Here is a 72,089-nt window from a genome sequence, read left to right on the forward strand (position 1 = left end):
CTCCGGTAATGATAACGCATGTCAATTTTATTACTTTTTCTTTACATGTGTAATTTAGATGTACTTGTATTCAAAGGCTTCAATTTATTTATATACATTAGTTAGAGAATTTAGTTAGAGAAGGAAATGGAGAGAATTTAGTTAGAGAGAATGTAGTCATTATTTTTTTTGCCATTATTTGATATTAACTAGAATTTAGTTATTTCGTATATAGAAGGAAATGAAGAGAATTTAGAGAGAGAATTGTGTCATTCAAAGATTTTATTTAATCATGTATTTAATGGTTAAACGACGACGACATGTATTTCACTGTATAATGTAATGACGACGACGAGTAATGACGAGTAACGACGATGAGTAATAATTTTATGTACAATTCTTGATTACATGTATTGCATTTGTAATTTAGATTGATTTAAATTAATTCTCGAGCTCGAATCCATTCGTATTCGCTCTCTAACTCACTCACGCATTCGCCGTCCCTCAACCCTCGACCCCGACTCTCAACTCCGTCCCTCGACTCTCGACCTCGACCCTCAACCCTAGATCTCGACCCTCAACCCTCAACCCCGGTTCCTCGACCCCGTTCCACGACACACACACACATTCCCACTAACACACACAGACACACACACACACATACACACACGGTTTAATACACTCTAACACACACACACACTCTCTCTCTCACTAACACACACAGAGACACACACACACTCTCTAACACACACACTCTCACTAACACACACACACTCTCTCTCTATAACACACACAAACACACCCTAACACACACTCTCACTAACACACACACAGACACACACACACTCACTAACTCTCTCTCTTTCTCTGTCCCTCTAACATACACACACACTCTCTCTCAAACGCGCATATTCGTTCAAAGAATTGAATTCTCCTGCTTCATTTAAGGATGGACACATACTCTAACACATTTTTACGGTTTCAGTTAAGGATGGACCCCTTCGGTGATGACGAGGTCGCCAAGCAATACATGTTGGACGCAATAAACGAAGATACGAGGGCCAACACCACCCAACCAATCGCTGAAGAAGATGCTCGGACAGCTGATTCGTTCCTGAATATTTCTAGAGATGCCGATGAAGAAGAAGATGATGACTTTGCGCAGCCGCCCAATCAACAGCAGCATGTTCCAGTACGAATCTTAAAACTATATGCATGGTGACTTCGTTAGATTAGTTTTGCGATTAACATATCTTTTCTATAATTTAGTCGACCTCCGCATCGACTTCGTTGAGCCAGTCAAAAGGGAGACGCCGGCCAACCAAGAAAATGGAGGGAAGACAGGTCATCACAGAAGTGGACGCAGAGGGTTGTCCAAGTGCTCCAGAGGCTGCTAGCACAAAATTTGTCAACCAATGTGGGTTATTGTTCGGGCAAGAATTCCGATCACCACAAGACTATGGAAAACGAGCAAACCTGAAGAACAGCAACACGCCGTGCCTGCACATCAGAAGGAAATTCTATTGGCAGAACTCAAGGATATGTTCACTTTTCCCGAAGGAGTTGACCAAGAACTTGTGAAGAAATGTGCCTTGAAAAAGATGGCCCTTGCCTTTGCAACTTTCAAGAAGAAGTTGTACATCAATTACATCAAGAAGGATAAGAAGCCGAACTGGGATGATCTTCCTCAAGTTAAACCATACTGGGAGGAGTTCAAACAATACAAACTATCAGAGGAAGCCCAAGAAAAATCCGAACAGGCCAAGGTGAATGCAGCAAATAAGAAGTACAGCCACCACCTTGGGGCTGCCGGGTACAAGAAGTCAATAAAAAAATGGCAAAAGATGGAGCAGGACCTTATGGATAGAGGCATCAGGCCGACGACTTGGGATTGGTCGGATAGATCCAAGTGGTGGTTATTTGCTAATGGCGTGACACTAAACCAGTTGGATGGAAATTTGGTCGTGCCCGAGCATATGCAAGAAGTGTCCCATGATCTAGTCGCTGCAATAGATGAGACCCAACAAGGAATATTCCATCCTCAAAGGGAGAATGATAAGCTGACGAGGGTATTAAAGAATCTGGAACACCCTGGATGAGCCCGCGGCATCGGCATGGTCCCATGGAAAGTTGCTTGGCTGGAGATTCCTCTTACAAGACTCACCGAAAGAGCAAAGCCGAACAGGAAGAGAAACTTCGTGCCATGCAAGAAGAGATGATAAGGAAGGTTGCGTCCTTGGAATCTCAGATGGACGCCAGGGTCAATAAGGCAGCGCAGCTAGCTCTGAGCCAAAGGGGCACTGCTGGGTCGCACCCGGATGTTGTGATAAGCCCGGTCTCTCAGCGACGCAGCAGCTGTGCATCCACAGCGGCGCCCGACATACAAGCAGAACAACAACCCCAGATTGATCCAATGGCGGTAGATGACCAGAGGTATCCAGTGGACGATGTCACCATGCCGACACCGTGCGAGCTTCATGTGCGAGCAAGAAATATATCCATTCATGTCGCATACGGGTCAGCCCTGCCCCTGAATCCTTCTACTACAATTCATGGAAGGCCGATACCCCCTGGCTATACCTCCGTCACAGTCGAGCAGATAGTTGGAAACAATGAGGATCTTGAGCTCGACTTCGTTGGAGGGGATGGAGAGAAGACATTGGGAGACGCATTGCACGGGGTCGTTCTATGGCGCAAGGCCGACATCAAACTTACTGCAAGCACAACAGCTCCCATGCAGATCGATCGCCTGTCTCCGCGGTCTCCCTCACCGCCGTCCCCACAACCACCTCCTTCACCACCGTCTCCGCCGGCGCAAAGGGCCACGAGTACTCCGACTCCTCCTGACCCAGAAAAAGGAAAGAAAAAGACAGCATCCGGCCTCCCAGCGGATGGACCCTCAAAGAAGAAGCAGAAAACGGTCGAAAGAAAATTAACCAACAAGAAAACTGCTGAGGAGTTGGAAGAGGAGACTGCTCAATATATAAAAGAACAATTGAAGCCTAAAGTCCCCCGCCGAGGGAAAAGGTACCTCTAGAACTAGGGAAAAAGCTTCTCGCAAACCTAGACAACCCACCAAAACCGAAAAGCTTACCCTCGGACTATGATCTTACTCTAACAAAAGCACATAAGGTGAGAAATCTGAAGAAAAAATGTGGCAAGTCCATTCCTCAGCTTGGCACACAACAAAAAGGACTCGAGCCCCTCCGGGTGCCAGGGTTGCCACTCCTACACCCGACGGACGTACAACTCCAGGCGGACCTACAGGCCGCGATATTTCTTTCTGAAACTGGATTAACGCTAGAGGAGGCAACGGGGCAAGTGGAGGCAGAAATCCCTGTCGCTCCCGTTCTTACTCCATTCCAGCATAGAAAACCTTTTGTCACTGAGGAAGAGGAGAAAAGTCTAGGCACGCAGATGTTCAATTTGCATAGATGGTACCTGCGAATGTCGAAGGACCATGGGAAAATGTTTGGAGTCAAGTATCGTGACCATGATTTCTTCCGCGGGGAGGACTTCTGGGTGTACTTCGAAAATTTATATCACATTTACCATCGACAAGCCCTCGACACCGCTATCATCACCATTTGGGTTTTGTAAGTATCACTTACCTCTACATTAATACTTTTTGTTATAAGAACATAATTATATGTGTGCATTATAAAATTTATATTGTATCGTTTAGACAGGAGACCCAAAGAAGCCGAAAACATGGATGGCACCATCAGATCGGCTTCATGTCTCCTTTGCTAGTCAACCAGAAAGTGCTCAACAAAAATTATAAGGAAACGTGCGAAAACATGTACGATTCATTGACTAGGCAAAATTACAAATCCTATATATTCATACCATACAACTTTGGGTAAGCCTTGGTTGACTCAATCCTCTGTTATATTACTAAATAAATACTAAGTCGTCTAATGCATGTATGTATATATCCTATCTATATCCGCAATTATCATTGGATTTTACTCATACTTTCCGTAGAGACCGGCAATCTTATAGTCTTTGGCTCAATGAGAAATCCAAAGTCCGCAATCCAACATATCATAGACCCCTTGAACAGGTAAGTTCAGTTTGCACAATCAAATCTTTTTTCTGTTAATAACAATTTCTGAATATCAAACTTAACTTTGAGCGTAGGGTTTGGAAAAATTTATGAGAAATAACAAAGAACGTGGTCAATGGAGGCCCGAACTGAACGTTAACATGGATTATCCGGTATGTTGATTCATAAAGATTTGTCTAGTTAAGTATATAATCCCAAATTGTTCTAAATTGAGTAATTTATTTGTTTCTCCTTAAGTGTGCAAGACAACAATAAGGAACTGATTGGTGCGGGTACTACGTATGCGACTACTTGCACATCATGACTCCATGCGGGAAGGTTACTGATGAAGACACGAGAGTACGTCCAAACCGTTCACTAGTATATTTTCATAATTGTACTAACGCACATGATGTTAATCTTTTTTTCTAAATGATAGATGTCTCAAATGGGGGATGAATGTTACTCTACTGATCGGATCAACGCCGTTTGCGAGCAGCTCGCCGGATTCATTTTGAATGAGATCTTGGATCCTAGAGGCGAGTTCTACCACGACGGTCACATTCTTAGAGGACTTCCATCTACCTCCTGAGGGGACCAGTAGTTGGACTACAAACATGACTTGTACATTTGTAAATATTTTTAAACATTATATCTTGATGTTTGTAAATTTATAAATATATTAGTTCATCTAATTAGCTTAATTATATGCTTGCATTTCACTTTTAGTTAGTTTCAAATATTCTCTGAAAACGAACACGAACGACCAATGAACGTATAGTACTGTAGAGCTTGAGTGCGTTTAGCAATTATAAAAGAATAAACAATAATAAATATAACAAATAAAACTGGATTTGAGAAAAAAGAGAAAATGTCATTGGTACTGGTTGGAAAGACCAACCGGTACCAAAGGGGCTGCCACCTTGCGTCAGCGTGGCAGCCTCTTTGTTACCGGTTGGACTTTCCAACCGGTACCAATGGGGGCACCGGGTTAAATACCCGGTGTCCTGAGGCGAAGCCATTGGTCTCGGTTGGCGGGAACTGGTTGGAAAACCGGTGCCTAAGGCCATTTCCAACCGGTTCCCATGACCCGTTTTCTAGTAGTGTAGGACCACTGTTTTAAGGAACAACTATCTGACTATAGTAAACGCTCATATTGGAATTTTTGTAACAGTGGACTTGAAGTTTTGGTCACTGCATTGTAATAAGAAATCAAGTAAATTCTTTAACTAGAATCACCATAGTACCTGGAATCATTCTAAAAGCAATCTTTGAACACTGAACTGATCACGAACGTGTCATGTGTGGAACTCATGGGGGATATGCCCATGTATTCCTTGGCATACCCAAGTTTTGGAAGGAAATACTAGTAAATATACATAGATCTAAACTGTTAAATATGACTCGTAGGCCCAAAACAACAAAATCTATGAACGACGCCTAGAAATGCAAAAACTTTCATCTGTCCCGTGATCCCGTCGCTATTGAGTACCATTCAAGTCCTACTATGCGAGTCACATCCGCCCCCGATGGCCTGAGCTCTCGGCGCTTTGCGCTCGGCACAACCATGGTCCCCCCTGCTCGGACGCTCCGCCACTCCGGCAACCGCCAGGCCGCTCCAACACCTTGCAACCTCGCGTCCTTGCCCCCATCGGCCATCGCTCCCGTCCTCTCCTCCTAGCGTGAGTTTCAAAGGACGGAAGGTGCCGGCCACCAGCCCACCAGGGCACCGGGCACAGGCTGCCAGGCGATGTCGACCAAGACGCCAAGCAGCACACTTTCTGTGACCCTCTTCGACTAGTGCCCTCGTCGGAGCACTGTTTTGTAATATTATTTAAGTATTCATATTTAGAAATTATAGATTGATTACTATAATGAATTTATTATTACCATTATAACTTATTATCCATTTACATTACATATTTGCTTTGAATTTTTTTATATACGATATACCCAGTCGCAAATTTTTGGCTGTGCCACGGGTGGAACTCTGCATGGTGATCGTTCCACAACATTCGTGGTAGCTAGGCTCATTCGTTCGGGTATCTCACGCAATTCTAGAACAAAATCATGACAAGATACCTTTTTCTCTCCGTGGAGCTCTCTCTCCGATTGTCAGAGATAATCGTTGTGAAATCAATAGAACCGTGAAAAATAAATTATTTTTATAAACCTCAGGGTATCGATAGTCACAGAAGGCCTTGGACTGCAGCTGCAATATCCTATTAAAAAACTTAACATTTCAAATTCCCATGAATTTTTTAATCAAGTTACATTCATGTTTAAAGTGCTAAATTACCGTGTATATTACATATCCGACCGTCTTTCTTTCAAAAACAAAATCTCATCTGACTGTCCTTCTTTCAAAAAAAAAGAAAAAACTTATCCTACTGTCTCAAGATATATGGTAGAAATTCTTAACATGGTGTTTCTATTCTTCGCTATATATAATTTTGCAGGCTATACAGTAAAAGGGATATTTTTGAGAGGATAGCTTTGTTTCTTTTATCCGTGGGACGGGTGATCAGAGGGGGGATGAACGAGGGTCATTGAAAATTCTTCAAGAGAACAAAGCCTATGTACCGAAATCAATCTGGCACGTCTCTCTTCTAACCGCTAAGGTGACACAGGCCAACTTGTGACGAGCTCGCCCTATGAATGGTTAGGAAAACTCGATGCAAAAGGAACCGAAGATTAACCAGAATGCCAAAAGCACGACACAAAAGGGGAAGCCAATGTAAAGAAGTTTACTAAAGCAAGCTACCAACAATTCCACTTAACAAAGTATGCGATTATTTAAAAAAATCAAGCGGAATCAAACTTGACAAAAAGGCCGATCAAGAGACTTATAAAAAGATTAGAACTAATCACTATACAAGAGTCCTCTAAGCTAAGCATGTAAAGACCAACCATTAATGCTAATTACCACAAGTCAATTAAGAATGCAAAAGCTAACAAGAATTAGAAAGAATAAGCACTAATTAAAACTAGCTAATTAAGCAAGAAAATTAAAGTCAAAGTGCTTACCCCGCCGGCCTGCTATGCTCCCACGCCGTGGGCTGCTTGCGAGCTGCCGGCTCCTGCTTGAAAAGCTGCAACGTGGGCTGGTCCGCACGCCCAGCACTTGGGCCACGTGGCCTGCATGGCCTGTCAAGCCACTGACTTTGCGCCTGGACCCTGAGCAGCTACGGGCCGCCTGCCTGCGGTGAGCGGAGAGGCCTGCTAGCCGAGCTCCCTCCTGGCAGCTGCTGCACCAGCTTGGGCCGGCCGCCGCGCTGGCCTGCGAACGCCTCAGAGCTCGCGTGACTGAGCGCCTAGTGCCCGCCGCCGCGGTTTTTTTATTTTTTATTTTCGTTTTTTACAAAAATATATTTTCGTTTTCGAAATTTACAGGAATATACCCCGGCCGCCCCGCTGCCGGGCGGCTGGGATCTGGTCGCCCCGCTGCGGGGCGGCAGGGGTTTTTTCTGCAAAAATTTCGCGAAATTTTTTACAGAAAAGCCCTTGGAGGACCGGTCGCCCGGCAGCGGGGCGGCCGGCCCCCCAGGCCGTCCAGCAGCGGGGCGGCGGGCCCCGGCCACCCGACAGCAGGGCGACCGGCTCCCCCACCCTTATATAAGGGTTGGCTGGTCCCTCCACCCCTCATTTGCATCACTAAAATTTCAGAAACCAAGAAAAGAGAGAGAGGGAGGGAGAGAGGCGAAGCTCTGCCGGAATTTCGAACCGGCGACTGCAGGTAACCAAAATTCTTCTACGCTTTACAAATAGATTGTGTTGTAATTATTTTTGTTGACATAGTAGATTAACAATCAGTTTGTGATACAGTACATTATCAATCTGATTGCGCACTTGTGATTGCCAGAGCTCAACACCATAGCTTCCTTAGGATCCACCAACATTCCACGAAGTAAGGTGAGGGAAACAGTTCCCCAAGGAGTCCAGGTGCCTATGTGCTTTTGCGGATCCTTGTGCATGAGGTTTTGGGGGACAATTCTGGCATGAGGTTCTTCATGTGCGAGAACTAAGAGTATGATCCGCCCAAGTATTACGGCAAGGATCGAGCAAAGGTACTACAAAACACTATCAGAGTTTGCCACTTTCGGATCTGGTAATGACTTCTAACATGATTTGGGGAAAGACTCCACCGCCTCTATGTGATTTCGTGCAGTGGTTATACACCGAGCAATCTCAGCAGGATAAGTACCATGTTGAGCGTCAAACAAGGTGGGCTGCACAAAGGTGGCAACGAATGCTGCATGAAGAACAGATGGAGGAGAAGCGCAAGAAAAATTAGGAAGAGATTCAGAAGAAGATTGCAGAAGTGGAACGTCAGAAGGCAGAGGAATGTGAAGCTGACAGGGAGAGGAAGTGAGAGAGGGCCCGTCGTGCTAAGAAAGCAGGGCCTGAAGCTATTAGGAAGGGAAAATATTCCCGGTGCACTCAGTAAAGCACCATCATGTAATCCCGGCATTTTACATTTCCTAAGGCATGTCAGGTTTAGTCACAACACGAGGTTACCGTGTTGCATATGCCACTGTTTTTCATTGTTAAAGTACCTAGTTTACAGCAAAGGTCTCAGCGTTATTTACCATAGTAGTACGAACGCCTTAAGCCTCTGCTTTGTAATCGTAGCATTGTTTACAAAATTATATTGCAAGCCGGGAATTTATGGTTCGTAACCTATCTTATCCTTCTATTTTCAGTACACTACATTCAGTTAGCAATCTAATTCAAGCAACCTACACATTTAGAATTGCAACCAAAAAACCTTACTACACAAATACCTTCGTATTGTTAAATGCTACCATCTGGTTCAAATACATATCCATACATAACGAAATGTAATTGTCACATACAGGTGGGAATACATATCCATACATCTGGTTCAAATACATATCCATACATAACAAAATCTAAACGCGACGGGCTCCAAAATCCGGAGGCAATCCATCGGTGGGATTCCCAGAAGGTCCAACCTCGGCACCAACATTATCTTCATGCATTTTAGGGCACTTCTTGTAAGTGTGATCGTCTGCTCCACACAGGTTGCATCATTTTTTCTTCTTTCCTGCCTCAGACTCATCCATTCCGTTACAGATACGAAGTGTCTGCCGTCAACCTACCCCTCTCCTAGCATATGGATTGGAAATATACATTGGAGGGATATTTTGTGTAGTGAATGATCCCAGACTGCCTATACCATATATCTCATGGCCCCAAGTGTGCACAACGGATTTTTCCTGTAATATTCAGAAACAAAAACCCCAGCTTCCAATCCAGATTCTGAACATGCCGCAATGACATACGAACATGACGTAATGACATACGAACATGACGCAATACCATGTTGTAACACTCTACGTGGTTGGTTGTCTCGATCCCATATCGACGCCCACCAGTGTCGTATAGAATTGACTACTTCTCCTTAGGTGCATTTTTGATCCACTGTGTGAAAGGTCTGCCACCTGAACGTCTACGGCTGGAGGTTGATGCATGTTCCTTTAGCAGCTCGGCGCACATGTTATCTAGCACCTGCCACAAAGCATCGAACTTCCGCTGCTGATTCTGAGTGCACAACCTCTTGAACAAATTCATAAGTTCCTTATTCTTGAAGCGCTCATAAAAGTTTGCACTCATATGCCTTATGCACCACCTACTCACAACATCTGGCCATATAGGAGGTTGTCCTCGACTTCCTTCATGTAGTTGCCTTATTGCTGCTAGAAGACCTGCATGTCTGTCACTGATGAGGCAAACATCAGGCCTTGCAGCAACAACGTGAATCTTCACACATTCAAGGAACTAGTACTAGCTCTCTGTGTTCTCATTCTCAATAAAAGCAAAGGCGATGGGAACCACCTGCTTGTTGCAATCAACTCCAATCGCTGTCAGTATTGTCCCCTTATATCTCCCTGTCAAGAATGTGCCGTCGATACACAGAACAGGAAGACAATACATAAATGCCCTCACACATGCACCAAGGCAGAAGAAAGCACGGAGCATAAATCCAGTCCCCCATACAAACTCGGTACAATGTAGGTATCAGCCGCGCTTCCAGGATTTCTCTGCACAATTGCTGACAGCATGTGAGGCAGGTTATCATATGATGCCTCATATGTGCCGAACCTCATCTCAAACATTTTTTGTTTTGCCCGCCAAGCCTTTGCATAGCTGATTTTGTATTGAAAACGGTCGTCTATGTCCCTAATTATCAATTTTGGCTCATAATCAATTTTGTCGAGAATCACCCCATACATCTTCTTAGCCACGAAAGTGGATGTGATGTTACGGTGATTTTGCGCAACAGCAGTTAATCTACATATATATGGTGTAACAATTGAACACTCCTAGTATGTCTTTTACTTGCCCTTGTAGGCATGTACTCGCCATGTACAATCGCCATTGACACACTTCACCTCATATTCTTTGCTGCTAGACTTCACAACTCTGAATTTCTTTCTCAACGATATAGCCCAAAGCTTCACAGCATCCTTCACAGTTTCAATGCTAGGATACTTTGCCCCCTGCACAACCTCATTCTCTCTGTATTCGTACTCATTACTCCTAATATCCTGTATCACTGGATTTTCAAAACTCTTGTCTCGCCATTCACCTAGCAACGGGTAGTCTTCATCGTCTGATGAGTCCCCACATTCTTCCATCATTCGAGCTTCCTGGTCTTCATTCTCTACAGCTTCCACTATTCCAGGTATCCACTCCCCCTCATCAGCTAAACCTTGCGGCTCAGGTTGAATGACATGCACGTTCTGATCTTTTTTTTCTCCTATCTGATCAGCTATACCTTGCGGCTCAGGTTCTATGACATGCATGTTCTGATCTTCATTTTCTTGTTCCACTGCTTGGTTCATATGAGATGATGTACTTGTTGACCCTTCATGAAAATGAGCTGCCTTTTGGTGAATCTGAATTAGCATTACAAGAGGCCACCCGCGGTCAAGAGCTGCTTGCATGTAAGTCCGACATTCTTCGGTATTTGTTATAAGCATCAACTCCCAGAAATCTTCTTCAGTTGCCCAATTCGTCATAGTCTGAACGGTTAGGAAATGGGTCTTTGGATTCACATTGAATATCTCGTGAAGGCATTTGCGTATGGAACCAAAACTCCTCTCTAAGAGTTTATCTATTCCGCACTCTATGCGTTCAAAAGCTGATAGATTTACTCCATACGCATCATGAGAAATATAGTAGTCACCATAATGAACTTGAAAACGAAGCTTGCTCGACATATCTGGCCACACATTAATGATATTAAACTGATTGCTAATCTACTATATCAAAAAAAATAATTACAACATAATTTATTTATAAAGCGTAGAAGAATTTTGGTTACCTGCAGTCGCCGGCTCGAAAATCCGGCAGGGCTTCGCCTCTCTCCCTCCCTCTCTCTCTTTTCTTCGTTTCTGGAATTTTAGTGATACAAATAAGGGGTGAGGGGACCAGCCAACCCTTATATAAGGATGGGGGAGCCGGTCGCCCTGTTGCCGGGCGACCGGTCCTCCAGGGGCTTTTCTGTAAAAATTTTCACGATTTTTTTGCAGAAAAGCCCCTGCCGCCCTGCAGCGGGGCGACCAGGTCCCGGCCGCCCGGCAGCGGGATTGCCAGAGTATATTCCTGTAAATTTCGAAAACGAAAATATATTTTTGTAAAAAACAAAAACAAAAAAAAAAAAACCGCGCCCGCCGCCGCGCGACGCCGGAAGCCCGTGGCACGCCGGCTGTGCGTCGCCGTAGCGCGCGCGTAGTCGGCGCCGTCGCTAGCGCAGCGCTGCGTGTGCTGCTGTTGAGTTCTTTCCCTCGCGCAAGGCGCTCCTCCTGCGGCTAAAAAAATAGAAGAAAAGAAAATGGAAAAAACAAAAGAACTCCGGATCTTTGGACCCAAAATACTCACTCAAATCATTACGAGTCGAAGCAAAACTCGAGCTATAGATTCACGATCGTAAAGATTAGCAGATCCAAAAATAAGTTTGCAAAAAAATAGAGTATAACCTGCGGATCGAAAATCGCATGAAACATATCTAAAAATAGCGAAAAAAGAAAAACGCTCAAGATGAAATAAAACTGCAATGATTATGTGTCAGAGTCGACCGTTACAGTTCTCACAGACCGTTCGCGCCCTAGGGATGGACCATCCGCAGTACAAAAACTTCAAGTACCAGTGTTGAAAATGATGCTGGACAAAACTTCAAAGTGACTGGCGGACTGTCCGCCGTTCAACCTCGCATTTCAAAGTTAGGGGGTGGACCATCCGCGCTACCTTGGCAGACAGTCCAATTGTGAAGATGTTCGGACATTCTAACCTCCTGGAGTGGACTTTTGGGGTGGACTTTTGGCGGGTTTTCTACTGGTGAGCAAACCTAATCTGGGCAGCCGGCTCCGGCCTCTCTTTTGACGCTGACGCTGTTATCATGGCCGCTGCCATGCATTCCTCTCGCTCAAAGCACTGATGGTGCCGTGCCGGCTTGTACATGTCCCGAATCTGACATTTAGACCGTTCAGCGGGATCAACATATACAGTATAAATTTATGCTAATAATATATTGTATGATATGGTGTGCATCAATTTAATTTCAGGAAAAAAAAAACTACCTCCCGGATTTCACTATCTTAGACCGTGTTAAATTCCATGCCTCTTGTTATCATTTGACAAACACGAGCAAAGTTATGACCCTCTATTTCATTTTGTTGAATTATTTCGTGACACTCTATATCCTGTTTGTTTGTCCTCTAAATTATATTCCCCGTCCAAAATCATAATGTACGTATAGTTTTTATTTTTATTATGCATAGATATATATTATATTTATATGCACATCAAAATTCATATATCTAGAAAACTCAAAATGACTAATAATTTGAAATGGAGGGAGTATAATCTAACTTACTATCTAGGAACAACATGATAAAATGTAATATGACACTCAATAATCAAATATGAAATAAGAAAACAAGACCATAAGCTAGATTGTATAATCTGAGAGAAAACAAACGGGACCGTTAAAAATAACTAAAGTCCTTATCTAAATACTGAGTCATACTTCAACTACCCCAGCGTAAACACAAAGACTTTGGTGTTTATTAACTAGTAGGTCAAACAAGTGGCAAGTATACAATTTCCTCATCATAAGAAGAAAATGCCAATGGCCCTTAGACCAAGTGGTCAAGGCGAACCGGCGGCACCCCCACGGGCGGAGTTCGATTCCCCACGGGGACGAATTTCCGGGGCCGTGGGGTAAAAAAACCCCCTCGCTGGGCATGAGTAGGGGCTTGGGCCCAGTGGGCATAGGCCAGGATTCAGGAGGTTTCTCGGCCGGGGAGAAAGCCGTTGTCGCTTCCTCCTAAGGAAGAACGGATGGGGGCCGTCATACCCCACCCGGCTGAGTTTTTTAGTAGTGAAGAAAAGATTAAAAAACATTTTTTGCGTAGAAAAAGATTAAAAAACTAGTATACAGATAAGCTTGGCACCGTGGAGAGAGAGAGAGAGGTGACTATGGGCACGGCGAGACCGTGCTCGTGTCGACCCTTCTTTCGTCGACTGGAGTGACCGATCGAGTTGCAGTTTCCAAATTCCAAATCCCCGATCGAGCAGCGAGCGCGAGCGGGCGCCGATGACGATGGGGGCGGCGGCGCGCGCGGCGGCCGCGGACGCCGTGGTGACCTTCCTGTGGGTGCTGTGCGCCTCAGCGCTTGGCGCCGCCACGGCGGCCGTCACGTCGTTCCTCGGGGTGCAGGAGGGCGCCGGCGCCGGCCACTGCGCGCTCCTCGTCACGGCATGCCTCCTCGCGGCGCTCCTCTTCGCCTTCGACCGCCTCTGCGGCGCGCTCGGCGGCGCCAGCTTCAACCCCACCGACTTCGCTGCCTCCTACGCCGCCGGCCTCGACAGCCCCTCCCTCTTCTCCGTCGCGCTCCGCTTCCCGGCGCAGGTTGCGAGATCGATCGACTCCTTTTCCTTTCTCCCCTCATCACGTGCCCACCCACCCCCTCCATGAATCGAGTTGTCTTGTCAGGCCGCCGGCGCCGTGGGCGGCGCCCTGGCGATCTCGGAGCTGATGCCGGCGCAGTACAAGCACACGCTCGCGGCCGCGTGGCCCGCGCTCAAGGTGGATCCCCACACCGGCGCCCTCGCCGAAGGGGTGCTCACCTTCTTCGTCACCCTGGCCGTGCTCTGGGTCATCGTCAAGGGGCCCCGCTACACCGTCCTCAGGATCTTGATGCTCTCCGTCTCCATTGTCAGCCTCATCCTCGCCGGCGCAGAGTACACGGGGCCGTCCATGAACCCAGCCAACGTCAGTATCTTACCTTTCCTATTCAATCTCCATTCGATTTGCTTGTGCTTCGTTATTAATTTCCAATGTCAGTCCCCATCATTATCTTCAGGGAAAATTGCAACACCCTATATTATATCTTTCTTGCTGTCAATTTTGTTAACAAGCAAAAAAATTCTTTCAAAAAATAAAATTCTTTGTTCCACCAAAGTGAAGAACATGATTACATACTATGGCATATATAGATGCAGGGCATGAGACAAACCAAAGCAAATGCTTTCTTTCTGTATGCTCCTCCCTCTTTGGCTTGTGCACTTTTCAAAGTACCATTAACAAACCTAAGTACAAACAACCGGAGTGGGTATATAGAAATGAAATGCTAGCAATTATATGTTCTTGGGGATTGTCAGAGACTCAGGGCCAAAACTCATACCTTAGGACCACAAAGCTTTCTATTTTAGCTACTTAGGAAACCTTTTTTGTTAAAACATAAAAGATAACATGCTGTCAGAAGTATAGTTTACACATTTGGTACAAAATCACTCTTTTAATAATTATAGTTTGACATCATGATACTATTTAGAGAAAAAATATCTGGACAAATTGCAACGCCAAGTCTCCAAAGCATTTGTGCAGCAATTTCTGGTTATTAATTTTTCCTTTTGAATTGCCATCTGCGCCTGTGCAGTCCAGGTCTCCAAGATGCTTAAAGAGCAATCTTGGTCCCATCGACTCATTCATTCTTTCCTTTTTCTTTTTGCCAAAGTGAACACAGCACCATATTATCTTTATGAAAGACTCCCTCTATTTTCAAATACATGACATTTAGAATAAGCTAATTAGTGTCGTAAACTTCCTATACTAGCATAGATGCACGTGCGACATGCACGTGATTTAAAATCTAATTAGCTTTTAACATGTCCGCATTTGTACTATTAAGACTAATGAGAATGAAAATGAATCACAATCAATTCAATTATAGTCTAACATGGGTCGATTCAAGAAACCAGCTGCTTAATTTCATGGATGGACCAAATCTCACAATAATCATCTGCTAATTATTTATTATCACTAATTAATTAGGCTTATTAGATTTGTATCGCGATTTACAACCCATTTGTGCAAAAGGTTGTGTAAATAGATTTTATTCAATAATCCATGTATGTATCCAAATATTCGATGTGACGTTTTTTGGGTGTAAAATTTTAGGATCTAAACACATAGCAGAAGTCTCATGGTTATTCTTGCAAGAACTCTGAAGCACAAAAAAGGACTTTTTTTCCCTCAAAGGACACAAATAAGATCTATCGGTCTAAGCACAACTAATTAGATTACAACTATCACACAACTACCGGAGAAATCTATATTCATTCATGGTTACACGGACGGTGGACCCGTCGCTGCCACATTGTTTGGCATTGAAAGTCAGTAAACGGTGGGCTAATCAAATACGTGTCCGATCCTTAGGCTTGGTCAGAGCTCATCCTCAAGTCGATCGAAGCATCTATCATGTCTCCCTGGATCAAATACGTGTCCGATTCTTAATCTCGGTCAGAGCTCGTCCTTAAGTCCAAGCACCTATCGTGTCCCCCTGGATCTCCCGTAGCATCTGATCTAACACAGCACAGGCACGGGCGGGCGGGTATGAACGTATTAGGTGAGAAAAAATATTGTTTTTGGGCAGAAATATCCTCTAATATATGATTTCTATGGGTCTCCACCTCCTCCTACCTCCCTCAACTCCAACATGTGGGTCCAATGTGAGGGGTACGGCGGAGCCGATTTGAGTAACAAATATTTTCAATTATTTTCGATCTTTATAGTATAGACTTGAAAACCGTAGGAGTAACCAAATTAAATGTTTGTTAATATATAACTTTTTATTAAAAAATTGGAGACAGCCTTTTTGTTTAAAGTTAGGTATTTAGGGTGCATAAACATTATACTATAGTTTGTTCACTGAAATAATTTTATGATATTGTAATTTTGCTATTAGATTGAAGTAAAGTTATAAAAAGTAATAGTCAACGTTGTATCATTGAGACCATGACAAGTTAAATGTTGCAAATAAAACGAGGGGGGGAGCAATGTCACTGGGTTGCTTGCCATAGTAAGGTGTGATATTCAAAAGCCACTCAAATAGCTGGTTGTTACAGACCAATGCACCACCAGAAGTTCTGAACTTCTGTGTGTATCTATGCGCCATTTCAAAGTGATGGTCCTACCTGTAGCATCTCCAATATTAGTTACCTATTATCAATAATTGCTTATCCGTAGCACTACAAATAACCCATCTGCAGCCCCCAGTGGCAGCCATTGCCTTACTTTGGTTGTTCGGTGAACTGGTAAGAGTAAAGCTCGACTACTCAAGCCTTCTTGCTGTGAACTGAAATGACCCAAACCACAAGCACTTACTCAGCAAACAGCTACAGCAGTATCATATTGAAGCTTTTGGCTCTAGGTATACTTGAAGCACTCATGAAAGGGCAGCTAAACGACAATTTGTTGAAGTGAAGCCTAGGATAGATCTTAGTCCAAAGGAAATCACCACAAATGTAGATAGGTTCTTTTATCGATGACATTATGAAAGCATATTTCATACTTGTGTTGATTTTAAACGACATTAGATTTTTATAAGTATGATTCACACAGTATTGCTTCTGAATATATACTGTATGTTTACTGATCTGATAAGAACATATTTTAAGTTACTTTTCCTTTTAAGAAGCATCAAGATATATCTTTTGTTTGTCTCTATTTTCATAAAGTTTCCAAAACAAGCATTTGGTTTCCTAATTTCTTCATAATTTGTGTTTTGGTCAATTATCATGAACAGGCATTTGGCTGGGCATATGTTAACAATTGGCACAACACATGGGAGCAGCTATATGTGTACTGGATATGCCCCTTTATTGGGGCCATGCTTGCTGGGTGGGTCTTCAGAGCAGCGTTCCTACCATCGCCACCTAAGCCCAAGACCAAGAAAGCGTGATCAAGTTCAATCCTGGATTCAGATATAGTCATCATTTTGTTGTGGATGCTAGTTTTGAAGAAATCGGCAAACAGAGGAATATCAAATAAGCTTATGATGTATTTGATTTCCTCAACTTACCACAAACCTGGTGTTGTGCACTGTTGCATATTTGTCATCAATAATTTATTTGTATAATATGAATTTAGGTTAATCAATATGTCTTACTTGTCCTTTCTTTCTTTATGAGTATGACAAATTATCAACCTCAACTGAAAGTTATAAAAAAATTGCCCTTGGACATCTCATATATGTGGAGTTTGATGTATATCCAACATTGTTCAATGTTAGTTTTGCTACTGAATACTTAGTTACAAAATACCGCAAGTATAGAAATTTCATGTCTTGGTTTGTGGAAGAGAGAAACTCATTGAATATGAACAGAACAAATACCCTTGTATCCAACTCCAACCTAGTCCTACTAATGTGGCAGTTGGTTGAATCCCACATGTCAGCACCCCTATGTTGATTTTGATTAATTAAAGCCCATTCAAAAATGAATAGTTTATTGCCGCTAGCATGCTACAACCAATCAGCATGTATCCATAAAAAAACAGTATTAAGTAGCGCATGTCAACAAATTTAATGTGACTCATGATAGGGATGTCCAGGAGCAAAATTTCCTTAATTGAAACTTTCTCTACACTATAGAAAGATAAAAAACAATGGTACTTGGTATACTTCAATATGAGCTCAAATTATTGTAAGATCCTTCTAGGTCTTCTAATAGAGAAAGTTTCCTTATCTATCCCAAGGGCAAACTTTCCCCATTTCACACGTTGGGCCCTATACCAACTAGTGCATATCAGCGTATGTCATATAACAGCAACAAAAAAAAAATACTCTTTTGCTAGACTAGTAGAGATGCACATGCCACAAACATGTGTTGAGAAAAGATTATTTGAAAAAAAATTGATTACATCAATAACTACTAAAAAGTTAATTTAATTATATATTTTTCATATTGAAAGAAAATTCAATTACAGAAGATATCTATATCTATACTATAAAAGTTGAAACATTCTAAACCATTTTCCACCAACAATTAGTTTACCCACCATCTCACAAAATACCTCTTAATGGCCCATATGTAAGGACTAAATAGTTGACAGGAAGAGTTGGACCGACAAAATGCTGGTTTCCAGAGCGATTCCGCTCCGATCCCTTTTCTTTTGGCACTGAGCCGCTTTATACCCGCCGTTCCTTTTTTTGGCACCCAATCAACGGAAGCAACGCAGGAAATCAACGGGTCAACGGAGGAATCAACGGTGGAAACCAGAAACAATCAGAAGCCGCCGCGGCATCCGTCGCCGCCTCCCCGGACGAGCGGCACGCGGCCGCCGCCTCGCGCTCACCTGGGACACCTACTCCTGCGGCTTCCCCGCCATCGACGGCTGGCTCCGGTCGCCACCCTCGACGGCCTCCGGGAGCTCGAGCTCCACTGCCGCGCCCGCGACGCCAGGTTCGGCCGCGCCGGCTACGACGACACCCCCAGCCCGCTGCCGCTGCCCGAGCTCCTCCGCTTCTCGCCGACGCTACGACTGCTCTGCGTATCCTGCGACTGGTGTAGGCTCGACATCCCCTCCGCGCCGCCGCCACCGACGACGCACGCCCTCGGCCCGCGCGTGCCGCGCCGACGCAGCTGCCGAGCTGCGTGCGTCCCCCACCGGCGCGCGGCCTGCACGGACAACGCCGGACGCCGCCGGAACCCCAACAGTCGCGGAGATACGGTACAGTGCCGCAGGAGGTGGCCGTAACTCTGGCCAGAGAAACGTACCGGCACTGACGTTGGCGACGAAGCTCGGCCAAAACCCTGCATGACGACGCTCAGCCACAATTGAGGCAATCACGGTACGTGCCGACCACGATATTCAGTGAGCATCACTAGCAGTGTTTCCCTGAAATTTGAAGGAAATGCAATATTTGTTTTTGTATAGGATGTACCACTAACAACTAGATTCAAGCTACTGTAATAAATAGATGAGAGAACTCAAATTGTCACTAATTTTTTATTGCATTGAGCTAGATTAGGTTTCTGTGCATTGCAGTTTGAGTGAAGCACTTATCATGCAGGCCTATTGATGTGCATACTACAGAGGTAAATAATGTTAACAGTTCTATTTCTTTTTGTCACTCATGCTTTGAAGCTGTGAGTTCTGCTTGGGCAGGCTGTCTTTGTAGATGTCGGCTTTGATTGCCCCTTTCGCTAAATCTTTTCTTTAGTGGTAGGTCTTTGACTATTTGCTCCTTCAAAGCAGTGATTGGCTTCTGCTAAGCATAGGCCTTGTTCGTGTTGAGGGTGAGGTGAGATCTGAATTTCACGAAGCTCCATAGATTTATCATATTCTTATTCCATTTCTCCCATGGATAAAAATATAAAATATTGTCAGAGTAGTTACTTTAGTAGATAACGTGACCAATAATTGTAATGGATAAGCTTATAGATAATATCTCCACCTATATTCTCAGATTGAATGAAATGATGCTATGTCCTTGAAGCAAATGCAATATTTGCTTTTGTATAGAAGACTAGCAGGTTGCCGTGTACTCTGGAGCAATTATCCGAAGAGAAAATTTACTAGCTACTCTACAATGGATCAACGTCCACCGCTTGGAGATATAACGAACGCACCCAAACAGGTTTTGCGTTCTAATATTAATAAAAGAGCAAGAATTCATGAAGACGGTGAGTTCCACAATATCCTCTGATGATGCATTCTGTTTTCAAATAAAATTTACGCGTGAATTGCTGTGCAGATGATGAACTGAGAAACATAAGGCATCAAAAAGCTAGAGATTGCTATGCAAATATGCCATTTGATAAGAAGGCACTTAATGCAAGGAAAAGGGAAAACTATGATCGAAGTAAGGCGGAGAAGCAATCAGGAGGTTCGTTATCATGTTTTGTTTGTTCCAATGACATGTTTGTTCAAGAAGAAAGAATAGAGATAACAATAATTTATTTGCTGGTCCATACTGCATGTGGGACTAGAATTATATTTCAAATTATTTACTTATGTGACAGATGTCCTTTTATGAGATTATTCTTATATATATTCTTGTTAGAATTTTATTGAGTGTGAATAAGATTATATATATATATATATATATATTGTGAAGTATGTTTAAGTTTTATTATTCTAAAATAATATTTGTGTCTCAGTTTACAATTACTCTGTATTAGTATTACTCCTTATTATTTTGTACTCTATACTATAATAGCTACTGCATAATAATATTTTTAAATATAATTATTCTTTAAACACGTGCCTGTGGCACGTGCACATCCACTAGTATATATAACGAACATGACTCCATTTAGGCCATTTCGATTGATTTTGGTGATCGAGTGATAACGCAATCAATGAGACTAACAAATTTGCAAAATCATATTTGTAGGAATTTTTAGGTCCCATGGATGATGTTCAAACCATATCTGAGACGTCCAAATGACCGCTACGACGAGTTGGACAAGTAGGAGGAAACTGGATTTTCTGTACCACCAGAAGTTCCGGTGGGCCATCGGATCATCCGATGGCCCCCTGACCGGAAGGTCCGACGCCTTAGGATGGTGCTAATATTCACTGGTGTTTGAATTCAGTTGGAAGTCTCTTTATGATCGGAAGTTCTGATGCCCCCCAATATTAGGCATCAGACTAAGCACCAGACTTTCACACAGAGAGCATGTCAAGGATGCAGCAGCAGAGCCTTCATCACCAGAAAGTCCGATGCCCATCGGAGGAAGGCGTTGAAGCAATGACGTCAGCATCTCAGGGAAGCTGATCAGGAATCTCTTCGGCACCGGAAAGTCCGATGCCCCGTCGGAGCAATGCATCAAATCTTCCGATGGCTACCACGTCAGCTCTCAGACCGCCAACGACTACTATTCAGGCGCAGTGTGACTGGAAGGTCGGACGACCCCCCCCCCCCATCGGAAGTTCCGATGCGTACGCAAAAAAAGGGGACAACGGCTACAAACGGCTACTTCGAGTTGGTGGCCTATATAAGTGCCTCACTCCGGCCATTTTCAAGTTGCTGGAGTTCAGAGAACCTACACTCACACTAGAGAAGTTCTCCAAGCCAACCAAAGAGCTACTTGATCAAATCCTTAGGTTTAGCACAAGCTTTGAGAGTGTTAGTGCTAGATTAGCTCTTGAGTGAGTGAGTGAGCAAGGTGTTGTGCCTTGTGCTATGGTTCTAGAGTGAACCAACACTTGTACTCGGTGTGCCGGTCATCCTTGGAGTCTTGGTGGCTCTTTGGCAACATCAACGAGCCTCCATCTTGGTGTGCAACGACATCGACATCTTTGTGCGGGGGACGTGGAGACCCTCATCCTTCGTGGAGAAGCTCCTTAGTGGAACCCGGGACCAAGGTGACTGTGGTGACTTGCAAGCCTTGGTGACAACGCAAGAAGAGTCCCGGAAGAGACTTGGTGGCCGAGAAGTGATACTCTTGATAGAGTGCTTCAACAACCTGGAGTAGGAGCGGCTTTGTGCCTAACCGAACCACAGGATAAATCTCACATCAAGAGTTTGCTTTCTCTCATCCCTATTTAAGCTTCTGCATTTCTTATTGTAACTTGTGTGACTTTAATTTCATAGAGTAGCATCAAGCTATGATTGGCTATAGGTTGCAAAACTTGTATTGGGATGAGAGTTTCACACTAGTTGAACCATAGTTGCACACCTAGATAGGATGATTTAGTTTATATTTTGTGCAAATTAGTTGGAGCCATATGTTAAGATTTTCATTTGCCTAATTCACCCCTCCTCCTCTTAGGCTATGAGCACCCGATTCCTTTCAATATATCTACACAGTGATCCCTATGCATTTATTGGCCTTTGTATGAAAGTTTATTGGTCGGTCAATATATTTCCTAATTGGATGGACCAAGATTATAAAAGTTAATCCCCGAACATAGCCTATCTGTTTTCAAATGGAGTTGAATCAATTAGCTTGATAGGCAAGTCTCTCACCTCTTTGAATTTATTTCCAAAATAATAGGCAAGTCTCTCGCCTCCTCTAATTTTTTTTTCCAAAATGATAGGGAATCTTCTTATCTTATTTTTCCAAAATGATAAGAAATTAGCATTAGTTAGCCCTATGATTAAGGGGGTGGAGAGGGAAGGCATGGGGCAGGTGGAGGGGTTGCGGTTGGATCGACGGGTGAGCTTATAGGTGAAAAAAATTTGACTTTTGAGTATATTTATTTTGTAAAGTGTGGTTTCGAGGCTTTCTCCTAACTTTGGTACTCTCTTAGCCCTGACAAGTGGTCCTCTACGAGGAATACGGTGGGCCTAATTTTGATAAGAAAGGGTTTCAATTATTCTTTCATCCTTTACAGTATAGATTGCATCCACCGACAAAATGACTAGCGCAACTTAATTTGTACCTCTAGGGCCGGCTTCTAGATAGATAGGGGTGTTGTTGACCTCTAGGGACAATGAGGGTCGGTGAGCTCTAGGACAACAGGCACTGGTGCTAACGACCACGCAATGTGCAACGTTAGAAGGGAAGGGAGAACAAGGGAATGCGGGCAGTGATGACCAGGGAAACACAGATGATGTGGGACGCCGGTGACCTAAGACGTGATTTCAACATTCTGATGAACAACACATTCTGCCTAACCAACAACATAAAACTGCTATTAGAACAAACATTGCAACATGGGTAGGAGGCCGACCTTGACGATGAATGCGACGTCCTGTTGCTCTTGTGGCAGTAAATGCTTGGCATAGCTTTAGCCCCCTTCTGATCGGCTGAGAGGTTCTATCTTGAAAGAAAAAATCAGATGGTAGCAGCTTCTTGGCGCGGTAGTGGCAACAATAGGGTGAACGATTAACCCTAGAGGTGTATGGTTTTATGGGTGCGGTGACGGAAGGCAGGGAGACATCATGCTTTTGGAAAGGCTTTCTGCACAATCAGGGAACCTACAATTAGCCCTTTGATTGATTGATTGATAGGGATATCTTGATTTAGTGTGGTAAGAATTTATACCCCTTCATTTATACTACTCTATTTTCTATTTATCCGTATAAGTGATTCATATGTAAGGAAAGAAATATCCATAAGTCTAGTTTGTGCATAAGGAAAGAAATATGCAAGGATAAATTTTCTCCCTTAACAGCGTGCGTCTTGATGTTGCAATCATCCCCTTGATTGATTGATAAGGATATCTTAATATATTTAGTATGGAAAGAATCTATTCTACTTAATTTATGCACCTCCATTTATGCTACTCTATTTCCTATTGTGCATAAGGAAAGAAATATGTGGGGATCAATTTTCTCTCTTAATTATGCGTGTGAGGGTGCTCCATGCCCTGGGTACATTGGATGGGTATGTACAAGGCTTTGGTGAAAAAAAATTGTTTTTGCTTTTGGGTGGAAATATTTCCTTCTATCAATTTCATGGTTCTCCATCCCCTTTCTCAAACTTTTGGGCTGTCAAAAGGGGATCTCTGTGAGGAGTAAGTTGGGTCTAATTTTGATGAAAAAAGATTTCAATTCTTTCAACTTTTATGGTATAGAGATACATGAGATATTCTAATTGATGTTTGGTGGCATATTACGTTAGAGCATGATTATTATTCACTCGTTACAAAGGAGGAAGTCGAGCTAAACATCCATTGATGTGTCGCCCATATTTAAATTTTTACTAGCTCATGTACCATCATCTTTCCATTTTAATCTTTTTGATTCATTAACTCTCCACCATCAATCTCAATGAACATCAATTCCTTTCCTATTTAATCTCTTAGATTCATTAACTCTTTAACTTTGATATCAATGCACATCAAATCCTTCCCTATTTTAATCTCTTTGATTCACATTAACACTATAACTTCAATCTCAATGCACTAGATGACTCTGTATATAGCCAAGGAGATATTGAAACTTCAAATAATTCTAGTACAACATATACAAGTTCAAGTACTATAACTCAAATAAATATCAAGACTGAAATTTCGCAATATTATATAGGGAAAAATTCATTTAACCTCCTTGAATAATCCAATTTGTTCATTTGATCCTTGAAATTTTCACTCAATTTAATTCCTCAACTAGTGGAGATGTACGTGCCACATGCACATATTTAATTTTCCTTCCATCAAGCAACGATGTCATTTATTTTTCTTCTAAAAATAATACACGTCTTTCTTTTCCATCCACAAAACAATGATGTCAATTATTATCTTTCTGAAACAAATAGTGACGCAAATTATGGATGAACAATGATGTCAATTATTATCTTTTTGAAATAAATAATTACGCAAATTATGGATAATTGCATGTGCAAAACGAAAGTAAAGGGTGTGCCAAAGAAAACTAATATGCGGGTACAAGAGGTGGGTATAGGAAATTAATTTGCAAAAAGTATTAGCATTTCGGTGGAATCATTTTTCTTGTATTAAAAAAATGGGTCACCATCCCTTTTCGTCAAACATCTGGATCTGACAAGTGGAACCTCCATGAGGGGTACGGTGGGTCTAATCTTGGTAGAAAGAGTTTCAGTTATATAGAAAAGTATTTCAATCAGTCTATCAAATGGGATACATATTTTTTCTTACCATATAACTTAATTATTAGTTTAAAAAATTCTTGGGATGGTAAGGGACATGAGTTGTAAATATTTTAGTTATTTATGGGGTGATAGAGGAAATTCAATACAATTTGAAACACTTATGGAAGTAATTTAGGGGAGCAAATTGAGCTAATTTTTTTTTTGAAGGGTCAATTAGGAAAAAAGATTATCCTAGACACTAAAATATGTTCCTTCGATTATTTATAAATAATATTTTTGTGCTAGAAAATGAGATTTTATTTTCTTTTAATAACTTTATTTTTTCTTCATATATATATATAGGACACCGCTATTCAATACCCAGGGTATGGAATACTTATTCCGTACCCGAGCCAAACCTCTGGCGTCCACCCGAGCGCGCGGCTCGCGGCCGCCTGGCTCACGTACGTTTTCCTCCGCGCCAGCGGCTAGTGCGGTTCCTTGGTGCCGCGTGACCGAGCGTCCCGCTCTGGTTTTTTTTTCTGCTGCGGTTTTTTGGGCGCTGCTGCGTCCACACGTTCTGCTGCAGTTTTTTGGGCGCGTCATTGTATCAGTTTTACACGATTTTTTCACTATTAAAAAACGTAGGTCAGGGCTCTGATGGCCTAGGCCCCAAGGTACGGTGCGTTGCACAGTGGTAGAAAGAGACGGTAAACATGCATAATTATTCTTTCCCTTATAAGTGCTATTTATCGCTTGAGGGCGTCAAGTTTTTACGAGAAAGACTAACAAAATTACGCACTAATCAACTAACTAAATGAGCTAAATATATGAATAAAATAAAATAAGGATTAGCAGCTAGAAATTTTGAACAAAGTATACATGAAAGAATTTATATATCATATGCACCGGGATGCCTTGGAAATCATATTACAGGCACACAAATGTATGTCTCGGAAAGATATAAACGATGACGCTAGCAAGATTTTTCTACATTTCCCTCAGAGATGTTTCAGCTTTCACCAGCATCTGACATAACAGCGAGTTTGGATGTCTTCCATAATGCAAACAAATGTCAAACTTGCTTGTTATGACCAATCTGCTCTAATGTGATCCTGGTGCAGAGATTACTCGATGCTCTCACACCTGCAATGTGTCCTAAGCAAAGTAAAAGTCAAGAACCTTAAATCTGTAAGAATACCGTGAATAAGATCCATGAACAATAGTGTTCACCAGCTGAACTGAAGATGTAAATTGTTTAAGTCAAACTACACAAATCCAAATGTACTTCCACGAACCAGAGATTGCTTAATTTAATGGTGAAAGTAAAATGGTTGGCAAATATGCCAACTTGAATACCCAATCTAGCTCAACATGATTAAATTGCCGTTGTGAGTTCTCATAGTCATCTAATATTTTCTTAACCGTGGAATATACTGTTCTAAAAAAACTGTGGAATGTACTAGCATAATACATATACATAGCATTAAAACAAACAAAAGCACAACAGGCTCATAATCTATTCTGCCTAAAATAAATAGACATGGGTAGATGCAAATGTAATTGTGCTTAGTATATTGCAAATTGATCAAATTTTCAAAAAAAACAATCAGATGCATGTACATGCCTAGTTTTTCAGCCAGCATTCACTTCCACAGAATCGTCAGCTCACAGAAATTGATCAGCAAAGAATAATTGATCTATAAAAGAAGCCGACTAAAAGAATTGGCATTTAATCAGTTTGAGAAATCACATTTTCTATAACGAAGCATTCGTGGTACTGTATAAGTAGATTAATTTGGAACATTATTGGGTATTGGGTAGTAAACCAGAGATACATCAATGATAGAGGCATTGAACTGCTAAAATTTTCCTTATTTATGTGCTAGTTAATTACAGGGATGATAGGATGGAAGCATAGTAGATGGCATAATGAATCTTAACCTGACAAAAATAAAGATTCTTTTTGCATCAATGGTACTGTTGGGGAAAAAGCATAGCTAAAACAGGAGATCCAGATTAAACTAGGAGGGGCCAACAGATCTGCTTATAAGAGGATAAAATCCAGTGCATGCAAGATTAAACACACAATCTTTTAAATGGGGACCTCAAAAACACAACATCGGCAGAACCACCTCTTCATCGATGAATGATCGAAATGAACAGCTAGAAAATCTATAAGTAAAAAAGTTTAGTTTCAAAGGTAATCCATTAGAAACAAAAAGTCTAAATCTAATTGCAGAAACTATTATTGGATAGCATAGTCGATGTATTTAGCTAATTCAAAATTCAAAACACTGTCAATATTATCTTGGGTTGAATGGATGGTCCTGGCACTCAGCAGCTCAAAAGAGGATGTTCTACAACTGTATTCAGATCAGAGCCTGCAGAGGTTGGGGGTGCTAGTTGCGTCTAGCTCCTAGGGTAGGGACGTGCGCCGGCAGCTGGACCTATTCCAAAAGAGCAAATTCCTAACACTACACTAGTAGTCAAGTAGCCATGAGAAATCGAGCAACATGGAATAGGATAGTGGAGGGGATGGAAGGGCTTCGAGCAGCAGGGAGGAAACCTTAGAAGAAATCGACAGCTTCAGGTGATGATGATGGAGCCAGGCGCCGCAACCCCGCAAGTTGACCTTGTCGTTTCAGACACTCGACGCTGAACCTGGCCGAGTGGGCCGTCGCCGGTGCCGGTGGGAGCGATGGACTGACGCTGATGATACACTGCCAAGAAAAGCGCATCAGACTAAGCTAATGCTCGATGCTTGCATGAATCGTCCAGATCCACCACGGGAATTGAGAAAAACAATTAATTTCAACTGAACGAATGGGAGACGAAAAATCATACACTCCCTACCTCATTGATTTGCATAATAAGCAGAAGCGGCAGGCGCTCGTCCTCCTCCCTGCCGCCACTTCCGCCTGTGTCTTCTTGCAGGCGCAGTCGCCGCGTGAGCTGCTTGGCGCCCGAGGCCCCACGCTAGGAGGTGGATCTGCTCGAGGAAGGCATGGCGGAGGCCAGTTTGACGACCCGCATGGGCGCGCGCACTGACCCCGTGGCCTGCCAGCCGGAGATCCTCTGCCCTGCTGGCGAGGGAGATGGAGCAAGCGCAGCGAGCGGCGCCGGTGCCGCGTCTTTGGCCGCGGCAGCCGCCTTGTTCTCCGGCAATCGGGCGGCACCGAGGGCGAGGTGGACGCAGCCGCCTTGTTCTCCGGCGATCGGGCGGCCCTGAGGTGGACGGCTCCGGCGGATCTTGGGGGCCGTCACCGCCGATCCAGAAAAGTGGAGAGAACCTGAATCAACGCACATGAGGAATCGAGTAAAGCGGTGAATAGGAGACAAATTGACGCACCAGAAGACAAACCGACGGGAGGCTGAGACGCGCCAGGATGGGGGTGGTACGGCGCCGGAGTTGGGGACGCGTCTCGTGGGTGAAGGAGCGCCGACGACAGGTTGATGCGGCGCCGCCAGGATCCGAACTGGGCGCCTGTATTGGGGTCGCGTCTGAAGGTGGGAGCGGCGAATTGGTGCTAGGATTGGGGGCGCGAATCGGAGCTGGACGCCGGGATCGGGGGCGAGTCTGGGGAAGAAGGAATGGCAACAGCAGGGATCCGAGCTGGGCGGTTTTGGTGGTGCGGCGTCGGGGTCTGGGCGGGGGGGGGGGGGGGGGGGGGGGGGGGGCTTATCTGAGTGAAGAAGACCGAGCAGCCCTCTATCCAGTTTTACCTTTTCTCTTTCTTTTTCTTCTATAGTTTTTTAAGATAACAATTGTTTTCCTCTAATTTTTTGAGAACAATTGTTTTCCTCAAAAAGATGCCAACTACGGAGAACAATTGTTTTCCTCAAAAAAGATGCTAAGCCCCAAAATTATACGGGCCAGCACACTCCATTAAAATGAAAAAAAATATTTGAACAAATCAATCAAGCCCAAACTTAGCGGCCCGGCCCACTAGGGTTTCTCGCCTGTTCGATAAATATCCTCCGTTTCCGCCTCCTCGCCCCTGTCGGCCGCCATCTCCCCTCTCTTAGGTTTTAGGTCCCCTCGCCGCCGCCGCCGCCGGCCTCGCGAGCTTGCCGAAATGGTCGCCCACAGGGTAAGCCTCTCTTCCGCTCCGCCGCCTTCTCCGCCTCCTCTCGATCCGCCTCGCGTGTTTTCTCCTCCCGGCGTGGCTGCTGACCTCGTCCGCTTTTCTGTGATTTGATTCGAGCGCGCAGTTCCATCAGTACCAGGTGGTGGGCCGCGCGCTGCCGACCCCCGGCGATGAGCACCCCAAGATCTACCGAATGAAGCTCTGGACCACCAACGAGGTCCGCGCCAAGTCCAAGTTCTGGTCAGTGCCTTGCATCCACTGATTGCTGCTTTGGTGTGCTGTTCTTGAACGACGGCTTGTGGGCTTGGGCGCGCGCAGGTACTTCCTGAGGAAGCTCAAGAAGGTGAAGAAGAGCAACGGCCAGGTTCTCGCCATCAACGAGGTACGACTCCTTCACCTCTTACCGGCAATGCTGCTATGCTTTCTGAATTCATGTGGATCGAACGGTTTTGACGTTGCAAATATGCAGTAGATAAGTGTGCTACGATTGTTAATCCAATGTCTTGAGATTGATGCCTGCTCTAGCCTCTGGCTGCATAAGTAATGATGTGCCTCTCTACCGATGGGTTAAATGCATATGGAATGGTGTATTCTTGCGCTACTTACTGCTAGTGAGTAGTGATTTGTATAATGTAGGCGTGCCCACTTGTGTATAAGATCTGAGATGGTAAACTTGTAATGATGAATCCGTCTCAGGTTGATTGTGCAGAATGGCTTTGCCCTTGGATTACCAGAGTAATGAGTTTGTGCTGTTCCTCGCTATGTTGCTTTTGGATCCATTTCTGCAGAAGTTGCGATAGATAATACTAATTTTCAGCAATAGAGTGTTTCAAACTTGTAGGCTTCCAACTTGCTAATGCATGCCAATGTAAATGTAGCTGTAATAGAGCTAGGTGAGGATGGGCGCTATCTTAGTTAATCAGCTGCTGAAAAGTTGTAGAAAATTTGAACATGTTAGATGTTGCATCCTTCTAGCATTGGTTCTCCCTTAATTGTTGATTTGTTGTACTATTTGTTTTCTTTGTCATGTATGCTTCTAAACAGGTTCGGTTTTTTTCAGATCTTTGAGCGCAACCCTACCACAATCAAGAACTACAGCATCTGGCTGCGTTACCAGAGCAGGACAGGTTACCACAACATGTACAAGGAATACCGTGACACCACCTTGAATGGTGCTGTGGAGCAGATGTACAACGAGATGGCCTCCCGTCACCGTGTGAGGTCCCCCTGCATTCAAATCATTAAGACAGCAACAGTCCACTTCAAGCTCTGCAAGAGGGACAACACCAAGCAGTTCAACAATGCCAAGATTAAGTTCCCTCTTGTGTCCCGCGTGATCAGACCACCAACCAGGAAACTGAAAACGACCTTCAAGGCTTCAAGGCCCAACTTGTTCATGTGATCCATCTCATCATGACTCCCTTCCTAATCTGTAATTGCAGACAGTTTGGAGGGTTGCTAGTTGAGGTTAATCATATCTACTGCAACTTAATGTTTCTATATTTTAGTTTTAGGTCCTTGTGGACTTAATTAGCTTGATGAATATCCTCTTTTCCTTTTCCCCTCTTATCATAGCTGCCTTCTGCTTTGGTGTTCATCATAAATTGTATTGTTTGCTTATGGTCTTGTGGCTGTAGTCTGCACAGTTGTCAAGTCAGTAGCAACATGATGTGGCTGAAGTAGTTTTTCCAATGTATCCAACATTGTTATTTGTTAATCTGATAGTTTTTGTTTTATTGAGTGTTTTGTATGCATGTTAGTGGTAGTATTTTGGTGTTTTAAGTAGTGATGCTTTGTTGTTCGTAAATATGCCTATTACTTTTGAGGGCAACTTTGCCGAGGTTACCAATAATAAATTTGGTTTCCTTTTTTTCCCTGTTGCCTAAATTACTGTTGCTGTTGGATGCTTGAACTATTCTATCCATTAACTGATCGGTTACATGGATGAGCATCCTTGCCAACATTGTCTAGTAAAACAACATTTTACTTCCAGTTATTGAAACTTGTGGCTGTAGTCAGCCCAGTTGTCAAGTCAGTAGCAACATGGTTGAAGTAGTTTTTCCAATGTATCTGTCATAGTTATTTGTTAATCTGATTGTTTCTTGTTTTATTGAGTGTATTTCCTATGCCTGTTATTAGTGTTAGTATTTCGGTGTTTTAAGTAGTGATGCTTTGGGGTTCAGTTGTTCACAAAATGCTGTTACTTGGGAGGGCAACTTTGCCGAGGTTTCCAACAATAAATTTGGTTTCCTTTTTTTCCCTGTTGCCAAAATTACTGTTGCTCCAGGATGTTTCAACTATTCTATCCATTAACTGAAATGTTACTTGGATGGGGCATCCTTGCTGACATTAGTAAAAGAGCATTTTACTTCCAGTTATTGAAACTTGTAGTGCTGCCTTTGTTTACATTTTGAATTCCCAAATGTTCTTTTGTACCCTGACATAATCTGTTCCTTTTTTCTTTGACTTGTTGCAATCAATGCGCTTTTCTGGTATGACTTAATGTAAGATCCTACTTTGCATTTTTTTGAGCCAATTGTGTTGATGCTTAGATGTTTCATGCATTGAAACTGAATTAGTTTCTTAATAATGATGACATTTCTCATTAACATTGTTATAACTGGGGCAACTTTGCCGAGGTCACCAAGATTTAGTTTGGTTTCCTTTTTTTCCGTGTTGCCTATATCGTCCATTGCCTGATTGCTCACGCTCACTGACCTTGGTTCTGTGGTAGGCATCCTGGCAAACATCAATTTATCAATTCTATTTACTGTTTTTGTTTTTCGACTTGTACCATTGTTGAGATTGAGATCCTCCTTAGTGGTGTTTATTGGTGTGATATAGCTCCTTTTCTTGAAAATTCTGAATTGATGCAAGCTGTTTTTTTAACAGAGGACGTGTCTTTTAATCAACAATGCTGTTTTCCCTCTGCATCGATAGGTCCATTACATGCTGACTGGCATTGTAGTCTGGTACACGGGAAAATCTTGCAAGAATGTAATGTATTAAGTCTATCATATAATTATTGAATTTCATTCACTTTTGAGAAGCCAATTTCTGTATATTTGGTTTATGCTGGTGACTGAGTGCTGATTCTATTGTTTTTTGGGTTAACGCTATCTGTTTTTCTGTCATGATTGCTTGCAGTGGTGCTGTTCGTGGTCGATCACGGTTAGGGTGGTGAGTTTTGGTCGAGAATGGTTAGTGGAAGTTGAGCATCGGACGCAAGTTCGTGTATTAGCCTATGGGGCACGTCAGCACAATCATGATCCATTATTGAATGAATATAAGTGATATGGGATCATATAAGTTCATGTATTAAGCTTATTATGTGGCACGACAACGTTACCATGTTCCATACATTGGATGAATATAAATGTATACTACTAAGTAACCACATTAACACTCTTCACACCTCATGTTTGTCACAACAATTAAACAATGTGAGCCAAGTCATTGTTTCAATTTGTTTTTCTTCTCTTGTCCTTGGGTTACACAGGACCATTCATCAAATGCTCATGATTTCTCGCTGTCACCTGGTGACATAAGTTGCATTGACTAGCAAAAGAGTATTTACATTAAAATCATACAGCTCTAAAATTCCTTTTGTTAAAAAAACATACAACTCTAAGAATTTTGTTACTTAGAAGCTTTTGGATACAATATGATTACAAAACATAGATAATACATTCTCCTTTAGTGTCCTTTAGTTTTACATGATAATTCACTAAATACGGTGATGTTCACAAGGCTTCTTCTAATGACAATAAGTGAATATCCATGTGCTACTCTATATTTTAGGTGTAACTATGTCTAACTACTTACTACCGTTACAGGCACCTATTTTTTGAGTGATTTATTAATACCGCAATTTAGTTTAGTAATTTTTTATTAGTTTGTTTAGTAATTTTATTGTTGGGTGTAGAATAGCATTATCATGAATAGATTAAGCATAAGCTAGAGGATATATCTAGGAACCTAACATGGACACAAAATCACATGCTTTTCTATGGTGCCCCCCCCCCTTTTTTTTTTGATAATACCATGGTGCCCTTTATAGCTTCAAATGACCATTACATACTCGTGATGTCCACAAGGTTCTCATTTGGTGAAAAGCTTGTTACCAACAATGATGGGATAAGCATGAGCTGGAGGATAAATCTAACAACCTTCATAGTTTTAGGGTTTTATTATTTTGCCTTACCAAAAGGGTTTGGTTTAGGATATGAAATTATCACCAGCATAGATAATAGCATATGGTTTCCTCTATTGTCCTTCAATTTCACATAAGCAGTCATTACATACTCATGTAATCTACAAGGGACTCAATCCAATTAAAGTTTGTTAGTGATAATGATCGGATAAGCATGATGTGAAGTTATATTTTAAAAGTTTTGGAACCTTTTAGGTTTAATTTTCTTTTGTCTAAATGAAAAGCTCGAGAATACGACATGGTCACCCAACGCCTAATGTAAAGCTTGAGGATACGACATGATCATAGAAAATGGACAACACTATATGCTTTGCTATGACGCCCTTATGTTTTAAATGACCATTCATTACACACTCGTGACGTCCATAAGTCTATCATCTCGTGAAAAGCTTGTAAGCAATAATGATCAGTTAATCATAAGTGGAGGCTATATCTAATCTAACAACCTATATAAGTTTTTGAGCTTCATGGGTTTCATTTATATGCCTTACTAAAAGCTCTAGGATATGAAATTGTAAAAATAACAAAGACAACAATACGTTTTCCTCAGTGTCTATTCAATTTCACTGTGGTTTAATATGTGCACAAGGTTCTCAATGCAATTTAAAGCTTGTTTGTGATAATGAAAAGCTTGACAATACGACATAATCACTAGATGCCTAATGGAAAAGCTTGAGGATACGACATTATCACCGAACACAAATAATTGTACATGCTTTCCTCTGGCGCCGTTCAGTTTCACTGGGCTAGGTACCCATGAGCTGGAGGATATATCTAAAAACCTAGAGCGTTTTAAAGCTTATGGATTTTGTTGCTTTAATTGAAAGCTTGAGGATACGATATGACCACCGAATGTGGACAATACAACAGGATCACCAGATGCCTAATGGAAAGCTTGAGGATATGACATTATCACCGAGCACAAGCAATAGTACATGCTTTTCTCTTGCGCCGTTCAATTTCACTAGGCCAGGTACGCATGAGCTGGAGAATATATCTAAAAAGCTAGAGCGTTTTAAAGCTCAAGGGCTTCGTTGCTTTAATGAAAAGCTCAAGAATACGACATGACCACCGAATGCGGACAATAGTCCATGCTTTCCTCTGGTGAGACGCGATGTACAGTTAGTCGTTTTCTAAAAAGGTACCTTGCAATCCTATATAAGCCACCCAGGCCATTGTGGTTCTCCTATTATTTACTTCTATTTGATCAACAATTCCAAACGGAAGTTGGTTGAAGCTTTAGTAAGGTAATAGATTTACCTTGCTGATTTTGTAAGTGAATTCACTTTTGTATGGGTGAGGTTATAGTTAGTCTGAGTGTTATCGTTCTATATTTAGAAAGTAATTCCTCGATTGTGGCAACTTTATGTATTTTTTGGTGATACCACTCATCATTAACAATCACAAACTAAATACTACCTAATTGAGTATATGTGCATCAAATAGCTCTATTTATACAGGTGCTAGCTATGTCAAGTGGATCAAAAGGAGGAGCTGGACGTCCACAAGAGTTGCATGGATCTGCACCAACACCATTGCCATCACTGCAACCACAAGAACTTGATGAGTTCTGGAGGAAGATCATTGTGGAAATTGAGAACATGGTGAACTTGAACAATCACACTATACCAATGAGCTCTGTTGTAGAAATCATTAGAGAGCACCAAGGTGGCTTAATGATGTCATCTGAGGCACCACCAGTCGTCACAAAGGTCCTGGAGATATTCATCCAAGAACTTACGGTTCGTGCCTCGATGTGTGCCAAATCCCATGGCCGCTCCAGCATACTTGAATCAGATATCTATGAGGCCATTAATTCTGGTGAGTCCTATGTCTGCCTGAATAATGTTCTGCGAAGGGCTGTGACAAATCATGATCAGGCATCCATGTCCAGCAACGCGCCCCAGCTACAACAGGTTCATATGATAACTTGCAAAACTCAATTACTTACCATTAAAGTTGACTAATTTAGTACATGATGTTCAATTTCCATTTTCTTTTTTTATCAGGAACCTCATCTTGTTGCAGCAACTTCCAGACTGATAGATAATGGTCCAACCGATCATCCGTACAAATCAGGGGAAGAAGCTACCCAAATCAGCGCTGAAGAACCTGATGAAGATCTCAACCTGCCGACTACCTCAAGTGGGGATACTGAAGAAACTAAATAAACAGCACAAAAATGGTGGTAGCTTCAATGCCCCTCCATTGTCTCATCATGTTCTCTAATAAATGATGTGGTGGCTGCTCAACCATGTATGCATGTCCTACATCTAGAAATAAATGATGGGAAACTTTGTATGGAGTTTTGTGTGTGTGCCGCTATCAAGTAATTTGCTTTGTATTTCCATTTGTGTATCCAATTTATTTTAATAAGTAAAGGTTGCATCCATTTTGCTGCCCAAGTTAGGTTCCATTCAGAATACATATTTTTCACAAGATTTCCAAAGGAAAGCCAATTCCTCTTTTTTGCTGAGGTCATGTACTAGATGGAACGGAGGAAAGTAGCTCCCAGTTCTGGAGGCAAGGATCAGTCTCCCCCACAAAAAAACAAGGAATAATTTGTGCCGATGTTTCTTTGAAATTTCGTTTTGTGTGATTAGTCCTGTAGTTAAGCATGTGCTCGTGCACATCAAGCCATTTTTGATTTTTTTGATTTTTTTTGCACACGTAAATAAGGCGCACGGTTTGGGCTTTAGACGCGTTCACTTTCACAAACACAACCTCCTGATGCTTCAGAACATATGCGCATGCTCAGATCAGCATGAATCATGGCGTGGATAGAAACAGCAAAAATAAACCCAAATCATTGCAAACAAACATTATCACCACCATATCAGGAATAATACTCTTATAACTGACACACTCAACAGCTTACACTAAGCCCCATGATGCTTTACCTTTCGTTCCAATGCAATCTTGACCTTGGTGATCTCAATGCACCTTTGCAACTTCTTCGTCTAATTTGTCCACACACTTACAACAAAAATTAGCAATTGTGCTGCTAAAGTGCAACACAACATATATATTATCAGCGCACAATAGCTCAAATGAAATTAAACACACACAATTTCTAACAAAAAAAGAAAAAGAAGAGAGCTTTATACACTAAAATAAACTGAGCAATCAATACCTGAAACACCAAGCTAAACATATCTAACAGTACAACATATGTCTCCTCAAACGGCAAGATGCATAATATAGTAATAGATTAAAGCATTCATTTACTGATCATTGGTAATATTTTATTTATTTCATTTTAAAGTGAATACTTAGTGTGGTCTCCAAAACCGAACTTTAACCACTAATTTATATATATGGCATAACATTTCTAACAACAAAACCATGGTCACAGAAAACACTTCCGAAATATTAATTCAGTGGTATCAGTTTTGTACCAAAAACCGCTACATGTAGTTGGGTTATAGTTGTTTTCCTTTTTTTTAATAAACTAGGTAGAAGAGCTGCCAGACAGAACAACAATTCCTGCCAGTTGAATCGGAACATCAACGTGCGCCGCAAAACACCATCAGAGATCATGAAACTCGAATCTTGAATGTGTGCACTGCTAACAAAAAGAAATAGAGAGTGTATAACCTGAGCTTCGCACACTTGGAGCTTCAGAAACATTGGTGAGCACATCTTCTGCTATAACATTCAGATGCTGACACTCATGCTCAATGGCTTCAATGTCATATTTAAAGATCGACTTTTCTATCGAAAGAGCATTCACTTCGCCTACTAACCTTTCCATCCCCAGCTTCACCCAACCATACTCGCAAATAAGGGAGCCGACAAGTGTAGTGTAGCCACACCAGCTCTATCTTTAGCGAGTGTAATGTTCGTCTAAAAAAACACAAATGGGAGCAAAATATTTTATCAGCAATCATGTAAACCTTTATAGGTCTCAACAATACAGTAGTTTAGGATATGAATCAAGGTAATGGCACATGTGGAGTCGGGCCATATTGAGTCGTGCAATGGGATATTGTGAAAACCATAGCCACCAAGTTTCCAGAACAACAGGATTGAGGAACGAGGTGCGGAAACGTGGTATGACACTTGAGATGGATTTTTATATGGCGGGGATGAAATTGTTCCTACGTTCCCATCCCTGGAACGGTGTTCCTGGAACGAGGAACAGATGGGTGTTCTGTGTTCCGATGACTATGGTGAAAACTGCACAAAAGTTTGAACAAGTTAGGACTGTACCATAGAGATTCATTGCTGTGGGTACCAAGATCCTAACATACGCATAAGAAAAATATCAAACAAGGTAACCAAAAGAAAAATCTAATACAAAAATGTAATAAAAAGTTATTGATATCCAGTGTTTTCAGAATTAAGTTGGTTATAGAGGAATATATAACCGAAGTATCAAATCGCATTAGTGATCTGATTATAGTTGAAGGTTGAAAATTGGACTTTAGCGATAATTTAAGGGTGTAAATCAGACTTTTCCCATTATATTTAGGGCAGCAGGAGCAGGCACAGGAAGTACTCATAGAAGATTTGGGACACCAAGGCCAGACAGAGATTGGATCCATATCCATCAATCCATCCAATTCCGAATCCAACCAACCAATTAATTTGTATTTTTTATTAACACTACTATCACAGATTTGATTATTTTTCTAACACTCCATCACCGCCGTTGAGTTCAAATCTGTGGTAAACTTTGACCATCAGTTTGTCAGGGCCGGTCTAAGGATGGCAACGGGTTGGGTTTAGTTCGGGTGGAGTGTCTGGGCACCCAAAATCGAAACCCGAACTTAAAACCCGAACCCAGCTCGAACTCCAATTCGGGTCAGAATCCATCTCGAAACTTGCGGATAACTGTAACCCGACAGATAATCTGAAACCCAACTTTTTTTTTTACAAATCAGCATTCTAGCAACCAAGGACAACATAAGAGTACATGATAACATGAACTGAATCTAGTTGAGATTATTACAAACAGCTGAGGTTATTACAAACAGAGCAACACTACACAGGGAGCACTCCAAGTTTAATTCAAGATTTCAAGTGCAAAACAACACAAATCAAGGATTGGCGAGGTCGGCACGGCCTGGAGAGGTACCAAGGTTGGCGAGGTCGCTCGTCGGAGGCCCAAGACTTCAGGGGGGGGGGGGTGCGGTCGTGCTAGTGCCGTGCGGGTCGCCCGTCGTGGCACGCAGAGTGGAGGGGGGAGCCTGCTGGCCTGCCGCTGGGCAGCTGAGGTGTGCGGCCACCGACTGCCGTGCGGGGCGCCTCTGCGCCTGGGCTGCAGGCGACCGCGGCGGCGCCGAGCGCCGTGCCGTGCAGGGTGGCCTGGCGGATGGGCGGGCAGCGTGCCAGTGCCTGTGCAAGCGCGGAGCGGGATGTAGGAGGCCAGGATATGGGATGGGTGAGGGCGTGAGACGCAAAGGTGTCCATGCGGGTGACGAGTAAGGGGCTTAGAGGGTGAGGGTGAGCATAGGATTTCCTGGTTTGTATAGTTAGGGTTGGTAGGTGGGCTTCTATTGGGCTGACTGTTTCGGAGGCCCAATAGAGCTCCGTGGGTTAATTTTAGAATCCTCCCCAAATCCACAATATTTTGATTATCCGAACTTGCAAATCCACAGATGGAAATCAAAACTGAACCCGAAAACCTGCGGACCCGATATCCACGAATATCTAGCCCGAACCCGCCCCACTGGGCAAGGGATTAGAGTTGGGCCCCTCTAAAAAATAGTGATAATAATTATATATAAATTTTCCCAATAAGTCAGGTGCATCCAAAATAGATTAATGAAAAAAACTATACATATTAATATTATTTGATATTATCTTAAACATATGTACTAGTAATTCTAAATGGAAAGTCATTAATGAAGGTATAAAATAATATCACCCATATATTTCTTGAATTAAACTTAAAAAACAAATTGTAATTGAAACTTGAAATCTAGTGTAGGCGAAAATGTTCGAGAGTTGCATGGCTTTCTATGTTCGAGAGTGGTCATGGCGCTGCCTAGCAAAGCAAGACTCGTTGGACGCCGGCGTGTAGGCGCTAGAGGGAGTTATGCACAGGCTAGGCACAACACAGTCGTGAAGTCATGGCGGTGGCATCCTTCTTGCAAGAAGCACTAGAGTTGTGGAGCCTTTATTGTGGCCGCGTGGATGTGGATTGTGTAATCTCCAATGCAACTGCTAATCAATGTCGAGTAATTACATAGCAAAGAACAAGAAGATGGCATAACACCGCGTATAGAGTTGTGGGGAGTTGCCAGTCATGATAAACCTTACGTGATGATTTGTTTCATTTAGAGAAAGTATTATTAGAGAAAGTAGTATAAGATAACGTAGGAGGGCTAAATGGAATGCCACATCATATTTGTGCTGAGTCGGAGGAGAGAGAAGTTCACAGCCTGCTCTTAGCCGGCTGTAACATTGAGTACAATAAACTTGGTGAGAGAATAAGGGAAGAAAGATAAATCAAGTAGTAATGGTGCAGTCCACCTATACAGCCAACTATTATATGGGCTGTCTATTGGATTTCCTTAAGATGACATGGTAACAACATATACCCTATAGGTAGCTAAATTTTTAGCCTTGCCCTTACTTATCTCCCTATTGTTATGGGCATTGGATTTTGGGGGCCCGGGTTAGACGCCCCTCTCGCCCCTTGTTGGTATTTCTTAACGCTCACAGATAAGATATGCAAGCGCACAGAAGATACCATTGTAGCACTTCACCCGGAGAGTATTTTGGGTATCATATTTTCTCAAGGAACGGAGGTGTAACGATCTTCTAGCTAGTGTACCCTTGAAGAACAAGAGGTAAGAGAGGTTTGGGTAGTCTGATTTATCTAAAGATAAGGATCAAGGTTAGGTAAACTTAGGCTAGTCACTCGTTCACTTCGGGCACCGATCTGACCCAGGTACTGTTAGGGACCTCCGGCTATTAGCTATACGCCGCACTCGGACAGGAGGGACTACAATAACCACGAAGCAGCTTTGTAGCTGACCAACGAGGCTGTCACCATCCGTGGTCTACCTTGCAATTCTGAAGAGTACATGGCAAACAAAGGCAATCTAAGGCCTAAACACCACGTTTAAGCCGTCGACTACTACTCTAGCATCGCGTAGGGTTACCCGTCTTTATCAGGGGCCCTCTACCAGAGTATCCATTACGAGAACGGATGATGAACCCCTAAACGAATGAATAACTTAAGAATACTTAACTAAGAACTCACCAGAAGACGAACTCCAGATACTTACTCAAACAAATTGCATCCGTCTGAGGTACAAGACGAAGAGAGGCCAAGAAGTCCGGCTCTTCCCCGATCCTCCTTCTCACACACTCCCTACTCTAATGATACAAGTGGAAGTCTCTCTTTCTCTTCTACTTCTTGGATCCTCTTTGAATGCCTTGATATGGGTGAGTGCAGGCTCTTTTATAGCTTGTAAGGTCGGTTCCCGCCATCCCAAAGTATGGAAACTTGTTCGATAAGAGCGAATCACTGGCCAAGATGCACTTGGACTGGTGTCAGTCCAGGTTCGGCCGACCCTATGGGTCGGTTGGCCCACATCTGCTGCCTCTGTTCACCGCCTTTGACTAGGTGACTGACAGGTGGGTCCTTGGTTCATTTGTGTGTGGGTCGGGGTGAAGTGTCCCCTCATAAGAGGTGACTCAAATGTGATACAAATATCAGTCCCAGGAGGCTGATAACATATTTATTATATCAGATGGTATATCACCGTACAACTCTACGAGGTAATAGGCAATGAAGCGCCACTATCGCGAGGATAACAACTAAAACCCAAACAAGGACGTTAACTACAAAGAGATCATCAGAGTCTTGCGCCATACGAAGCTTTCTGCAGGTGACCCTATCCACAGGCAAGGTTGGGTGCAGAACGGAACCCCTACTCAACGTCCTCGGGAACTGGATCTTCCTCTGTAAAAATTAAGCAAGGCTGAGTACAAACATACTCAGCAAGTCCAACCACACCCACGGAGGGGGTATAAACAGAATACATGCACAGGATAAATCAAGGATAAGGCTAGGGTTTAATTTGCGGAAAGCTAATTTTTATGCATGGGCTTATTTTGAAACAGGGTTTTTCTTAAAACAAATCTTTAGTAATTGAGTGGGGATTGATCCTACACAAAGGATCCAAGTTTTAAATTACTACCGGACTCCTCATCCGCCGTAGCACACGACACAGCTGCCGGACACTTTTCCAAAACAACTCACACCAATCCATTCATTCCCAAAAGAAGTACTAGTTGTGTGACCAAACCGTAACTCGCCCAGTACCGTGGGCACGGCTATTCGAATAGGTTTTAACTCTGCAGAGGTGTGCAACTTTACCCACAAGCAGGGTACCACAGCACGATCACCTTAGTGTCGGTGCAGATCCCAACAAAGCCATTACCCACCTCAGCTAGACCTGACTAGCCAACATGGGATCCACCAAGGGGTCATTGACCTATCATCGAGGTTTAACCGGGGCATAAGTCACCACGATCTTAACCCTTCTCCTTGATCACCCGTTGCTCTCAGTTCTCCTGATGGCAATCAGACTAACTAGTGGGATTTATGCTAAGCCTTTGCCACATACAACAGTTGAGTTGTTTGCACAATAGTTGAGTTAGACAAGATGACACATCAACTCGGTCCTTAATTGTGACAGGATGGATATCTCCCAACCTTGCTCAACCACACAGGTACGAGCACACCTTTTGGCAATTCACACAGAAGTGCCATCCATCTCATCCAAACTCATCTTTCTTTTAGTTTCCAAAAATTTCACATTACCCCTTTCCACACACTCACACATTTTCCTTTTATAAAACAAGTTGTACCATGTTCAAGGTCCTAAGCATTCTAGCAGCGATTAACATCCAAATAGAATAAATCATATTTAGACATTAATCTAGGTGGTCAAGGAATGGTTATAACAAATCAAGGGGTGGCTATCCAACCATGTTTTCAGCCGTCAAAGCATATGCAGTTTTGTAAAACAGGCCAATAGGTTGTGTTTATAAATCTGGGACAAAATATGCATCAAAGGAAGAGATTGAACTTGCCGTTCGCAAAGCCTTCCGGGAAGTCTTGATCGAGGTACTGTCCTTCGGGTTCGGGGTCGCGGTACTGGTCCTCGCACACTTGCTCACAGTACTGCTCGTCGATGGGCTCTCCCTCGTTCACACCGTGATCTATGGCACACACAAACAAGCACACAATAAAGAAAAAGAAATAAAGGTTTTACCGTTGAGTTCGGATCGGGAAAAATTAAGATAGGGAGATAGGAGTAATATTTTTGGGTGGTTTTCTAATGGCACGGCTGAGATTATGCTCGAAAGGGCGTGGTAAAGTTTCGGGGAAAACAGAGGATTTTTGGCCCATGAAATGATAAGTTAAAGATAAGTTTAGGGGCTAATCCGGGGGTTCAAGGACCTATTCATAAATATTCTTGGGAGTGAAAGGACTCGAATAGAATTTTTGATAATATTTGGGCCACTCTAAAAAGGGCAAGGGTCTATTCATAATTATTTTTGTGTAGTGGAAGGGTTTATTTTCAAAAAGGAAGAATAGGAGGGGCTTTCATGGAAAAGGTTATAGAGAGGGGGGGGGGGTTAAGAAAAAGGAAGGAAGGGCAGGGGCCTCTACACAAAAGTGCCTTCTTCTTCCTCACGACAGGGGAAACAGGGGAGGGGGACGCAGGGGGCAGTGGCGGCCCTTGCCGGTGGCCCTGGGGCACGGCGGTGGCCGGGGAGAGGGGGAAAACGGAGAGGGAGGCACGGGGAACCGATTCCCGTCCTCACCTTGAGCGGAGGCGGCCCGAGGCGGCTTGGCCACGAGGGCCGGCGAAGGCAGGCGGCGATGGTCGACCATGCTCGTGAGCTGCGGTGTTCATCCGGTCAGCGATGGTCGCGAGCGGTTTCGGCAGGAAGTGACGCGTACGCGAAACGAAGAAAGGTAAAACGATGAGGGGACGGCGATTGATTCCGGTGTCGGGACGTCGGATCGTCGGGAAAGATTTTGGGGAAACAGGATCTCAGACAGAAAAGGATTTGGAAAGATTTGAGCTCAGCGTTGAAAAGATTTTAAAATAATTGTTAGCGAGTAGTTTAATTGGATGAATTTTTATGGATGTTACATACCTACCCCACTTAAAATGAATCTCGTCCTCGAGATTCGGCTGATTCCTAAAGAGATGGGGAAATTCCTTTTTCAGAGCATCTTCGCGTTCCCACGTAGCTTCTTCTACTCTGTGTCTGCTCCATTGCACTCTGCACATCCATACTTCTGAGTTCTTTGTTCTTTTTGTGACAGTGTCCAGAATTTTGACCGGTACTTCCTGGTATCGCAGGTCTGGCTGCAAATCTATTGCCTCCACTGGCACGTGTTCTATCTCGGGTACCTTCAAACACCTTCTCAATTGTGAGACATGGAACACCGGGTGTATATCTGACATTCCTTCTGGTAGTTGGAGTCGGTAGGCTACTTTTCCGACTTTCTTTAGCACTTGGTACGGTCCAATGTACCGAGGGGCTAACTTTCCGTGTACTTGAAACCTTCGGGTCCCTCAAATAGGTGAAACCTTAAGATAGACGAAGTCTCCTGGATTGAAACTTATTTCCCGTCTCTTCTTGTCCGCGTAGCCCTTCTGTCTGGACTGGGCTGCTTTCAACTTTTCGTGGATTTCTGCTACTCTTTCTTCTACTTTCTTTATGAGGGCTGGTCCAACTAATGAGCGCTCTCCTACTTCTGACCACATCAGAGGGGTTCTGCACTTTCTCCCATAGAGAGCCTCAAATGACGACATGCCTAAGCTTGCCTGATAACTGTTGTTGTATGAGAATTCTGCATATGGTAAACTTTGTTCCCAATCTTTATCACAGGTAAGGACACATGCCCTTAACATATCCTCCATGATTTGGTTTACCCTCTTAGTCTATCCATCAGTCTGCGGGTGTTAGGCCGAACTAAAATCCAATTTGGTCCCCATGGCCTTATGCAGACTTTTCCAAAACTTGGAGGTGAACTGGGTTCCTTGATCTGAAACGATTCTACTAGGTACACCATGCAGCTTTACTATGTTATCCACATAGAGCTGGGCTAGCTTTTCTCCACCATAGTTAGTCCGTACGGGTAGGAAGTGAGCGACTTTGGTGAGCCGGTCCACTATTACCCAAATGGAATCATAACCTTTCTGGGTCTTGGGCAATCCTACCACAAAATCCATTCCTATCTCATCCCATTTTCAAACTGGGGTAGTGGTTGTAGTAATCCTGCTAGCTTCTGATGTTCCACCTTGATCCTTTAACATGTGTTGCAATGAGCAACGAACTGGGCAATGTCTGACTTCATTCCATTCCACCAATACTTTTGTTTTAAATCCAAATACATTTTGGTGGACCCTGGGTGAATGGAATATGCCAAGTTATGAGCCTCGTCCATGATCACTTGTCAGAAGTCCCCTTCTTTGGGCACACAAATTCTATCTTTATACCACAAGGTTCCCTTATCGTCCACTCGAAAATCCGGTGCTTTGTTCTCTCCGGTATGTTTGTGAATTTTCATTAAATCCTTGTCCGAACTTTGGGCCTTTCTGATGCTATTCTCCAGGGTAGGTTGAACACTCAGCTTGTGGCTGGAGCCTCGAGGGGTAATGTGCACGTTCAATCGTGCCTTTTCCTCTTGCAGATGGGCATTCTTTGGTCCATAAGATTTCCGGCTTAAGGCATCGGCTAGCACGTTAGCTTTGCCATGGTGGTAGTGGATTTCCACATTATAATCCTTGACCAGTTCTAACCATCTTCTCTGCCTGAGGTTTATATCTGGTTGGGTGAAGATATACTTCAGGCTCTTATGATCCGTGTATATCTCACACTTGTTTCCAATCAGGTAGTGCCTCCAAATCTTGAGGGCATGCATTACGGCTGCAAATTCCAAATCATGTGTTGGGTAATTCTGCTCATGAGGCTTGAGCTGTCGGGAGGCATAAGCTACTACCTTCCCGCCTTGCATGAGGACACATTCTAACCCTTGGCGGGATGCGTCACAATAGACGACAAAATCCCGGTGGATATCTGGTAGGGTTAGCACTAGGGCGGTTGTCAATCTTTTCTTCAATTCCTAGAAACTCCTTTCACAGGACTCTGTCCAGACAAACTTCTTTTCCTTCTTAAGTAGCTCGGTCATGGGTCGGGCTATCTTGGAGAATCCTTCAATAAATCTCCGATAATACCCAGCTAATCGAAGAAAGCTTCTGATCTCACTAACATTAGTTGGTTGTTGCTATTTGGAAACCGCTTCAACTTTCTTAGGGTCGACTGCTACTCCTTCTGCGGTCAGGATATGACCAAGGAAGGCCACTTTCTCCAGCCAAAATTCACATTTGCTGAATTTGGCAGAGTTTGTGCGCTCTCAACTTTTCCAAAACTACCCGCAGGTGTTGCTCGTGTTCCTGGACACTCTTGGAGTAAATCAGTATGTCGTCGATAAAGACTATGACAAACTTATCTAACTCATCCATAAACACCTTGTTCATGAGGTTCATGAAATAAGCAGGTGCATTAGTGAGTCCAAAAGACATCACAGTAAACTCAAACTGCTCATAACGGGTGACAAACGCTGTCTTTGGGATGTCACTTTCCTTAATCTTGAGCTGGTGATATCCTGATCTCAGATCAATCTTGGAGAAGTCCTTGGCTCCTTTTAGCTAATCGAAGAGATCATCAATTCTGGGGAGAGGGTACTTATTCTTGATGGTAACCTCATTCAGTGCACGATAATCTACACACATTCGGATGGAGCAATACAGGGCTGTTGTGGCCGGTCCGCGCGAGCTAGATCTCACCGGCCATGGCGGACGGCGGGAGGAGGAAGAAGGAGGGGAAGCCGCGCGACGGCGGGGCTCTGGGGGTACTTATAGGCCAGAGAGCACCTGGGTGAGGGGAGTGGCATCTGGGGGAGGCTGATTCGGTCCGGGGTGGCTCGACGGCGGGCTGGCGGAGCGAGCGGGCGGCGCTGCGCATGGCGGGGCGGCGTGGCAGCTCGGGAGAGCGTCTGGGACGCGTGTGAGCGTGGGGAGGTGCCAAGGGGCAGGCCAGGTGACGCTGGAGGGGTTCCCTGGTCCACTTGGCCGCGGACGCGCCGTGGAGGAGGTCCACCGGCGGCGTACGGCGGGCGGCGGGCGAAACAGAGCACCGGGAGGAGAGAGATGGAGGTGAGGGCCTTTTTGTGATTTCTGAAATTCCAGGGACCTCTCGGTAAACTAAAAATATATCCTACTTAGAGGGCTCAAATGAAAAAGTGTTGAATACCAATTTTGCATAACTTTTCAAGATCTACAACTTTTGTGTTATGCAAATTTTCATTTGAAACTCAAATTTTGAACTATTTGTAAATTTTCAAATTTGCACAAAAGGGCTTTGGTTTTATTCTGTTTTTTATTGATTTTTGGCTGAAGTTTAATTGAGCACATGTTAATTGAAGTACCTCTCATGAGCCAACTAAAAATTTGTGCACATTTTTGAATTGAAATTTGAGTAGCTTTTCACTCCTTTTTCTTTCTCCTTTAATTTCTTTTGTATACTTTGACTTTTATTGGACCCTTCTCTTTGAATTAATTTCCCACATTTTTCTTTTAAGTTTAAATGAGGTACAGTGATCTGTATTTAAGTGTACTGACACCTGAGGTGTCACACTAAACCCCGTGGTGGTCACTCGCCATGGCTGAATGTCGGGGTAGCGGTCAGTTTTGGCGATGACCAGGATCACCCTGCAGCGGAGGGTACCATGGTGCTCGTACTCCCTGCTGTAGTACCTTGGGCGTTCCGGAACACCAAGACTCTCCAGGGCATTGATCAAAAGGCTGGGGAAGCCGGGTGTAGCTTGGCAAATGCCCTGGGTCCATCCTTCCTCAGTATCTGAAAACAAAGATAGGGTGAAAAAGCTTTGCACAATTACTTTGGTACAAAGGGAATAGATGGTCCTTATTATTACAATAGGGTGGGGTACATTTTCCATGGATACACGACTATTAGAATAGCGGCTCTAGCTTAGGTGTGCTACTTCCTATCATGGGGACTCTTCCTCGAACTGGATAGGGCGCTTCTTCGGTGGAAGACACTGCTCCAACACCTCATCTTCGGTCTGAGTACCCATATCCCAATGGGTTTCTTCGAGTTCTTCTTCTAACCACACAGCTTCTGTCCTGTGCGCCTCGTGGTTTTGCCAATGGGTTTGGAGAGTGGCTAGGGAATTTTCGGCTCCTATGGCTCTTATATGTTGTTCCTCCATCTCTTGGATTGCCTTTTCTGCCATGCAGATTTAGTATTTCAGTTGTGCCGCTGTTGACGCTCCTTAGCGCCCCAATTTATATACCGCAAGCGCACGGGATCGTGTAGCTTTTCCCTTAGAGTATTCCCCCAAGGTTTATCAATCCGTGGATTGACAAAGAACTACCCAAGGTTTTCCATCTAATCTAACGGATCTATCCTAACATGAAGCATGAATTGCACATATAGAGTAACCTTTAATAGATATGAGTGTTGTGTAAAGGTTGATCTCATCCATGAATATAGGCGTAACCATAGCTAAACCAAAGACATGACTAGGCCTATTGTCATCTAGTTGTAGTTCAAGGCTAACGAGCAAATAAATCATGCATCTCAATCAATGGCATCTTTAAACCCAAAATCTCCTATCCGATCCTTCGATATCCCATCTACTTAAAGCAACGCACTGTCACGACGCCCCCCTTTGGACGAAAGCACCCTGAAGCAAGTCGAACCCCCTTTTGTAGTTCGGCCATGAACCTCTAGCCACCATGACTACAAGATCATGCTAAGCGATCTATCTCGATAATAGATCTAGGATGAAGCAAACCCAAAGAAAAGAACAAAATCGAAAGAGAGAACATGGTCGCTAAAAGATTCGAAAGACATGATTATCATTACTCACATAATAGATTCGTTTGGATCGTCACCACCGAGTACATACCATTGACGACTCCAACTAGCTCATGAACTCCACCATGGCATGACCACGCAGGGAGGCCATGGCGGCTAGGGGTGGCCTAAGCCATCTCCTAGACAACTTCGAAGACTTGCGGTGGCCGTCATCTCCCTCCGGTCTTGGCCCTAGGTTTTCGTCGAGTTCTGGGTGGATGGATGCTGCGAGTTGAATAAGGTGCGAGCTATTTACAAGCCGAGGAAGCCACCGGTCGAAGGGGAGGCCGAACCGCCTCGGAAACAGGCTAGGCCGGCCGGCTCATGGGCCTAGGCCGGCCAGCCTACCCTCTTTTGGGCCCGCCTCGGTCTCATCTTTCGCGTGTAGACTTCTCGCATCTTCTAGAGTTTATGTCCTTCACGATTGCACCGCTTTGGACGTCGTTATCTTGTAGATATCTTCGAGGAAAGGATAGGATAGAGAATCCTTCCTTAAATCTTCATTTGCTTTGCTTAATCCCGAAGTATCTTGATCTCATCTTCGTGGGCTTGGTCCTTTGGGCTCTATTGGAGGATGGATGTGCATGAATGGGTTTCGAATCAACATGGGCTTTGGGCTTTGGCCTTCGTCTTTCTCCGTGTTAGTGCTCGATCACGGGCCTCGTCATTTCATGCTCCAAAATAGGCCAAAAACCTACAAAAACGAAGATCCTCCAAAATATATATGCAAGTGTGAAAATGACCAATAATTAGGCCGGGGTTAGGACGGTTAGTGATTTTGATATTAAATTCATGCCATTATCAAGGATAAACAAGGGATAAAAGGGGTACTTAAGGAGCGCCAACATTCCCCCCATGCTTAAACCTTGCTCGTCCTCGAGTAAGTCCAGGAGTTTTGCTTATAAAGAAATCAGCGTTGCCCCTCAATGTCCTCTCTGCACTTAGTCATACATAACAAGACATATTGCTCTCTCAAGTATTTAGCATTTAAGTTCATGTTGTGACCGGCTACTTTTTCATTATGGAAGATAGACTAGCAATTAAAGAACAAGCCACAATAATAAATAAATGCAATGCTCTCAAACTTAAGCGAACTTCAAACCTTTACCTTGTTTCATCGTGAAGAGTTTTCAAAAGAATGCATATCAAATATAAGTGAGGTTCTTTTGCAAAAGATCAAGGAAACACTCATCTCATCAAGTCGCTCAAGCCTACATTAGATTGTCTTCAACCTATTCTACTCATATATAAAAGTGGAAGGCTTATGTGGAGCTTGGTAGGTAAAAACAATCCTAGCAAAACATTATACTTGAAATATTATCAAACTAAGAGAGAGATCTAATGGAATTACCGAGACTAGTCAAAAAGGCCATTGGAAAATAATGTTGGAGAGGAAGAAAGACGAAACACACACATTTAGATAGGTGGACATGTGCAAGTGGCAAATGGATGATCCCGAGACACAAATGAAGTTCTCGTTATCGGATTGCACATGGTTGGAAGATTTGAGTATGGAATAGTTCTTCAAAGTAACTTGGAAAATTAATGAAGCCAAAAAGAGCTAAGGAGCATTTTATTCTTCTGTTTTTTTCTTTCATTTTTCTTTTCTTCTCTCCTTTTTTTCATTTTTCTATTTTTCTCTTTCTTTCTTTTTTCTTTCTTTTTGCTCCCTAGAACTTTTGATAACATAGAATACTTACCCAGCCATCCCCTCATGCTTGAACGAATGCTCGTCCTCGAGTATGAATAGTGGGAGAACCAACTAGCTAGGGTAAGTATCTCAAATTCACTTTCTTCTTCCTAGAACCTCTTGAATCTCCGGGGGGACTTGTCTCCCAAAACTTTTCTTTATACGGTGCCCTTGATTCTTTTGATTCCGTCGAAATGATAATCCATACTCAAATTGGGTTGTGGTCAAGGAGGTAATCACAAAAAGATATTTTTGGTTTAGGGTGGATATCCAGCGAGGTTTGCAAAATTCCCGAAGTAGAAACTCACAATGCATGGATAAATAGGCTAGCAGATAGAAGGTTACACAAAAAAAAACGGAATGACCAGCTTCTTAGACTCATACCAAAGAAATCAATCTTAATCCAACTCATCAAAATATAAGTTTGCAATCTAAAGGTTTCATCATGAAAGAATATGTATGTATAGGCTTTGGTAGGTAGAACTTTGCAAGAGATTCACAAATGTAGATAGCATAGGAATTAAGTTTTCAAATTAAACAACACAAGGTGTAAGATCATCGGTAGACTTAAATCAAAGAGCAACATATAATATGTGGGTCTAGAATTTAGTCATTTAACCTCCACAAATAAAAGAGCCGGTATTTAATCATTTTAATTCCATTTAACTGAGAGCAAATGGTCAAGTCATATATAACATAGCGTAGGTAAAACAAAGCAGCAACTTTCATCATTTTTCCATAAGCATAGGCATTGCCAAAATGTATCAATGTGGTGAGCACAAAGTGATGGTGATCCTACACTTATTGAAAACAAAAACAAAACTAGGTTGTCCTCCTAGAAGCCATGTGATAGGTTGAGAGATATATACAAAGGTTGCATCTATGGTTGAAGGCATATATGTACAAGCATTTAGAAAAAGAGAGAGTTGAGGAAGAATTACCGTCCTTCTCAATGCTCGTAATGGAGTGTAGCGCGGCCTCCCCCATACTTAAGCATTGTGCTAAGCATGGAAGAAGAATCATGAGCATCTTGTGGCAACCGTGATTATCTTACTCCATGAGATCTTTCTTTATTGTCCACGAAATCCTCCCCCATGCTTAGCATGATGCTAGGCGTGGAAGGAGAAGATGGACCATCTTGCAATTCTTGAAGTCCTTCCCTCATGTGTATGAATATCATCTTCAATGTATCTTCACCTTTGTTGCCTCAATTTTCCTTCAACTTCTTCTTGTACAAAGTCATGGTCCCAATCATTGCTTCACGTCATCGTTGCCTCCTTCAATTTCTCGTTGTCCCATTGCTGCCTCATCTTCATGGATTTTTCTTTCAATTTCTAGAACAGAACGTGTACTAAAACATTTCTCCATTGCGAAGTGCACGAATTTTCCTTTCCAACGAGTCCTCATTCGCCGAAAATTGATTCCGAACAAGAGAGTTATGTCCATTTCGTTCCAACGCTGCAATCTATCCCGACGAATTTCAGAACACGCAATGTCCAATGTTCTTGTCATATCTCCTAGTACGGGTCTTCAAATTCATTGATCTTGGATGCATCGGAACGGAAATTTCATAGAGCTTCTGAATATCAACTTTTTCTTCCTTGTACGTCTCTGTCCATGTGCAAAATTTGATGAAAACAGCTGGGCTTGCTCTCGAACTTTGGAGGTGTTGACAAATTTGATTTCTTCTTTGATCACGAATTCATGGGAATGCTTTATCATGCCTGCAAAACAATCAAGTGCACACACTACCCCCGGGGTGACGGTCGGGAGTAGAGACAAATGCCAACAAACCAAGCATCCCTAGACTCAACTTGTGGCATGAACAATGGAATGGATGCAAAGTGCAAATGCAAAGTTAGCAAAAATAAGTGTTAGCAAGGTTGAAAGGACCTTTCAATGTTGTTCCGCAACTAAGTTATTCAAAAACAATTGCTAAGAGTGACAAAAATCCTTCGCGACACTTCATAAGAAGTGAGGCTTTTGTCAATGAAAAGGTTATTTATCGAAAAGGACCAAGCAACCGAGCTAACAAGGTTTTAGAAGTTGCTTTATGGGTTTCCTATATTTTTTTGGTTTAAAACAAAAATTTTGAAGAGAGAGTGTTGGGTATAGAAATTCTATCTAAGGTGGTTTTTAAAAAACTAGAGAGAAACAAAAGTTAGATTTTTTTTGAAAGAAAAACATAACCTATGGTTTTAGGATTGCTCTATGAGTGGTTTGCCTAAGGGTTTTAGGATCTCAAAAGTGATGCTAGTCAATGTTTTTTTTAAAAAGAGTTTTTTTTTTAAAAAACAACATGCAATGCAATGCAAGGGTGAGACGAACAACATGGTATGCAATGCAACACGAGGTGGGTGAACAAAATGATATGACATGATGAGGTGGTCTAAAACAAAACAAAAAGTTAGCCTAAGTTAACTAGCCACAAGTTTAGAATCAAAGGGTGGTGCAACACTTCATATTTCCCTCTAAAAGGACACAAATAAAAAGACTCTAAACACTAATAGGCACACAAAAAGGTCTACAAGTTTCCCAAGATCAAATAACAAAGTGCTCCCTCAATAACATTTAGAATGAACAACATAAAGTTTTGGTTTTTGTTAGAGCAAAGGTACAATGTTACTTGATATTCTGATTAAAGAGTGCAATGTAGACGGTCATATTAATATATATAAAATAAAAGATCGGGTTGCCTCCCGCAAAGCAGTTCATTTAAAGTCATAGAGCTCGACTTTCTTACCTTCAAATTGATGCGAAGCCATGGTCCTTCATGCAAGAGGTGAAGGTGTTCCATGCAGCTCTTATTCCACTTCCCATGTTGGACATGATCAATCACGCTTAATGGAAAATTTGTCCAATCGTCTCTCACATCATCGTCACCTCCTTCTTTGTTGTCCTTTGTCGCTACCTTTCTTTTCACAGATTTTACTCTCTGTCCAGATTGGGAGTTGCGCCAACCAATTGATCCAATGCAAGGTGCACGAAATCTTCTTTCCAACAAGTCTTCATTTGCCCAAAACGCATTCCAATAGAGGGAGTTATGCCCCTTTTTTCCCGTCACTGCAATCTGCCCCGTGCTGATTTCAGCACGTGCATCTCCGATGTTTGAGACATATCTCCTCCCGTGGGTCTTCAATTGTATCGATCATGGATGCGTTGAACCGAGGACTTGATGGAGATCCTGAATATTCAACTTTCTTGCATTGTAAATCTCTGGACTTGTGCACAAAATTGATGAGGCTTAGCGACGTCCGTTCTTGAAACTTGAAGATGTTGATGATGGTGTTCAAAATTTTGGGCACGGTTTCCCTCCTCATCATTTGAGTTTCATGTCCTGCATGGTTAGTGAAATTCGGGGCTTCTCCCGACATGTGCTCTTTTAGGGTCATGAGCTTGACCAAGCGCAAAGCAAGATCGAAATTTGCAATTATTTGTAAACATATGCAACATAATCACATCCTCAATTAAATTTCATCAACAAGGCATGGTGTAATTAAATGCAGCATTTGTTTCTTGCATAGCGCGGAGCTCATTATTAGGAAGAGGTTCTTTAAGCATGAAATCAACATTCTCAAGAAACTCTAGCCTATCATCATGAAAAGAACAAGGCATAGAATTTAAACTTTCATTCCGACTATCGGTTCGAGCATGAGATTTTTAAAGATTATCAACAAAACCAATAGAAGCTTCAGAATTCAATTTATACCTTAGCCTCGGAGCTTTTTCATACTCATTGGAGTCATGGTGCTTTGTGCGAGATGTCATCTTGATGCATTCTTCGTGGTCTGTCGTGGTTTGCTTCTCACGTCTCCATATGTTGAATGTTGCGCTCTTGTAATCCGTCGTGGTTTGTTTGCAACATCTTCGTTTGTCAAAGTTCGACCGCTTGTGCCTTCATTTGCTAATATCATTGGGGTTCTTCCTCTGCTCCAAGCCTCTGAATTTTATCATGTACGCTTGATGAAAGCATCGCCCAAGCTCCCCTTCATTGTTGTCATCGTCATCTTCTCTATCTTGTTCTCATCGCGTTGCTCCTGCCTCTTCTTTATGGAATATCTCCTGTATACTCAACAGAACATATACCAAAATATAGCTCTATTGAAAAGTTTATGAAATTACCTTTCCAACAAGTGGTCATTCGCTTTAAATGGAGTCCAAACGAGAGAGTTATGACCGTTTTACTTTAGTGCTGCGTGCTGTCCAGAAAATTTCAGAGTGCACGACCTTCGATGTTTTGGCCATAACTTCTTGTAGGAAACTTCGATCGACATGGTTCTTGATTCATTGGAACGGGAACTTCGTGGAGCTCTTGAATATCCAAAAATATGCTGCTATTTTCTTCTGAGGTCGAGCTGGACATTGATGAGAACAATATCTTCTTGTGAATTCATCCGCAGATGTCAATGATCTCGATCATGTGGTCTTTGGAGCGTAGTGTCGTGCGTCCCTAGGCTTCAAAGTCATCACCATTGATTACCAGCAAATATCACGGCTTCAATGATGTGTCTTCTCCATTGTTCTTGCTCTACCCAAGCTCTCGGGATTGGAAGATGCTCCTGTGCTTCGTGTTGATGATCCGAACGGTTTCCTTCCTTGATAGCATCACTCGATTAGAAATATATCAAGCATCCCACTAGAGAAGATAGGCGGTGTTGTGGTTCTTCTAATCTTGTTGCCTCCAGCTTTGGTCAACTTCAAATCATCATCTTTTGCGTACATAGCCTTCCAATCATCCTTTGACATCGTCATCACCTTCTTCGTCAGTTGCTACTGCTTCTGTCCATGTTGAATTCCCCTTCATCCAGTGCAGAACATGTACCAAAATTCTACTCCATTGCAAGGTGCATCAAATTATCTTTCTAACAAGTGGTCATTCGCCCCAATTGGACTCCGGATAAAGAAGTTATGCTTGTTTTATTACGGCGCTGCAATCTGTCTAGAGGGATTTTAGAACGCGCAACGTTGAAAGATTTTACCATAACTCTTCACACCGATCTCCAAAGTTGACGGTTCTTGATCCGTTGGAAAGAAGACTTGATGGAGCTTCAAAATAATCTATTATTTCCTCATGGTACTTCTCTGATCTTGGACGAAAAACTCATCACAACAGTAACACTTCATAGATGATGATGATCGCACGATTTTCTTCGCGGGCATGCTTCATACCTATTGCTTGAACAAACAATTCTTCCCAAAAACATTAGTCTTTAAAATTAATTGACACGACGGCGTACCTTATTTATCATCTTTTGCTTTGGGGAGTGGGGACTCGATAGCGGATGCTGGGCCACTAACAAAAGTTAGCACCTACCACTAAAGAGCGAATCTTGATGTTGTTGTCGTCATGTCGATGTGGACGTTGTCGATGTTCCATGTCGAGGCTCCTCGATCATCTTGTTGCCGATTGTTGAAATTTGTTGAAGTGGATTATGGACTTCTCAAAGTCCAAGTTTGGTGTCTAGCTTTTTCCACCTGCTTTCAAGGACACAAAAAAGAAAATAAGGGTATATGCAATAATAAAAATTAGGGTTAGTCCAAAAAACTAGATAGATCGCCCTAGGGTTCGAGTTGCCGATCCCCGGCAACGGCGCCAGAAAAGCTTGTTGACGCTCCTTAGCGCCCCAATTTATATACTGCAAGCGCACGAGATCGTGTAGCTTTTCCCTTAGAGTATTCCCCCAAGGTTTAGCAATCCGTGGATCGACAATGAACTATCCAAGGTTTTCCATCTAATCTAACGGATCTATCCTAACATGAAGCATGAATTGCACACATAGAGTAACCTTAAATAGATATGAGTGTTGTGTAAAGGTTGATCTCATCCATGAATATAGGCGTAACAATAGCTAAACCAAAGACATGACTAGGCCTATTGTCATCTAGTTGTAGTTCAAGCTAACGAGGAAATAAATCATGCATATCAATCAATGGCATCTTTAAACCCAAAATCTCCAATCCGATCCTTCGATACCCCATCTACTAAAAGCGAGGCCCTGTCACGACACCCCCCTTTGGGCGAAAGCACCCTGAAGCAAGTCGAACCCCCTTTGGTAGTTCCGCCATGAACCTCTAGCCACCATGACTACAAGATCATGCTAAGCGATCTATCTCGATAATAGATCTAGGATGAAGCAAACCCAAAGAAAAGAACGAAATCGAAAGAGAGAACATGGTCGCTAAAAGATTCGGAAGACATGATTATCATTACTCACATAATAGATTCGTTTGGATCGTCACCACCGAGTACATACCATTGACGACTCCAACTAGCTCATGAACTCCACCATGGCATGAACACACAGGGAGGCCATGGCGGCAAGGGGCGGCCTAAGCCATCTCCTAGACAACTTCGAAGACTTGCGGCGGCCGTCGTCTCCCTCCGGTCTTGGCCCTAGGTTTTCATCGAGTTCTGGGTGGATGGATGCTGCGAGTTGAATAAGGTGCGAGCTATTTATAAGCCGAGGAAGCCACCGGTCGAAGGGGAGGCCGAACCGCCTCGGAAACGGGCTAGGCCGGCCGGCCTACCCTCTTTCGGGCCCGCCTCGGTCTCATCTTTCGCGTGTAGACTCCTCGCATCTTCTAGAGTTTATGTCCTTCACGATTGCACCCCTTTGGACGTCGTTATCTTGGAGATATCTTCGAGGAAAGGATAGGATAGAGAATCCTTCCTTAAATCTTCATTTGCTTTGCTTAACCCGAAATATCTTGATCTCATCTTCGTGGGCTTGGTCCTTTAGGCTCTCTTGGAGGATGGATGTGCATGAATGGGCTTCGAATCAACATGGGCTTTGGTCCTTCCTTTGGGCTTTGGCCTTCGTCTTTCTCCGTGTTAGCGCTCGATCACGGGCCTCGTCATTTCATGCTCCAAAATAGGCCAAAAACCTGTAAAAACAAAGTTCCTCCAAAATATATGTGCAAGTGTGAAAATGACCAATAATTAGGCCGGGGTTAGGACGGTTAGTGATTTTGATATTAATTTCATGCCATTATCAAGGATAAACAAGGGATAAAAGGGGTACTTAAGGAGCGCCAACAGCCGCCTGTTTGCGGTAGAGTTGGTCCAAGCCGGTGAGGTAGATGGATAGATGGGAGACCGTATCTTCTAGTTCTTCTTCTTTCCACCCAAGTCCTCTCATCTGAGCAATCTATGAGCGGCCTCTTCCTCTAGTAGGCCAGAAAAATCCCATAGGAGTCCGCTGAAGATGATGTTTGTAAACCACACGCAGACGTCGCAGGGCTTTTCGGGCGGCCTTTAGGTAGGTGTCGGGGAAGCAAAAGCCAGTGGTGGAGATGAACCAGGGTTCCACGTCAGGATAGCGGGTGCTCTTTCCCACGAAGATCATCATGTCACACCGAAGGGTGCCCCTGGAGTCATACTCTCGGTAGGTGTACTCCGGTGGGTCCACAACTCCGACACGTTCCAGGCTGAGTAGCAATAATTTAGGGAGGCCAGGCTCTGCGGGGCAGATTCCGCCACTCCATCCATTGTCAACCATCTGGAATAGGGCAAGAGTCAGCGGTGAGTGTTTGTGTGGGAAAAAGGGTTAAACCAGGAAAGTCCTAATGTGGAAGACCTTGAGAATAGGTCTCGATCCTAGGGGTCATGTCCTATGGCCAACCTACGGCTCTGATACCACCTGAAGCATCCCCTCATAAGAGGTGACTCAAATGTGATACAAATATCAGTCCCAGGAGGCTAATAACATATTTATTACATCAGATGGTACATCACCGTACAACTATATGCGGTAAAAGGCAATGAAGCGCCACTATCGCGAGTATAACAACTAAAACCCAAACAAGGATGTTAACTACAAAGAGGTCATGAGAGTTTTGCGCCATATGAAGCTTCCTGCGGGTGACCCTATCCACAGGCAAGGTTGGGTGCAGAACGGAACCCCTACTCAACGTCCTCGGGAATAAAGTCTGGATCTTCCTTAGTAAAAATTAAGCAAGGGTGAGTACAAATGTACTCAGCAAGTCCAACCACACCCACGGAGGGGGTATAAACAGAATACATGCACAGGATAAATCAAGGATAAGGCTAGGGTTTAATTTGCGGAAAGCTAATTTTTATGCATGGGCTTATTTTGAAACATGGTTTTTCTTAAAACAAATCTTTAGTAATTGAGTGGGGATTGATCCTACACAAAGGATCCAAGTTTTAAATTACTACCGGACTCCTCATCTGCCGTAGCACACGGCACAGCTGCCGGACACTTTTCCAAAACAACTCACGCCAACCCATTCATTCCCAGAAGAAGTACTAGTTGTCTGACCAAACCATTACTCGCCCAATACTGTGGGCATAGCTATTCGAATAGGTTTTAACCCTGCAAAGGTGTGCAACTTTACCCACAAGCGGGGTACCATAGCACGATCACCTTAGTGTTGGTGCAGATCCCAACAAAGCCATTAACCCACCTTAGCTAGACCTGACTAACCAACATGGGATCCACCAAAGGGTCATTGACCTATCATCGAGGTCTAACCGAGGAATAAGTCACCACGATCTTATCCCTTCTCCTTGATCACCCGTTGCTCTCAGCTCTCCGGATGGCTATCAGACTAACTAGTGGGATTTATGCTAAGCCGTTGCCACATACAACGGTCGAGTGGTTTGCATGATAGTTGAGTTAGGCAAGATGACACATCAACTCAGTCCTTAATTGTGACAAGATGGATATCTCCCAACCTTGTTCAACCACACAGGTACGAGCACACCTTTTGGCAATTCACACAGAAGTGCCATCCATCTCATCCAAACTCATCTTTCTTTTAATTTCCAAAAATTTCACATTATCCCTTTCCACACACTCACACATTTTCCTTTTATAAAACAAGTTGTACCATGTTCAAGGTCCTAAGCATTCTAGCAGCGATTAACATCCAAATAGAATAAATCATATTTAGACATTAATCTAGGTGGTCAAGGAATGGTTATAACAAATCAAGGGGTGGCTATCCAACCATGTTTTCAGCCGTCAAAGCATATGCAGTTTTGTAAAATAGGCCAATAGGTTGTGTTTATAAAACTGGGACAAAATATGCATCAAAGGAAGAGATTGAACTTGCCGTTCGCAAAGCCTTCCGGGAAGTCCTGATCGAGGTACTGTCCTTCGGGTTCGGGGTCGCGGTACTGGACCTCACACACTTGCTCGCGGTACTGCTCGTCGATGGACTCTCCCTCGTTAACACCGTGATCTACGGCACACACAAACAAGCACACAATAAAGAAAAAGAAATAAAGGTTTTACCGTTGAGCTCGGATCGGGAAAAATTAAGATATGGAGATAGGAGTAATATTTTTGGGTGGTTTTCTAATGGCGCGGCCGAGATTATGTTAGAAATGGCGTGGTAAAGTTTCGGGGCAAATGGAGGATTTTTTGCGCATGAAATGATAAGTTAAAGATAAGTTTAGGGGCTAATCCGGGGGTTCAAGGGCCTATTCATCAATATTCTTGGGAGTGAAAGGACTTGAATAGAATTTCTGATAATATTTGGGCCACTCTAAAAACTGCAAGGGTCTATTCATAATTATTTTTGTGTAGTGGAAGGGTTTATTTTCAAAAAGGAAGAATAGGAGGGGCTTTCTTGGAAAAGGTTATAGAGAGAAGGGAGAGTTTTAAGAAAAAGGAAGAAAGGGCAGGGGGCTCTGCACAAAAGTGCCTTCTTCCTCACGACAGGGGAAACAGGGGAGGGGGGCGTAGGGGGCGGTGGCGGCCCTTGCCGGCGGCCCTGGGGCACGGTGGCGGCCGTGGAGAGGGGAAAAACGGAGAGGGAGTCGCGGGGAACCGATTCCCATCCTCACCTTGAGCGGAGGCAGCCCGAGGCGGCCTGGCCACGAGGGCCGACGGAGGCAGGCGGCGATGGTGGTGGAGGCGGTGCTGGGGAGCTGGGCAGGGGGAGCGCGGGGCAGTGGAGGTTTGTGGGAGTGAGGAGGTGTGCGGAGGGGGGCTATTTATAGGCGGGGAGGGCAAGGAGAATGGCGGGGCACGATGGCCGGCCGGCGAGCTCGAGGACGAGCCTTAATGGCGGCAGGACCGGCGGTGGCGCATGAGGCGACGTTGGGCGGTGGCGTGTAGCGTGGTGAGTCGACGGTGGCGCAGAGGGCAGGCGCAAGTGGAACTAGGGTGGCGGTCAGTGGGGGGGGGGGTGAGGGGCCAGCTGCTCAGCGTCGTCGAGCTCTGCTCGTGCCACGGCGAGCGCGAGTGATGAGGTGGCAAGGGGGTACAGCGGCGCAGAGGACGGACGCGCAAGTGGTGCAAGTGGGGGGGCAGTGGCCGGTGGTGGCGCTGATGGGGGGCGGCGCCGAGCTGCTCTGCTCATGCAGCGCGGGGGAGAAAGGAGAGAGGGAAGGAGAAGGAAGAAAGAAGGAAAAAGAAAAGGAGAAAAAGAAAAAGGGGAGAGGGAAAAAGAGAAAGAGAAGAGAGGGAGGCGTCAGCGCGATTCGCGGTGGCGGTCGGCCCCGAGCGTGAGCTGCGGCATTTGGCCGGTCAGCGATGGTCACAAGCGGTTTCGGCGGGAAGTGACGTGCACGCGGAACGAAGAAAGGTTAAACGAGGAGGGGACGGTGATTGATTCCGGTGTTGGGACGTCGGATCGCCGGGAAAGATTTCAGAGAAATAGGATCTCGGACAGAAAAGGATTTGGAAAGATTTGAGCTCAGCATCGAAAAGATTTTGAAATAATTTTTAGTGAGTAGTTTAATTGGATGAATTTTTACGGATGTTACATGGGATTTTGTACGTCAGTTTGCTCTGACAGTTGGGCCCTTTTTGTAAGTGTGACGCAGGTTTGGATTTTCTATGCATTTGCATTGCATTTTGTGCTTGTTTTATCCTTATTCCACATATGGGTGCCTACAAATTAAGAATCACCAAAACTCGTGGAATTGGTTAGAATTAAGTTCTATAACTACGTTTGGTGATTGAATGTTACGAAAAGATGTTCTATTTCTGACTTGAGGAGCATCAACAACACCCCCACACTTAGCCCTTTGCTCGTCCTCGAGTAAAGGTGCGAGGACTAAGGTGGATGCAACTCCTTTGGTATAACCTGCATACAAGTTATTCCAAGATTCTCCTAGACTTGTGAACTTTCATGTGTCTACCACACTTATCATGGTAATTGAAACTTGGAATGGTTTAAACTTCAGGTTCCCTAGTCTCCCTTGGTTAGGAACTTAGGTTTTATGAATTTTCAAAATCAAACATAGCTTAGCTCCTCAGTTTGTTCTCTTAGAATTCTCTTCTTGGTTTTTAGGATTCCTAACCAAACCAAATTGTTGCCTTCTTTTTCACCTACCTCTGGAAAGGCTTATGTGAAGCTCAGGGTAGGGAAAAAAGTTGAAGGCATACCTATTCCTCATATGTTGCTAAGTCAAAGACCGGATCCTTAGGAGAAACAAGTCATAAACCTTGATCAAGATGTGCATGTGTGTGAATACTTTTGTATGGATGGTGTACGAACTCCTTTCATGAACCATCTCTCTCCATTATCTTTGGACAGGGGCTATCTATCTTTTTTTTGAATACTTGGATCTTTCATGTGTCCAACACATTTTTTTCATCATGCTTTGTTGAGCATGTATTTTTTTTTGCATAGCCCCATGTCCTTTTTCTTGAAATGATAACTTTGAGAGAGTGATCATGGATAACATGGAATATTATTTTGTGGGATGATACAGATGGATGGGTGAAATGTTCTTGTGCAACTTCTAGTGTAGAAATTAGCAAATATATGTGGAGCGTACGTGATCTTGATCATGGGAGTATGAAATATATCTCACAGAGGGTCACAACAATTTGACAAAACTCAATGAGATAACAAGTTGCATATGTGTAAGGTTTTCAATTTTGAACAACATATTGCCTTAGATAGAAGTTTCATAAACAAATGAGGAGCCATGCTATTGTGTTTTCAGTTTTATAAAAGAAATCCCAAGTACTTTGCAAGGAAGAGCTATGTTCCATTCATTCAACCATATCTCAAAAGTCAATTATTAGATAGCATGGGTTCCCTATTATATTTTAGTACACAAGACCAAGGTGAAAAGTCAAGGAATAAAGAGTATGCAAGTTGATCATGAAGTGCATGGAGTGCTTAAGGTGATTGGCAAGGTTCATTGAGTTTATTTTCAGCAATTAGCATTAAATTTGATTAAACTCAAAGACCTAGGGAGTATGAGGAGTGTGTTTGCACAAAACATCGTTGAAGAGGAAGAAGAGGTAACTGAGGGAAATCAGAGTTGGTTTGGTCGAACCAGTGGTTCGGTCATCCTTCTCTGGATCCCATCTGTACTATTCTTCAGCGTGCTGGACCATCGATGTTGTGCAACATGTTGGGAGAGAGATCTCAAATGAGTTTGCAATTTGTGTCTTTGAAAGATCTCCCCCACACTTATTCTTGTACCTGCTTTTATTCAAAAGAAAAACAATACAAACAAGGACTCTACCGATTTTTAATCACCGGGAGTCAAATTTTTATTGAGGTAAGGTGCATGAAATGCTTAAGCGCCTAAATTTCTTTTTGTTATTATTATATATATATATTATTTTTTATTATGGCAAACTGGGCATTATGGGTAACTTTGTAGGGTGGAGAAATGAATGAGGATGCACAAGATATGTGGAATATTTACCTGATGGAACTTACCAATCACTGAACAAAGATGCAAGAGTTAAGCTCTATATTCATAAAGTCAAATCTTGCATTTTTGTTCCGCTCGGGTCCTTGTGCATCTGTCTCCTTGTTGGACCAAGGAGGGCTGTATGAGTTTTAGGGTGTTCATGCTGCTCCTTAGTTCTTTTCTTTTCATTCCGTGCCAATGGTTAGTGGACAACAAATATTCGAGAAATATCTAAAGATTTTTTCTTTGAAAGTATTTTATAATTTTTTTGATTTATTGTTCACATCCATGCTTAATTGAAATCAGATTCTAAGGTTCAAATGGCATGGATCCCGAAATGCTTGCCATTGTTTTATTTCATCATTTTTCAAGAGAGATATTTCCTTTTTTTTCAAAAGGTATTTATTTATTTTTATTGTTGTTCACCAAATTTGTATTTTTAAACAAGGCTAGGATAAAACTTGCACAAATGTGAAGGAGCATTTTAACAATATACTCACAGTGCACCTTGTTTATCTCCAGCATGAACTGGAGGACTTACCCATCAATTTTGAAAATTTTCTACAGGGGTTGGTCCACAAAAAGATATGCATCCAAAGTCTTATGATAAAATTAACTCAACAGTTCATTAACCAAACTCGACATCATGTCTAATTTGATTAAAGAAAGCTATTTTAACCTAAGCACCATGATTAATTTAAAAAAGCCCATGGATGCATCTAGCTAGAAGACGTCCAAACCAGAGCATACGAGCATAAACAACGGAAGCATAAATTTTGAAGATCAAGCTATGTTCAAATGGAGATTGGTGAACTCGGGGCTACATACCTGAGTGCACTTACCACCTGCATGTAGGATGGATGCCTTGATATTGCTGCAGTGGTGGCATGGTCATATTTGGTTGTCGATGACTCCTCCATTTTTGATGTGAGCTGAAGTAGAGGAGGGCACATAGACCATGCTGACTCAGGTGACAGCAAGGCTGGGTCACACACACGGCTAGTATGCAGGAACCCTGGGCCTTGGTGGCATGCTCCGTTGACACGATGATTGCAGGCACAAAATACATCTCCTTTCGTGTGTGCGAGTGGGTGCTAAAATGGAGTGTAGGGGTAAGCTCGGACCAGAAGAGGAGCATTCCTCTAGTATGTGATCTCGGGCTGATAGAGAGACACTATGCAAAGCTAGAAGCGAATGAGGAATATGACTAGGTTTTACAAGTGCGCAAGAGAGCAAGGTTGGGTGGAGCTAGGTGGCAAAACTGGGTTTTGCTTATGTATACTGCCACGGGTAGGAGGCATGTACACTTGGCAGCCTCTGATTCGTGTAGAGATTGCTGGCCTTCTCCCACTCTTATTCCCTTCCTCGCTCACTTCTATCTTATTTTATCTATTTTTTCTTTGCCTCCTTATCTTCTTTTTTTACTTTCTCTCTCTTTTTCCTTTTTTTTCTTTTCTTTCTATATTTTTTTCTTTTTTTTCATCTCTCTTCTTTTTTTATAAGTAAGCCAGAGGTGATCCTTCCATAAACTAGGATACTCCTTGAATAGAACTTGCAATGATTTTCTCACCAACTTCCCCCACACTTGGACTTTTGTGTGTCGGGAGACCAAGAGTCAAGTGTGTGGTGTTGGTGTTTTATTCAGAGTGTGTTCTATAGCCAGTGAATACCAAGTGTACAATTGGAACAATTCCCATGTTCTTGGGCATCGCATGTACTTCGTTCTTTTTAATCTTAACCTGAAAGGGTTAGTGACCAAAAATACCCGAAGGTACATACTATCCTAGAAACATTTTCTTGCTTTTATTTCGTATGCATATATTTTTTATAAAGATTTTTTTAGCAAGTAAGAACTGACACCATCTTTAAACCAAGATTAACTTTGGTATGAGTGAGACTCACCCCATCCTCCCCCACATTTGGACTTTTGTGTAAAAGTCAAGTGCATTGTTGAGGTCATTTGAGTGTGTTCCATCCCTGAAGAGTACCAATGTGTAAAGTTGATGTAGCTGTCATGTTTTCGGGCGTCGTATGTCCCTTGTTCTTCTTAATCTTAACCTGAAATGGTTAAGGCCGAGAATACCCAAAGGTGCATACTGCCCTACAAACATGCTCTTATTATTATGTTTTTTAAGAGAAGGATTTTTTTTTGATAATCGGGTTATCTCCCGGTACTGCTTTGTTTATGGTCATAAGCTCGACCATGGGTCTTCATCCTACAACTAACAGTGGTGATGTAGTTCCCACCTTCACCACCATTCGTTGATTGCGTTTGAGCTGCATGGTTAGTGCCATAGTGCTTCCACGAAACTTGCTATGCTCACGATAAACAAAAGCATCTACAACCACCCTTCTATACATTTTACTAGGAAGGATTAAGAAGTGGTTGTGATCCTGGTAGGAGCACGTGGCACCAAGTGAGATGGACTCTGGATATTCCTTATGTGGGCACAAATCTTGAGGAAACTCAAAGGTTTCGTGCTTATTTGAGGAATTTTCTGTCTTGGATTCTAGAGTCGAAGTATGAGGAAGGTCCATGGCACAAAATTTCTCTTTTTCAAGAGATTTGTCATGAAAGGTTAGGCCAAAGGGACGAGGCTTAGTTCAATGTGTTGATTAATGGGTCGTTCATGAGTAGGTAACTCAAAGGTTTCATCCTGATCGTCTTCTTCTTGAACAAAAAGTTCAGCATCAAAGAAGACTCAGGAGTTTTGGTAGGAAAGATGGCTTCCACTTCATAACTAGTTCTTCTTGGAGCATAGGTTCGCTTTGATCGAAGAATCGGCAAGCTCAAAGCTCTACCCCCAAGAGTTACGTCGAGGGTTCCTAAAGGGGAGATGTTTTGGAACAATTTCTCGACAGGATGCCCGATCAAAATATTGAAGTCTTGGACTTCAAAGACGTGGAAGTCAGGGCAATCTCAACTTTTTTCGTACCAAACTGGTACGTCGTGCAACATTCCAATCCCTTCAATGGTAGAATATGGTCCAATCCATAGGGATCTTGAGGTTGGGAGCAGAGAGTTTTCGGTTAGATGGCTAAGCGCAAAAGATGCAGACATGATGTTTGCTCCAACCATGGGGCTATAGACAACTGAGACAACAATTCCTTGGATGAAATACGAAAGGGTGTACAAGGGGGTTTGAATTCGAATTGCTTCGGGTGACAGTTCCCCTTCGTGTTTCCATTCGCTGTTCATGACAGATGTTACCCCTTTGACTGCCTCTTTTAGAGAATCTTTATCTAGAGGGGCTATTGGGTCTTTAGGAACTAATGGTCTCTTCTCACGAGGATACATCGAGGTGTTTCCAAATTTTTGAAAAACGTCCTCCTCAATGTTGAAGGGAAACTCTGGAGGTTGAATTTCTTCTTCCTCCATTGTTTCTGGTTCGGGTGAAAGTTCAGTGGTTGGTTCTAAGTGAGTAGGTGATGTGGATGTAGAAACAACCAATGGAACTTCCTCATAGCTTGAGGATTCCGCTGCTGGATGGGTTTCTGTGAAGGATGTGTTCTCTAGAATACGGTCTAAGAGAGCCTCTCCTTCGACTGTGGTTTTATGTGTGAATGACCCTCCCGCGGTGATATCAAGCTGCAGGGCAGATTCCTTGCTAAGCCCTAACCAGAAGTGTTGAAGCAACACGTGGTTGGAAATAGACAAGTCTGGGCTAGCGTGAGTGAGCTGAGAAAATCTAGCCCATGCTGCACCTATGGATTCCTTCTCGTCCTGACGAAAGTTGAGGATCTCTTTTCGTAGGGAAGCAATGCAAAAAATGGGGAAGAACGCAGACAGAACCTATCCCGTAGTTCTTCCCACTCTCCGTTTACTTTTCCTACGTTATGGGCGTACCATTGTCTCGCCCTCTCATTAAGAGAGAAGGGTAACAACTTCCACCGAAGTGTTTCTTGTGCCATGGCTACAATTGATAGACAAGAGCACAGCTACTCGAGCTCTCGTAGGCGGTGGTAAGGATTTTCGCTATCTTAACCTGAGAAGCTTTGTTCCCGAACCATGGCTATAAAGCCAGGGCGGAGCTCAAAGCTGGAAGCTGTGATTGGCTTTGAAGATTGGGGTGGCTCTACGAACTCGCCCTTGGGAGCATAAAGGTTTTGGATAGAAATGTGCTCCATGGTAGAAAGGATAAAAGAAGAAAAAGGTAAAAGAAAAGATACACAGGAAAACTAGATTCAAAGATAACTACAACAACCGTTCCCTGGCAATGGCACTAGAATTGATTGTTGGTATTTCTTAACATTCACAGATAAGATCCGCAAGCGCATGCAAGATACTGTTGTACCACTTCACCCGGAGAGTATTCAGGGTATCATATTTTCTCAGGGAACAAAGGTGTAACGATCTTCTAGCTAGTGTACCCTTGAAGAACATGAGGTAGGAGAATTTTGGGTAGTGTGGTTTATCTAAAGATAAGGATCAAGGTAAGGTAAACTTAGGCTAGTCACTCGTTCACTTCGGGCACCGGTCTGACCCAGGTACTGTTAGGGACCTCCGGCTATTAGCTCTACGCCGCACTCGGACAGGGGGGACTACACTAACCGCAAAGTAGCTTCGTAGCGGACCAATGGGGCTATCACCACCCGCGGTCTACCCCGCAATTCTGTGGAGTACGAGGCAAACAAAGGTAATCTAGGGCCTAAACATCACGTTTAAGCCGTCGATTACTACTCTAGCATCGCGCAGGGTTACCCATATTTATCGGGGGCCCTCTACCAGAGTATCCGTTGCGAGAACAGATGATGAACCCGTAAACGAATGAATAACTTAAGAATACTTAACCAAGAACTCACCAGAAGACGAACTCCAAATACTTACTCAAACGAATCTTATCCGTCGGGGTACAAGACGAAGAGAGGCCGACAAGTCCGGCTCTTCCTCGATCCTCCTCCTCACACACTCCCTACTCTAATGATACAAGTGGAAGTCTCTCTTTCTCTTCTACTTCTTGGATGCTCTTTGAATGCCTTGAGAGGGGTGAGTGGAGGCCCTTTTATAGCTGGTAAGGTCAGTTCCCGCCATCCCTAAGTATGGAAACTTGCTCAACCGCTTGTGAAAGGATAAGAGCGAATCACTGGCCAAGATGCACCTGGACTGGTGTCAGTCTAGGTTCGGCCGACCCTATGGGTCGGCCGGCCCACCTCTACCGCCTCTAGTCTCCGCCATTGGCTGGGTGACTGACAGGTGGGTCGTCGGTTCATTTGTGTGGGGGTCGGGGTTTTGTACGTCGGTTTTCTCTGACAGTTGGGCCCCCTTTGTAAGTGTGACGTAGGTTTGGATTTTCTTTGCATTTGCATTGGGTCTTGTGCTTGTTTTCTCCTTATTCCACATATGGGTGACTGCAAATCAAGAATCACCAAAACTCATGGAATTGGTTAGAATTAAGTCCTACAACTACGTTTGTTTATTGAATGTTATGAAAAGATGCAGAAGTTGATAGTTCTATTTCTGACTTAAGGATCTCAACACCCCCCATCATGGTCGGGCCTGTTTGTAAGCAGGTGGTGAAAGTTCAAACAGACGACAAAATATCGGTCACCATTGGTTTAAGATACAGACTAGCAATGAAAGTTAAAACGGTCATCACCTCAACGGAGCCAGGATGGTGATTTTTTCATTGTTAGGGGGAGCCAACCATACAAATTTATATAAAAATTTAATCAAAATTTAAATTTATAGTGTAAATTTGGGGATCATAGGGGGGGCCAGGCCCCTGCCCGCCCCCCCCCCCCTCTCCGCCCCTGACCACAAGTTCGTGGTTCAAACCAGTGGTGACGATTTGGTCCATCACTGCCGAGCTTTATCCAACTTCTGTTCCACAAAGCGACAGTAAAGGGGGTTTGGATCCGGTGGTGACGGGGTGGAGTGTAAGGAGACACTAAAAAGTGTTTCAACCTACTAGAAAAATATGCTAGTGTATTGCTACACGTAAAAGTGATTTCTTTTGAAATTTGTATCTATTTTTAAAGCAAATAAGGTTTCTACCTAAATTTTTGGTTTAGTCCGTTTGGTTTGGTCTGACTTCAGTCAATTACAGGTGGGCTTAGTACGAGCTTTTGAGTCAATTACAGGTGGGCCTGGTCCGAGCTTGAGTCAATTACAGGTGGGGCTGGTCCGGGCTTGAGTCAATTACAGGTGGACCTGATCCATCAAAGTCTTGGCTGAATTGGCCTCCCAATCCAAATCGGAAGCGAATCTCAGTGGTGTTGGGATCAAAGTCTTGGCTGACTCCAAGTCAAGTTTCATTCTTGTTCGGACTCAAAATCAAGGTTGCGCTTTTGTTCGTGGGAGTAACCTTTTTGCAGAGACATCTGAAAATTGCTTGGCCATCTCCAACATGGTGTTGCCGAGATGCTCCTCGCCGTTGATGAAGTGGTCGGCTTTGGGTCCTCTCGTGCAGCACCTCAGGCGTCACCAGCAGTACGAAGATTCCCTCTAACAACGCCCTGCACACAAGGTACGTAACAGTTTTTCAAGAGCATGTGTGTGCCTATTCTTAGATTTAGCCTCTCTGATGACAATAATATTTTTACTTGTTCTTCATAAAACAAGTTTTTCAAGATAATGTGCGTGTGCCTATTGTTAGATTTGGCCTCTCTTACAATAATGATTTTACTCGTGCATCATAAAATTGCAAGCACCCGATGAACTCTGAAATTTATTTTCTCACCTATCGTATATTAATATGAGTTCGTGATTATTTTTCTCACCAATTATGAATTTTTTAGTTTCTCAATTGTTTTTTTCAGAAAATGGTTTCTCATAACATTGAATCAAGTAATGGTGATGATTCAGAGGTTTGACCCTTGAAGAAAGCAAGATGTTCTGAATTGAGTCTCTTCGGTATGAAAGGCTGTGAATCATAGTTGCCACCTGTCACCAACCATCTCAGAATCATCTCCGGTTAGTTTTTGGTTTGATTCAATTGGTTTGGTCCACCTCGTGTCATGAACAGGTGAGCTATAGTCCATTCCATATGCGAGTTGGACCAACCCCTTCCATCCAAGACTCGGTCACGTAGATCACTACAAATTAACGCACGGACACCAGTACGTATCCAGTATATACAAACTTTGTCCGTAGCAACGCACGGGCATAATTGCCTAGTTAATAGTAAAATACGGATTGCCGATTTCATTTATGCCTCGTCTCTTTTATTGACGCTTTCATTGATGTTGTCATGTGAATCGTTTTATGGATAGGATCATGTTGCATAGCTTCTTATAGTTTGCCATGAAAACCCTGACCAACAAATGATAACCAATTTCCCTCAATGTTGCGAAACTGTTTCTGATTTTGGCAATCAACATATGGGTATTGTACATGCCAATCATCTTGTAACTTATTGTTGCAGTATGCCCGGACCGGGTGGTGTTCAGAAAAGAATCAACACCATTTACAAACTTAGAATCAGAAGCTTCGAACAATACATCCATCCTTGATTGACCTATAAATGATAAGAATGAATGGAAGTTTAAACCAATGTAAATTTCAAACTAGAATTGTGCAAGTCTAAATTTAATAAATAATCATCTAGAAAGGGTTATGTGAAAAATATATTATAATAATTAATTTCAAATGTTTTAATAAAACTAGAAATATGTACAACACAAAGATTAATGCATATGTTATTGCTTGTTGCTTGTTTTAGAAATAGCAGAGATAGAGATTGCTATTATGATTAGGACTTCAATTGATCGGAGGAATCATTGCTTGCTTTACAAATAGCAGAGAATTACAATATGGGATTATTGTTCAATTTTAAATCAAATAAAAAATTCTAAAAATTGTTACATGAAAAATGCCCTATAAAAATTAATTTCAAACATTTTAGTGAAAAAAATCTTTCAACATCAATACAATCAGTAGCCTCACTGAGCATTTTGATGTAAAATTTGTTTGTACATGAAAAGGGAGACTCTTCACCAAATTAATTGAAAAAATTCAAAATGTCGCCAACGTAACAAGCAAAGAACCAAATTGGTTACGAGTCACCAACATTAAAACAGTGGTGAATCCACCAAAATTCAAGAGCCAACTTCAACATTGTGATGCCAAATTCGTCTCTTAACATGAACCAAGCCTCTGCACAAAAATTCATCTTAAAAATTCAAAATTCACTAAATGTAACAAATAACAAAAATGGGTTGCTAGTTACCAACCTTAAAATAAGTGGTATATGAATACTTCAAAATTCGGGAGTCATCCTCAGTATTTTGATGTAAAATATACCTCTACATGAAAAAAAGACTCTCCACTAAATGATCTTGAAAAATTCAAAATCTAGCTAGTGAAATACTCCCTCCGTCCCGGAAAGACTGTTTGTTTAGAAATTTTCAAACATGTTACTAGTACTAGAAAATGACCATGTTACCCCTAGTTAACTATAGTAGTTGTAATTGAAAAACGCGCTATTTATTTGGTTCCCTAGATTCTCAATAAATACAAATGCATTGGAACCAGAAAAGTAACATTTACTTAAACATTTGATTGGCTCCATGCCCTTCCCAATGCAATTCTTTCTTGGTATTTGATATTGCTTTAATTAGATGGACTTTACTACAATCTAGATGAACAATCTTTGTGGGACAAAATTTGAAGGCTAAACAACCGTCCTTCCGGGACGGAGGGAGTAAGCAAAGAATTGAATGAGTTGTTAGTTACTAAACGTAAAGCAAGTGTGCTAATTCCATACTTCAAAATTCATTAGCCTTCCTAGTTAAGCATTTTTGTGTAATTTTTGCCTCTATGTCACACCCTAAAATTGTTAGATTCCAGAATGTGATTATAAGAAAAATTAAAGCAACAAATTTTTTTGTAATTTTAAATTTTTACCAATATTTATTCTCTTTGCAGGAAATTTAGGATAAAAAATATAATTGGTTGTTTTTTAATTAAATAAGGTTGTTCTGTTTGTGTTGCATACATGCCGCATTCATTGTTTTAATGTTTGAGTTCAGTTGAATTTAAATTTCTCCAAATTTAAATTCAAATGAATTGTGTGCGTTCTTTATTAAAAAAACCTTCGCCTTCTCTCTCCATCTCTTTCTCCTTTGCAGCCCAAATCCCTATCCTTTTTTTCAGCCCAGCCCAATCTCCCTCTTCCCTTCCTTTTCTTTTCTTCCTTCCGGCCCAGCTCCTTCCTTGTTTCTCGGCCCAATCCTGTCGGCCCAAACCTTTCTTCCAGCCCGGTCCGCTCCGTCTCTCTTCTCCCTCTCTCACTCACTGTCGCGCGGACCCCGCCCGTCAGGCACGTCCCCCACCTCGGACTTGGCCCGGACTCGAGCGGAGTCCGACCGCCGCATGCGTGCCGCGTCTCCCTTGGCGCGCACGCCAAGGACGCCCGCCCTCGACCCCCACTGAACCAAAGCCGCCGCCTCCTTGCTCGCCAAACCCTAGTGCCGCCTCCGCCTGTAGGACCTCCGAGCTCGGCCGCCATCGTAAGTGTCACAGAACAGTCCAAATAATACTGATCGAATGCAATAATTAACAACTTAAGCTTAAACCACAACTTCTGCACTCAACCAATACACTCAGACTGCCTGCTGTAACCAGGATCGATTACACAGGAACTCTCGCCAAAAGACGAGCACAAGTGATTACAAACAAAAGCAGAGTTCAAATTAATTTACTACAGAGTTTAACACAAGCTTCCGAAATAATTTACATCAAAGTT

The 72,089-nt window shown here is 43.0% G+C and overlaps 3 protein-coding genes and 1 long non-coding RNA gene across 6 annotated transcripts; 3 read left to right on the forward strand and 1 right to left on the reverse strand.

The window, feature by feature from the left end:
• Positions 1-13,518: 13,518 nt before the first annotated feature.
• Positions 13,519-17,516, forward strand: LOC120686887 (aquaporin SIP1-1-like). Its single transcript, XM_039969080.1, has 3 exons — positions 13,519-13,967; positions 14,052-14,330; positions 17,146-17,516. Exons 1-3 carry the CDS (start codon positions 13,653-13,655, stop codon positions 17,299-17,301), a joined length of 750 nt encoding a protein of 249 aa, XP_039825014.1. The 5' UTR covers positions 13,519-13,652; the 3' UTR covers positions 17,302-17,516.
• Positions 17,517-25,675: 8,159 nt separating this feature from the next.
• LOC120686281 lies at positions 25,676-28,497 on the reverse strand. 3 transcript variants are annotated; one of them, XR_005680118.1, is made up of 4 exons: positions 28,197-28,497; positions 27,701-28,137; positions 27,414-27,567; positions 25,676-26,002 (listed from the first exon to the last, which is right to left on the reverse strand). It is a non-coding gene; the product is annotated as an uncharacterized LOC120686281 (long non-coding RNA). The 3 variants fall into 3 exon arrangements; XR_005680119.1 differs by having other exon boundaries at positions 28,209-28,491; XR_005680117.1 differs by having other exon boundaries at positions 27,701-28,491.
• A 300-nt stretch (positions 28,498-28,797) lies between these two features.
• LOC120686133 (60S ribosomal protein L18a-like) lies at positions 28,798-30,671 on the forward strand. Its single transcript, XM_039968300.1, has 4 exons — positions 28,798-28,938; positions 29,060-29,175; positions 29,254-29,317; positions 29,996-30,671. Exons 1-4 carry the CDS (start codon positions 28,924-28,926, stop codon positions 30,335-30,337), a joined length of 537 nt encoding a protein of 178 aa, XP_039824234.1. The 5' UTR covers positions 28,798-28,923; the 3' UTR covers positions 30,338-30,671.
• A 3,923-nt stretch (positions 30,672-34,594) lies between these two features.
• LOC120684563 (nuclear transcription factor Y subunit C-4-like) lies at positions 34,595-35,392 on the forward strand. The gene is made up of 2 exons (XM_039966412.1): positions 34,595-35,064; positions 35,158-35,392. Exons 1-2 carry the CDS (start codon positions 34,618-34,620, stop codon positions 35,317-35,319), a joined length of 609 nt encoding a protein of 202 aa, XP_039822346.1. The 5' UTR covers positions 34,595-34,617; the 3' UTR covers positions 35,320-35,392.
• The last annotated feature ends 36,697 nt before the right edge of the window (positions 35,393-72,089 follow it).

The sequence above is a fragment of the Panicum virgatum genome, chromosome 8N, assembly GCF_016808335.1.
Source record: "Panicum virgatum strain AP13 chromosome 8N, P.virgatum_v5, whole genome shotgun sequence".
Classification (NCBI taxonomy): Eukaryota; Viridiplantae; Streptophyta; class Magnoliopsida; order Poales; family Poaceae; genus Panicum; species Panicum virgatum.

Excerpts from the sequence above, each read along its gene's own strand:
- LOC120686887 (XM_039969080.1), top strand. The coding sequence starts at position 13,653 with ATGACGATGGGGGCGGCGGCGCGCGCGGCGGCCGCGGACGCCGTGGTG. Across the intron at positions 13,968-14,051 it reads CGCTCCGCTTCCCGGCGCAG|GCCGCCGGCGCCGTGGGCGG; the intron begins GTTGCGAGATCG and ends TTGTCTTGTCAG. Across the intron at positions 14,331-17,145 it reads CGTCCATGAACCCAGCCAAC|GCATTTGGCTGGGCATATGT; the intron begins GTCAGTATCTTA and ends TATCATGAACAG.
- LOC120686133 (XM_039968300.1), top strand. Across the intron at positions 29,176-29,253 it reads CGCGCCAAGTCCAAGTTCTG|GTACTTCCTGAGGAAGCTCA; the intron begins GTCAGTGCCTTG and ends GGGCGCGCGCAG. Across the intron at positions 29,318-29,995 it reads AGGTTCTCGCCATCAACGAG|ATCTTTGAGCGCAACCCTAC; the intron begins GTACGACTCCTT and ends GGTTTTTTTCAG.
- LOC120684563 (XM_039966412.1), top strand. The coding sequence starts at position 34,618 with ATGTCAAGTGGATCAAAAGGAGGAGCTGGACGTCCACAAGAGTTGCAT. Across the intron at positions 35,065-35,157 it reads ACGCGCCCCAGCTACAACAG|GAACCTCATCTTGTTGCAGC; the intron begins GTTCATATGATA and ends TTTTTTTATCAG.